General features: G+C 41.9%; 1 protein-coding gene across 1 annotated transcript; it reads left to right on the forward strand.

Moving 5' to 3' along the window:
* Positions 1-22900: 22900 nt before the first annotated feature.
* Positions 22901-52803, forward strand: EEF1E1 (eukaryotic translation elongation factor 1 epsilon 1). The gene is made up of 4 exons (XM_054020137.1): positions 22901-23038; positions 29061-29261; positions 42408-42503; positions 52121-52803. Exons 1-4 carry the CDS (start codon positions 22937-22939, stop codon positions 52259-52261), a joined length of 540 nt encoding a protein of 179 aa, XP_053876112.1. The 5' UTR covers positions 22901-22936; the 3' UTR covers positions 52262-52803.
* Positions 52804-72089: the final 19286 nt, after the last annotated feature.

Here is a 72089-nt window from a genome sequence, read left to right on the forward strand (position 1 = left end):
TGTCACAGGTGAGAGGGCCAATGATGGTGTTGGAGCTGGAATTCAGGAAACATAGCAGAGCCTGGAACTGAACCTATGTTTCCTGTGTGACTTTGGGCAAAGCATTTAGGACCAGATTTTTAAAAATATTTAGGCACTGGAAGATGCAGATAGATACCTAATGGGATTTTCAAAAGCACCTAACTCCCATTAATTTCAAAGGTAGTTAGGTGCCTAAGCACTTTTCAAAATCCCACTAGATGCTTGTCTGCCTCATTAGGTGCCTAAATCTTTAAAAACCTGTCCCATAGTCTCTCTCTGATTCAATTCCTATCTGTAAAATGGGAATGCTAATACTCTGCCTCTTTCATCTATTTAATTTGTAAACTCTTTGGGGCAGGCACTGTGTCTCACTATAGGCTTGTCTACATGGTGCAGCAATGAGCACCAGAGGGTTGTAATTTGTAGAGCGCTCTAAAATGTACTCTGCTGCCCCATGTAGACCCTGCTGATGTGCTCTAAAAGGTACCCAGTGCGTACTGATGTAGCCCCATTTGAAACAGTACTACGGTACTAAGTAACAAATAATAGGAACCTTTTTGAATGCATCAGCAGGTCTATACAGGGTAGTTAGAGAGCAGCATTTTAGAGTGCTCTACAATTTACCCACCTTTGGTATACACTGTCACACCATGTAGACAAGCCCTGTTTGGATCACGTCTAGCACAACGGGGCCCCAGTCTTGGACTGTGGGTGCTCTGGTAATACAAATAATAATGCTCTCCACTGATTTCATTGGCTAGAGTTCACTGATATTTTCCCTTTCTCCTTACATATCCTTGCGAAAATAACTGATGGAAATGAATTAAATTCACTCTGAAACTTGATGAGACAAATTCTTCCCTGACACTTCTAAAGTGAACGAATTTACTGCAGGGATGCATTTGCCCCATAATTCATATGTCAACCAATACAGACATAGGGTGTTGAGATAAGACTCTGACAACTAGAACATCATCTGATGTAAATTGGCACGAGTCCATTGTAGTCATCTGCTGAGAATCTGACTGGTGTTTCATCAAACAGCTTAAAAGTTCTCACACTATTCTGTTTTAGTATTGTATAATTATTTTTAAGTAGAAAAAAACATCATTGATTTCGGTAGGCTTTCCTCCTTCCATTGACTAGAATGGAAGAAGAATGGTCCCTTAATGATTCATTTTCTTAAGCTATCTGGTTCTCAGTGATTTTGCAGATTCATTTAATATCTCAGTTACTACAGTAACTTTGATAGGAAAATTCCTAACCCACATATTAAAATAGGAAAAGAACGATTACTTACATTATAGTAAATGTGGTTCTTTGAGATGTATTTTTCATGTATATGCCATTCTAGGTGGACCCCATGATCTCTAGAGATCAGAATATTTTGGTCAGCAGTGTTTGTTGGGGCCAGACTTGGACCCTGAATGTCTTCATTCCCCAACAAACTGAGGGCATAAAGAGCAGAATGTGGCCAACCAACCTTCAGTTCCTTTACCAGTACAGAATCCAGGTGTTAAAAGACTCCATAGTGGCATGGAATGTGGGTTATAAAATATATATGGACCAAACATCTTTCACCATTCTTTCTTCTTCTAATGCTTCTCCATACAAATTCCACTCTTGGTGACATTCAAGCAGGAACCAAATGGCTAATGAAATTCAGTGCTGATAAATGCAAAATAATTGGAAAACATAATCCCAACTATACATACAAAATGATGGGGTCTAAATTTGCTGTTACCACTCAAGAAAGAGATTTTGGAGTCAATGTGGATAGTCCTCTGAAAACATCCACTCAGTGTGCAGTGGCAGTCAAAAAAGCTAACAGAAAATTAGGACCTATTAGGAAAGGGATAGATAAGACAATAAATATCATCATGCCACTATATAAATGATATGCCCACACCTTGAACACTGTATGCAGTCTGGTCGCCCCATCTCAAAAAAGATATATTAGACATGGAAAAGGTACAGAGAAGGGCAACAGAAATTAAGGGTATTCCATATGAAGACAGATTAAAAAGACTGGGACTGTTCACCTTGGAAAAGAGAGAACTAAAGGGGGATATGAACGGTGTGGAGAAAGTGAATAAGGAAATGTCATTTACCCCTTCACATAAAACAAGAACCAGCGGTCACCCAATGAACTTAATAGGCAGCAGGTTTAAAACAAACAAAAGGAAGTACTTTTTCACCCAATGCACAGTAAACCTGTGGAACTCGTGTTCAGGGAATATTGTGAAGGCCAAAATTAGAACAGGGTTCAAAAAAGAACTAAGTAAGTTCATGGATGTTAGATCCATCAATGGCTATAAGCCAAGATGGTCAAGGATCCAACCCCTGCTCTGCATGTCCCTAAGCCTCTGACTGCCAGATGCTGGGACTGGATGATAGAATCACTTGATGATTGCCCTGTTCCGTTCATTTCCTTTGAAGCATCTGGTATTGGCCACTGTCAGAAGACAGGATACTGGGCTAGATGGACCATTGGTTTGACACAGTATGGCTGTTCTTATGCTCTCATATACTGAAGGTAGCGCTGGTTGGGAATTTTTTGATTAAATGATTTTTCATTGGAAAATGCTGATCCACCAAACCAGAAACTTTTTGTGGAAATGTATCCATTTTGAATAAAACTTTGTCAGGAAGGTTTTTCAAGTCCAGGATGGAATTTCTAGTCAGAGAGACCTCTCCCAAACTAGCCAATAGCCTAGTGGTTAGGTCATTCAGCCCTGAAGTGTGGGACAGCCAGGCTCAAGTCCCTACTCTCTTGGATTCAAATGGAGAATTGAACCTAGCTCTTCCATGACAGGTGAGTTCCCTGGTTATTCTGGGGTTAGTCTCTGTCACTCTCTCCTGTTGAAGCTGTTCCACCTAGTATACATAATTAAATATTTATTGGGCCAGAGAGTGACTCTAAATCCCAGCAGTGATGGCATTCACATGGGCTGTGGGAGCCACACGCTGATTCAAGCCAGTACTGTATGCAGCAATTTTGAGGCTTTCAGTAGTGGAATAGACTCTGCCGACAATGTTGGTACCAAGGCTGTCAGTACCAGAGCAAGAGCTGTCAACACTGGTACCAAGTGCCCACAGGCAGGGCCACAGTAGTACAGACCACCTGAGGGTGCTCCTTAGCCAGTATCGGTGTACTGAGACCAGAATTGAGGGTAAGGGCCCAGGTAGGGATTTGTGCATCCTGAAGTTGAATGCATGCCAGCGTAGATGGTGTTGAGAGAAGGACTTCAACTTGCTTGACCATGGGATGCTGTTCTGGGAAGAAGGACTGCTGGGAAAGTAAGGGATCCATGTGACCCAGAATGGGAAGTATATCTTCACATAGTGAGTTGCCAACCTAATGAGGAGGACTTTAAACTAGGTTCAAAGCAGACAGATGACAAAAGCCCATAAGGTACACACAAAAAGGCACCTTAACAGAGGCTAGATGTTAGAATTACAATATGGTCATGGGAGCAACAAGAGGGAAATAAATGGGGGAATCTGCTCAACATCTTAGATGTCTGTACACAAATGCAAGGAGTATGGGGAATAAACTGGAAGAACTGGAAGTATTAGTCCATAAAATAAATTATTACTTAATTGGTATCAAAGAGGCTTAGTTGGAAAAATCTCTTGACTGGAATCTTGGTATAGAGGTGTATAACTTGTTCAGGAAGGACAGGCAGGATAAAGAGGGAGGAAGTGCTGCATTATACATCAAGAATTCACTTATTCTGAGGTCCAGAAGGAGGTGAGTGGCAGACCAGTTGAAAATCGCTGAGTAAAGATAAAAGGGGTAAAAAAATAGGAGTGAAGCTGTGGTAGCAGTCTACTATAGGCCAAATCAGGATGAGGAGGTGCATGAGTAATTTGTAGAACAAATAACAAAAGTATCCAAAACATACGACCTGGTAGTAATGAGGGCTTTTAACTATCCAGACATCTCTTGGAAAAGTAATAAGACAAAATACAAAACTTCCATTAAGTTCTTGTAATGTATCAGAGACAACTTTTTGTTTCAGAAAATTGAGAAAGTAACCGGGGGACTGCCATTTTAGACTTGAGTCTGACCAATTGAGAGAAATTGGAGGTGAATCAGAAGGTGGAACGCATTTTGAGTAAAAGTGATCATGAAATGATTGATTTTATTATTCTAAGGAGAGGAAGGAGTAAGAGCAGCAGAATAAGGACAATGGATTTTTAAAAAAGCAAATTTTAAACAAACTCAGGGAACTGATAGGTAAGGTCCTATGGGAAGAAAATCTAAGGGAAAAAGGAGTTCACAGAACCTGGTAGTTTCTCGAGGAGACAATAGTAAAGGCACAACTGCAAACTATCCTGATGTGAAGAAAACTTGTGACGAATATTAAGAGGCCAAGTATGCTTCTAAAAATTGCAGATGACACCAAGGAAGGAGGGGTTGCCAGCACTTCGGAGGACAGGATTAAATTCAAAACAACCTTGACAAATTAGAGAACTGCTATGAATACAATAAGATGAAATTCAATAAAAATAAGTGCAAAGTATGTCACATAGAAGGAAAAATCAAATGTACAACTACTAAATGGAGAATAACTAACTAGGCAATAGGACTGCTGAAAAGTTATAAAAGATCTGGAAGTTATAGTGGATCACAAATTGAATATAAGTCAACAATGTAATACAGTTGCAAAAGAGGCTAATATCATTCTGGGGTGTATTGTATGTACAGGAGTATTGTATGTAAGACACAGAAGGTAACTGTCCCATTCTACTTGGCTCTGCTAAGGCCTCAACTGGAGTACTGTGTCCAATTACAGGTGCCACATTTTAGGAAAGATGTGGACAAATTGAAGAGAATTCAGAGGAGACCAACAAACATGATAAAAGGTTTAGAAAACCTGATGCATGATAAAGGTTAAAAAAAATGGGCATGGGTCATCTTGAGAAAAGACGACTGAGGAGGAACCTGAAAACGGTTTTCAGGTATGTTAAGGACTATTATAAAAAAGCATGGTGATCAATTGTTCTCCATGTCTACTGATGGTATGACAAGAAGCACTGGGCTTAATCTGCAACAAGGGAGATTTAGGTTAGATATTAAGAAAAAGCCTTCTAACTAGAAGAGTATTTAAGCTCTAGGAGACTAGAGGAGCTCGGGTTGTTTAGTCTGACAAAACGAAGGCTGAGGGGGGATATGATTGCTATCTTTAAATATATCAGAGGGATAAATACAAGGGAGGGAGAGGAATTATTCCAGCTTAGTACTAATGTGGACACGAGAACAAATGGATATAAACTGGCCGTGGGGAAGTTCAGGCTTGAAATTAGACGAAGGTTTCTGACCGTCAGAGGGGTGAAATATTGGAACGGCCTTCCGAGGGAAATGGTGGGGGCGACGGACCTGTCTGGTTTTAAGATTAAGTTAGATAGGTTTATGGAGGGAATGGTTTAATTGTAAAACATATTAGCCAAGGAATACCAAGCAATGGTAGGTAAATAGTATAATGGCTAACAGGGGTCAGGCTGGAGACTCTTGCCTACATGCTCGGGGTCTTACTGATCGCCATATTTGGGGTCGGGAAGGAATTTTCCTCCAGGGTAGATTGGCTGAGCCTCTGGAGGTTTTTCGCCTTCCTCCGCAGCATGGGGCAGGGATCACTAGCAGGAGGGTCTCTGCCAATTGAAGTCACTAAAACACAGGATTGGGGACTTCAACAGCAGAGTCAAGGGAAGGGGTAGGGACGGTTTTGTGGCCTGCAGCATGCAGGGGGTCAGACCAGATGATCATAATGGTCCCTTCTGACCTTAAAATCTATGAGTCTATGAGTCTCTGGAGTAGGCTTCCATGGGAGGTTCCCATCATTGGAGATTTTTAAGAAAAAGGTTGTACAAACACCTGTCAGGAATGGTCTAGGTTTACTTGGTTCTGCCTTAGCACAGGGGGCTGGTCTTGATGACTTCTCAAGGTCTCTTCCAGCCCCACATTTCTGTGATTCTATGGATATTTTCACGTGCCACAGGGACCTAGGTCAGGCCTTTGGCTACCCTAGTGAGAAGAGACATGTGGCAATCTATGTCTCTTTTTCTTAACAGGTTTCTTAGATGGAGACCTGTCCTTCTGTTTTTTAGAAGAGCTGTGTTGTGTTCAACCCTATTTTGCTTATGAAGAGGCTTTAGAAATGGACGCAGCAGAGGAAAATTTCTGAGGTGCTGGGGCTCCAGAGGCAGTTATAGCACTCACATGACCAGAAAACTTCTGGTGAAAGACTGTTCAAATCTGAGTGGATCTGGTTTACCCAGATCCAAGGCTGGCCTCATCAACTTGTCCTGCAATAAAAGCTTTAAGATACCTAGATTCCAAGACCAGAAGGAACAATTGTGATCATCCAGTCTGATCTCCTATGTAACATAGGCTGTAGAACTTCCCCAAAGTAATTCTTAGATCAGGTCTTTTAGAAAAAACATCCAATCTTCATTTAAAAATTGTCAGTGATGGAGCATTCACCATGACCCTTGGTAAATTGTTCTAGTCGTTAATTATTCTCACTGTTAAAAACTTGCATCTTATTTCCAGCCTCATTCTTTTAGAAAAGAACAACAAGTAGAGCGTTGTCAGTGAAACAAACCAGACATCTAGTATACTCAGCATTAAGGGGTATAGCTGCCTTGCTTGAGAGGCAGTATTTGAACCCATGTGATTTTTGTTCAGCCATTAGTGCTGAAGCCCAGTACCTGGTAACTAAAAGATAGTGAAAAAACTACCTGGAACGGAAACCTAATAAAAAACTGTCCTAAGCTAACCAGATAACTACTAATCTTCAAAAATTTCAGTTGTAATAATAAGTGCAAAAATCAGGGACACTGTTTCCTCAGTTCTGACTTGCCACCACAGGTGGTAAGGGTCAGTTGGCCCCACTTTGTGCCCTCGAAGGGTGGGGGCACCTGAGGGCACTCATAGCATAAGCATAGCCCCAATGGACACTACTGGCAAAAAGAATCCTGTCTTGAGTGCATTCGCACATAGAGTGGTATATATCGATGAACAAGCACTTGAAGAAGAATCTGAAATTTATTCCACTTTCCCCAAACTGAAATGAGGATAAGTTGTCTTTATGGTATATCCAGAAAATACATGTTATTTGATTTCACCCTGTAAATGTACAGTTGACATTTTTACTCACTATTCTTCTATATAAAAAGATCTCCAAGAAAAAACTTGCATTATAAATAGTATAGTAATACTGTATGATGATTGCAACATTGTCTATGGTTCTCAAATGATGATAAGCAAGGGAGATGCATAACTTCTTCTGAAGCATTCATTTTTCAAAATAAAGGAAACCAACTGCATAAGGGAAAGGGACATAGATCCTGACAAATCTCTAGGCACTAGCAAACGTAAACAAAAAGTTGCAGTGACTGATGTATTAACGTAATGCTGCCACTGTACTATATTCAGAAATTTACAACTGTTGATGCTTTTGTGTCCAGTCAAAAGAGCAGGTATCATGATTTCTGCTATGTTTGACATTCTCTATATTTTCTACTTAATGTTAATCTCTGTATAGTACTCAATACTTGCTTTCTATGAGAGAGACAGAATAAGTAGGACTCCCACAAATGGGATAATACATTTGAAGACAGCTGACCAAATAAAAGAGATAGCTGAGATGAAAATTTCTTGACATTTTTATGAACTCATCATTTTTGCCATTTAATGTATAAAAAGAAAAACCTATTTCTACTGATTGATTACTTTAATGAATAAATGTACTTGGTGGTTTGAGTGGATTAAATTTCCCTTGCTGGCAAGAACTGGCCTTAAATGAAAGTGTTTTGAAGGTCTGTTCATTTCTCCCCCACCCTAAAAAAAGATAGAAAATCAGTCTGAATTTCAAACCACTTTGATCTCTGTGTATATTTTATAAACTATTACCTGGTCCCCTGTGAGCCCCTGTGGAGTAAAAACCAATTACAGTGCCTCAGATTGTGTGCTCAAGTAATTTTAAAAGCAAATTTTTCAAAATGTCACTGATATGTTGAACAACACACTGTTCCTTATAACTATAACCTCCTTCTTATGCATAATACTTTCTTCCTTTACTCAACACAAACACCCTCCATCATCTTACCCCATCCATGCACAGAAAATAAAGAGCTGGTAATGATAGCATCATGGACTGTCTGGAGACAGGGAAATCATTCAAAAGAGTTAGTGATCAAAAACAAAGCAAAACAAAACAAAACAAAAAACCCAGAGAAGCTGCATGTTTTGGAAGATGAGCTGCAGGAAAGGATAATTTCCTGTTTGTGGCTCTGTTTTGATACTACTAAACCAGTGCCCAAAAGTCTGAAGCTTTTGTGCAATGTTGCTCAACCTGAGGTTCTCAAGTTCGTGGCTCCCCTTAGATTTGAAAGTGGTTCTCTTTCAGTTCTGAGTAATGTATCATGTGATGTCCTGTAACATGCATCATGTGATATGCTGATGTCAGTACAGCCATTTTCTTGTGTGGAGGGACTGGCAATTTCAAACACACAGACTTGTGCTCACATATACATATTCTCACAGAGACAGACACACAAGCAGATGAGTGAATGTGTATTTACATAGGAAGCTAACTAAAGTACATGATGATGCCCATTGTGAGCATATTTTAGCTTTAAGAAGTTGCTCTAATGGGAAAATATGTAATCATTACCACGTCATCCAAATCTTTATTGATAGTTTTGTATTCTAAATATGTTTGATTACTTTGTGACTTAATGATCGAGTGCTTCTTTTGCTCGAGTGCTTTTTAAAGGTAGAATGCTACTGCTCTAGTGACTAAATTAAAATATAAAGAGCAAAATGCAGGGACATTACACTTTTATTTTTCCTATAAGCATTTGTTTCAAGGGGCTTCACTATGGATTAACCTTGTAAAATTACCATATACATAAATGCAGATTGTATTTTTTTTCCTTTAGTCATATGCGCCATGTTTCATTCAGCCTTGTTATGTCTCCTGCTATCCGCTGCAATTATCCTTATGCAACACATGAAACATCTCAAAACAGCAGAAGTTTTGAAATCTATCATATAAGGATGGTAGCTCGATAGAGAGGAGGCATCCTGAATTTCTCTCTTTATATATATATTTTTATATACACACACACATACACACATTTAGTTATAGTGCCATAGCTTTATTGGTTATTTTTCTCTTCACTTTCCTATTTTTGGGGGGTAGGGTAAAGGATGCCTTCTGGTTTTATTAATGTCTAGGTGCAATAACTAAATTTGTTCCAGTGTTGTCTTGTGGCCACTTTCTGTCATATCAGAAAGTAGTTATATAAACTTCAAAAATGGCTGTGTGATGGCTGAAAGATGTGGGCCCAATCAGCCAATTAAGCTGCAAACGGGAGATGTAAGGCTGAGTGGAGGTCGCTAGTTAGAAGGAAGCTCACCCTGTGAGGGAATAGGCAGTGGCTTCTATAAAGCCAGGGCACTGGCAACAGCATGTGATTCTTTCTCCCTGAGGTGAAGTTAGATAGGAACTCATGAGAAAGGGTTTACCTAGGAGGCCTAAGAGAGAGAGGTCTGACCAGGAAGGCTGATAAAGGAAAAGCTTAAAGAAGTCTAGGGAAGAGAGCAGTAGGGCAGATGAAGTCCCAGACCTTAACTGCTTGCTATAGGGCTGTGGACTGGAACCCAGAGTGTGGGCCTGGGTTCCCCTACCATCCACTGCAGTGTGGTGTTGCTTGGAGCAATGAATGGGAAGATGGTGGAGTCACTGCAGAAGTGACATAGTCAAGGTAGTGGATGTGAGGACTGTCTGATGCTGCTTGTACAGAGGGACTTTGAAAGACTCGCCCCAAAGGGGAAATCAATGTGACCTGGCAGGCTGAGTCATGGAGCAGCCGTACTGCAACTCCATGAGCTGGAGGAGAGCTGCACTGGTGGAAGAGAAGACAAGGGATGCTTAACTGGGCAGAACTAATCTCCAGATTTGCCAAAGTGGGTGAGTAGACAGCAGCCTGTGACAGGCTTGACCTAGTAAACTGGGATTGTGTCAGTGATGTCAGGAGAAAAAGATTTCTCATAAAGATTGATGAGGCTATCTTTCCTTTCCTACTGGTTTAGTCCCTGGTTCACCAAAAGCTAGGCAGCTGCAATAGTCATGAGGCCTTTGACATCTGAAAATAAGTAGCCAAGAGACTGTAAAGAGAGCAGCAGAGCCAATTTACAGCAACAGGTAGTGATGATACAGAATCTCATCCAAAGTGGTATAAGCAATGCCTGCCTGGATGAATTTCAACTAATGCCATTTTATGAAATGGGCCTCTGAACAGAGGAACTCCTGAGAGCAACTTCACATAATTGGCCAACTAGCACAGGCTGACATTGTAAGGCTCTCTCCAGGTTATCACCAGAAGTACTACCTTTGTGTATCAGGGCTGGCAATTAATTGTGCACAAAGGTGTGCAGCATCATAGTGGTACAGCACAGAGACATGGTGCTCAGCAGTGTCAGTGTAAGTCAGTCAGTTACTCACAGCTGCTGTATTCAGAGGTACCTATGATTTGTACATCAAGATTAATCTCTCTAATTTCTAGTCATTTCATTCAAAGTGGGATTTTCCCATGGTAACCCTTAGAAGTCCCAAACATCACATCAGATGAATAAGACAGTCAAAGTTGACATGCAGATATAATTCTCCACTGGTGCAGCTCCACAGCTGGTAGCAGGGGTGGAAGCTGCGGCATAGACAGTTCTTGGGTAATCTCATCACCATGTTGCATAGACCTGTTCTGGGCAGAGTTAGATGACCCAGTGGTATAAAACAAACAAACAAACAAACAAACAAGGGAATTCATCTTGAGTCAGAAACCAAGAAGGGATAAAGGTGAATGTTTGCTGTAGTGATAACAATTACAAACTGTAACTCTGGGAGATTCCCTAAAATCCTTAGGATAGACGCTTCCTAACCAGGAACCATACTAAGATGTGGTTCTTGCTGTAGTATAGAAATAGACTAAAAGGCTACAACAGTTATAAACAGAAGCTGGAAGAGATGTAACAATTCACTACATATGCTCTGGCAGGAAGCCCAAATGTGACAGGCTAAAACTTTACACTGAGTAGGCTTCTTGAGTACATAAAAGCAATAAATGGATACTTCAAACAATGTCAAATAGGACAAATAATGGAAGGAAACTAGTTTTTTTTTTTTTTATTGGTCATGTGTTAGAGCTCTCTGAGACTCAACTGTGTCTTATGTGTAGACTAAGACTGATGTCAAATCTTACCTCAAATACACGTTTTCCTTGAGGACACCAAAAAAGAATTTGATGCAAACCCTGAAGCCACTTCTGTTATATTGACAGTGTTCGGGACCAAATGGGAGTTGCACCATCTTCTGCAAGCACCAAATTTGGCTTTGTCGCTACAGTTCCCAAGTGATCCAAGGATAAACATCTATGTTTCAGAATGAGCACCACTGTGTATGCTGGCAACATAACCAGATCCTCACTTTAAGGGGAACATTGAGGGCATCTTTCATCCTGGGGCAAACACAGAGCATTGGAAAGATGTAATATTACAAAAATTTTGCGACAAGCTGCCATCATCTCCTGCAGGGCAAATACAGGAGTCTAGTGTTGAAGACGAGCCATCAGAGTCTGCCTTAGGTGCTGACAGCACTTCTTTAACACATTCGCTTCTCTAACACAAGCCTCATTCCCAACAACAGCTGCTACTGATCGAGATGCTACCGAGCGGGCATCTTCTCTTTTTTGGCTACAAGGCAAAAGCAATCCTGTTGAAAACAACATGGCCTGGTGTCCTCTGGGGAGAGGGCTAGATTATCTGCTTGCCTAGTGACTACATACACATCTAATAGTGATCAAAGAGTGCTTCTGTGTAAATCTTGAGAAAGACCAGTTGATCCTTTCTAGCACCAAAAGAGAAAGCTATAGTATGATCCAGCCAGGTTTGTTTTATACATCTGAGCTTCCTGCCATCTAGTGTATATTCAGAATGCATCTCCAGCACAACATGGGCTATACAGTCATAGAACAAAGAATAGTGTTAATCCCAGGTAATGTAGCGCGTTACTGAGCATGTATGCTGAAAATGACCTCATGGTTTCATCACAGGAGTCTGTATTATGCAAATACTGCATACCCCAAAGAACAGCCCGCAGGCAGTGATTCAGTTATAATTGTGTTTGTTTTCAAAAACTTAGATGGAAAAACCTAGCACTTATTTCCCTCTAACTCAGGGGTCAGCAACGTTTGGCACGCGGCTCGTCAGGGTAAGCACTCTGGCGGGCCGGGCCAATTTATTTACCTGCTGACGTGGCAGGTTCGGCCGATCGCGGCCCCCACTCGCCGCGGTTCACCGTCCCGAGCCAATGGGGGCAGTGAGAAGCGGCGCGGGCGAGGGATGTGCTGGCTGCGGCTTCCCGCCGCCCCCATTGGCCCGGGACGGCGAACCGCGGCCAGCGGGGCTGCGATTGGCCGAACCTGCCGCGTCAGCAGGTAAATAAACTGGCCCGGCCTGCCAGGGTGTTTACCCTGCCGAGCTGCGTGCCAAACATTGACGACCCCTGCTCTAACTAAAGGGACAAACAACTTATATTTTCTATAATTAAGTATATCACATTCACAACCAATAAACTATGCCAAGACCATATTCAGTCTTGGTGTACTTTTACTAAAATTAGTGGAATTATTCTAGGAAATTAGCAATTATTTGTATTATGGCAGTGCTTAGGAACCCCAAATCTGGACCAGAATCCCTCATTGTGCTAGGCACTGTTCAACCAGAACAAAAAGACTGTTCTTGCCTCAGAGAGCTTGTTGGGTCAATCAGCACTGGAGTTACACTGACTATGATTTGGTCCATTCTGTGGCTAACAGTAAGCTCTTCTCCTCATTTCCTTACTGCTGAACCCCATGGAAGAAATCAACTTTAGGGTTTTTTTTCCTTTAATGAAATCTTTGATTCAGGAAGACAAAAAAAGTGATAAGGGATGGTGAATTTGATCTAGGGGGATGGGCTGAAAAGGTGATAGAATACAGCTCTTCTAAATCCAGATAATGTCCATTAAACACAAGTCCATCTTTTCCCTTGTGAGGGAGGCAATCATTGCCTGACACTTGAAATTTTCCTTTCTGTAACAACCAAATTATCTTTGTTAGGACGTCAGATTTTTTTGAATATAAAACAAAATATTTTTTTAAAAGTTGTAAACTGGCCATCCAAAACCAGACCCTCCCATCCAAAACCAACTCTGCTTTGGCCCTAAATCTCCTGAAAATAGCTGACAAGTTTTTGGAGTTATCAAACCCTTTTCTAGGTTTGGCTCTGCAGCTGAACTTCAAACCAGAGCCACAACCTACTTGGGGGCCCAAATGTAACACCATGCATTCCAATGGAAACAGTATCAGAAGAAGGGAGAGAGAAAATAAGAAGTGAGGTTTTGTTAGTGGATTTGGTGATGGGACAAAAGCATCCTACTGCCACCCTAGCACCAACAGAATTAAGCACATGCTTCAGTGCTTTATTGAATTGGAGCCTATATGTGTACATGAGATCAGCCTCCTCTGGAATGTGACAAATCTCACTTGTTTTACTTCTGGGGCTGCACTTTGGGAGTAAGGATGTTGTCAGTAGAGAGGGAGAATTGCCACTTTAAATGTTCTTAGGCTAAAATCAACTCCTGGCTATTCAAACAGCTTGAAAAACCCACCCAACCTTCAGACTAAGACTTGTTAATGCAGTGCAAAAAGACAAAGGCTGTTGATCTTAACTTTAGAGTTATTTTTTGAATTCACCTGATTATTGCCTGGAAATATATAGCTTTGACAGTACTTAGCATTAAATCTTAACATAGATTTGGGGCTAGAAGCATATTCTTTGCTATGCAGTACAGAGAGGGGCAAATGAGAGGAAAAGTTGGTGGCATGGGTGAGAGATGGAATTCACAGGGACGGAGAAAAGAGATGGCTGATAGATGATACGTACACACTAGGGTTACCATATTTTGTGCCTCCAAATGGAGGACACTCCCCGGGGCCCCGGCCCCGCCCCCAGCCCCACTCACGCCCCAACTCGGCCCCCTCCTAAAGTCTCCGCCCCCTCCCCTGCTTCCCGCGAACATTTGAGTCGCGGGAAGCCTGTAGCAGGTAAGGGGGAGTGTGGGGGGAGGAGGCGCGGCCCAGGCTGGCCCCCGGTGGCTCCATGCCCCCGGCCCCGGCCCCGCACCGCCGACCCCAGACAAAGAGGCCCTGGCCGAGCCCTCCCGATTTTCCCGGACATGCCCGGCTTTTGGGGATTTCCCCCCGGACGGGGATTTGAGCCCCCAAAAGCCGGACATGTCTGGGAAAATCCGGACGTATGGTAACCCTAGTACACACCAGCCCACATAAGACCCTCTATATTAGAGTGCCGCAGAAAAGCAAGGGGCACATCTGACAGGAAGGGGATGGTGCTGGTCTTTAGGCAGCATGCTCTTCTGGAGAACCCACATTTTCCAACAGAAGAGTCCATGAAAGTAAGTGCTGCTCAGAGCAACACTAACTTCTGCACCTTGCTTTCTATTCTCAATTCCACCATCCCATGGAAGGAATAGGGATGTACAACCAGAGTAGGATGACTACTGGCTAGCTAGGAAGCCAATTGTACTGCCAGTGTTGAAAGGGACAGGCCTGGAAACCACCTGCAAATACATACATTTATTTTGCACCCAAAACTCTCAATTACTTTAATCAAAGTTTTGGTTGCTCATGTAGAATGGGTCCCATAGTTGCTACTGAATGGTTGCCATGCAGTTAGTATGCAAAGCTCTTATGTTTCTTTCAATTTTAAAGGTTTATAGTGTGTAAATCTTTATTTTTAATTACAAAAGGAACCTTCTATGTACTTTAGCAATGGGCACCAATAAAATTTTTATTTAGCTTACAAGATTTTCACTGAAGAGAACATTTGGGGCTTTTATCTCCTGGCTGTCAACTAAACCTTTTCAAATGTGGGGAATTCCTAATCCAAAACCCACTGCATGGAAGAGAAGAAATCAAAACCTGTTGCAGCTAGCAAAAGAAATAGAAACCAACTATATATAGAGTGTATGCAAATTTATATATATACACACACACACACACACATTGTGCACGCATTAAACACAAAAAAGTTAAAAGAACATTTACAAGCACTAAAAACAGTAGGAAAGGCCAGAAGTAAGCAACCTTAATTCAGCCCCCCGTGCAATCTTAATTCAGCCTCCTTTTTTATGATATAGTCTTTAATGTGTGATATACTCTTTAATTACACGATCAAATTTTTTCCACAGGATTCCTTGATAAATATTTGCTCAGAAGTGGAAAGAAACTGCCGTTCTCTATGTTAATTATAAAGATTAGACTGGGAAAGTTCCATTGCATAAGTTGGAAATAAAATCATCAATAAGCCATATTTCAACAACTATACATTACTAATAACATAAATGTCTACAGGGCAAATCCTACCCCCTCCATTTCCCTATGGATATATATGAATAAATAAGCAGTGTAACCAGTGCAATTCCATTGTGCAAGGTGGAAGCATGGGATGCACAAAGGGTCTGTTGCGACCATTCTGTTTATGAGGGAAACAGAGGGAAGGTGAGCTGGAGAAGGAGTAGAGTCAATCAATCTTAGATTGCATATATCTACCATAAAAACCTCCCTGCAGAGAGAGAGTGCAGGGGATGTGGATGTTACTGCAGAGTTCAGAAGATAGTAGGATTGTATCCCAACTGTAACTACAAAAGGTCTGGGCCCAGGTTCAGCACAGGGCATATGATTTGTCCCATCTGATGTATCCCATATATAAAATACAGACACATACCAGAGAAGGTATTTGCAGGATAAAATTTAATACAATAAGTAGTACATTGCACATTCTATTTATAATAAAATCAGCATTTAGCATAGATCAATAGATTAGATACATAATACCTATTTATATTATTTTTCAGAAGCCTCGGACAATTAATGCGAGAACTATTTTGAGACTTAAAGTTACATTGACAAAATTATGGTACAGCTAACAGCAATATGACACACTAGGATTTTCTGGCATGTAAAGCTCATTTTAACAGATACCAATGTGACATACATAAAGCTGTCAGGCTTTCTCCAAAGGACAGTCATCCACTTCATGTTTCAAGTGCCAAATTAATTATATTTGACATTTAATTTATAACCTCAGGTATTTTGGATTTAAAACTTGACTATGATAACAGCAGATTAGAGCAGTGTTCCAATTTGACAGAATCTATTTTTTTCAAGTTATTTTCATTGAGAGTGAGAGTCTTGATACAGATTTTTGTGTATCAAGCATGCATACAGGACATTGATACCTCTAAGCAAAGTGCACTTCATCATATCCCTCCTCCCCCACCGACTCTGTGGTGAATTATTTTACTTTGGGTCAAGTTTCTTTTGCAGATTTAATCACAACGCTCCACCTACTGGAATGATGCAGAACTGTTCATGAGAAAAGGCACGATTACAAATATTGCCAAGCAGCCTTTTGGTCAAGAGAAAATCATTATAAAAACTGTAAACAATTATGTATATGTAAGTAATCTGTAAAGTCTGGTCTTCCAAACACTTGAAAGGATTTAAATGGGAGGAGAGAAGAAATGAAAATCAAAACAAAGACTAGAAACAACTATTACAAATCTTTTTATCTAGGTGAAATAGGAAGCCCATTTTTATAACTGTCACAGACAGATGTAGTGCGCAATATTTACTAATATTGCATGTTTATATGGCTTTCATCATAAAAGATCCAAAACATTTCAACTATAAACTTACAATACAACTGTATGTAACATATAGGTACATCTGTTACTATATTGTTTATTTTTCAGCTCATGGAGAGTCACAAATATCACTTTTTTCCTATGTATTTCAAGCATCTGGAAAAAATTACTTTTAAAATATACAGGAATAGAATATTTAACTGCTGTGCTGCAACTTAACAAACTCTACACAAATTCCTCATGTAATTTATTGACACTGCATTGAAATGCCAGTAGAACACTGGCACACCAAAACCACAGCAGAAACCAACATTGAAGAGTTTAAAGGTTTACAGTTAAAAACACTGCCAAGTTAGAACAATTTTTCAAACTAAAGTGCAATTTTATAAAAACAATCTGAACATTGCCTTTTGTCAAAATATGCCTTTGAATTATAAGGATGCTTGCCAGGCACACCTTTCTCAGGAGAAATGAATGGAAGTTATGTATCAGAACGGCAGGACTTCTTAATTCCTATAAACAGGGTCCTATTGGATTGCTACATTTTTTTGACTAAAAGTATAATATCAGGTTGATACATGATTCATCCTGTGTCTAGGCCTATACACTGGCCTGGCAGATAGCTAGATAGAAAACACCCTTTAGATTACCAATCTCTAACATTTATGATTTTATACACTGAGCTCTCGTCCACTCCAGATTTCAATGTAGATAGCTGATAGTGGATTAAATAAAACATTATTTTTAACAAATTTAAAAAGCAATTCAGTGACAGTGAAAAAGTTTGATAATTCTTTTCATGTAGCCTGAGGACTATACTTTACAAGTGTAACATCAAAACCAAGAAATATTATATTTATGATGCATGAGAAAAATTCAAGACAACATTATAGCATTTTAACTTAGAAGGGCAGCACGTAATTAAAATACACAATACAGTATGCATTCTTGGACTGAGTTACTTTTAAGTTATCAGGTTTCTAGCGCTCATAATAATATTGAAGACAAACTGTAGATGTTAAACTATTTACAAAGTTTCTCTCCTTTTTATTCCTCTGATTTTTTTAAAAAGTATGAGAGCAGAGGAATACTATATATTAATTTAGTAATATGTTTTCCTGTTAAAACTTGTGGTATTTCTCAATGATAAAAAATACAATCAAGAAAGCAAGATGGTGCATACGTAGGCCAATGGACCTCTTATGAGCAAGATAAATGCTTAATTGACACAGTTAGAGAACAATGTGGTTTAGTGGAAAAAACACAGCACTGAGAATAAGGACTCCTGAGTTCTTATCTCAGCTGCATTCCTTTTATATTATTCCACCTGCTTTAAAAATAAAAGCATCCTTACTCACAATGGATGAAATCCTAGCCCTACTGAAATCAATAGGAGTGTTTTCATTGACTTCAGGAAGGCCAGGCGTTCACTCAAACAGTGTTATCTTATTCTGAGAGCAGACCAAATAAGACTACATATACAGTAAATTACTATTCAATGAAAGGAGGCAGAATCTGGCCCAAATAAATTATGGAACTATGACCCCTATGTAGAACAGTATAGTTCAGTTATCTACTTTTTTCTCTTTGCCTTTTTACCTAAATCATTACAAATCAATAATTCAAACCAATAAATCTTATCTCTTGCTTTGCACACATAGGGTCAAACTGTCACAGCCTTTACTGGGCTATGCTCCTCAGCCCTACTTAGAACATGACTCAAGCAGTGAATGGAAGAGCAAATGGAAGACTCGTTTGTCCAATATTCTCCTTGTGAACAAATGGACAGATTGGGCAGGGAGTAGGAGAATCCCTAGCTCCGCCCCTTGGCCTCCATACTCACCAGGCACAATAACAGGCCAGGTGCATAGGCAAAGTAAGGTGCTCTGTGAAAAGGGGTGAGGCGATTTACTCCTCCCTGCAGAACAAGGGAAGACTGTTCATTTCCGTAGCTGTGCAGCTATGTGCTACCCCAGGGGTCAGCAACCTATGGCACGCGTGCCAAAAGCAGCACACAAGCAGATTTTCAGTGGCACTCACACTGCCCGGGCCTGGCCTCCAGCCTCGGCGCTCTGTTGCCGGCCTGGGGTTTTGTTCACTGGCCCCCTGCCAGCCAGGGTCCCGGCCACGAGTCCTGGGGGCTCCACTGCTGGCCTGGGGTACCAGCCGCCGGTCCCCTGCCAGCCGGGGTCCTGGTCGGCGGCCCCGCTCAGCCCGCCGCTGGCCTGGGGTTCCGACTGCTGGCCCCCTCCCAGCCAGGGTTCCATCTGCTGGCTCCACTCAGCCCACTGCTGGTGCCGGCCTCAGGTCCCGGCCACCAGTCTGTGTGGCTCCGCTGCTGGCCTGGGGTCCGGCCGCCAGCCCGGGGCTCTGCTTCTGGCCTCTGTCCAGTGCTCTGCAGCTGCCCCCAGCTGTGGCCCACTGGCCCCAGCCTGGGGAAGTGAGAGGTGCAGACAGGGGCAAGAGGGGGCACAGCTCAACACCCCCACCTTAAAAATTGTTCCAGCACCACTGGGATATTTTTAAGTCCTGATTTGCTGCTTTCATCACTATCACGCCACGTGGAACAGCACATTGTGTTTGACGTTGTGCGTGCCATCTGTCACGATTTTTTTTTCCCACTGTGAGTTGAGAAGTACATTTGACAAAATGTCATCTCCTAAGAAAGCAAAGTTAGATATCCGTTCATTTCAGCCTTCTTTTGAATAAATCCAAATGTGGATTTGGATTTATTCAAAAGAAGGACTGTGCTGTTTGTGCTTTCTGTTGTGAAAGTGTTGTTGTGAAAGTTTGTCGCACATCAAGTTTTCAAACAAAGCATGAGAAAACCTTTCTTGACAAAGCAGACAAGACAGAATTGATCAAAAAGGCAGTAGCAGGATATGAGAAGCAAAGCAGTGCTTTTAACTGCTTAAGGGTAAGTAAAATTCAAGCTACAGAAGGAAGTTACAATATTGCACAGTGCGTTGCAAAAAACAGAAAGCCGTTTACAGGTGGGGAATATATAAAAGAAGTTTTTCTCAGCAGTTTGGAGCAGTTTGTTCAATGATTTGCCAAAGAAAGATACGATCGTATCTAGAATAAAAGAACTGCCTGTCTCTGCCAGAACAGTTGAGAGACACGTAAGCGAAATGGCAGAAAACATTAACGAAAAGCAGACAACTGCATTAAAGGACACAGCAGTGTTTAGCATTGCAGTTGATGAGAGCGTGGAGATAAACCATGTTCCATGTTTGGTAATTGTTGCAAGATATTGTGCTTCCGATGAAATCCAAGAGGAACTTTGTTGCCTAAAACCCCTGCATGGCACAACAAAGGGGGAAAATATAGTGGAAAGTTTTGTAAACCATTTTGAAGAACGAGGAGTTGACATCAGAAAAATATTTTGTATGACAACAGATGGTGCTCCTGCCATGGTCGGAAAACAGAAGGGATTTGTAAAGTTACTTGAAGATCAAATTGGCCGCCCAACAGTCAAATTTCACTGTATCATCCATCAAGACAATCTGTGTGCTAAAATTTCTAATTCAGAGCTTAATCAGGTGATGAATACAGTGGTGCAAATTGTGAATTTCCTTGTTGCTTGATCTGCTTTGACTCAAGTTTCAAGCACTGCTAGAAGAGATGGACAGTGCTTATAACAACATTCCACTTCACAGCAACATTCAGTGGCTATGTCGTGGCAAGGTTTTGGAGCACTTTATAAACTGTTTTGATGCAATCAAAGCCTTTTTGTCAGAAAAAGGACAAAACTACCCCGAACTGGATGATGACAAATGGCTGTGTATGATCGTGTTTCTAACTGACATCACCGCTCACCTAAACGAACTCAACCTCTGTCTCCAGGGTGCAGGGCAAATGGTTCTGAATCTTTATGAAGTCTGGAAGGTATTTGTTGTAAAACTAGCAGTTTTTCTCGGGGTATTTGAACTTCGACTTTCCGCTACTTCCAACACATAAAAGAGCTATCAACACGTTGCACTGTCAGTGTTGATGAGATTGGAATATACATGCAAGAACTGGAATCAGAATTTTCTGACAGATTTCAAGATTTCCAGGGATTTGGCCCAATGCTTTATTTTCTAATTAAACCTGAAAAGTTAAATGAAAGCAACTTGGATTTATCTGTATTTCAGTGGATGGGTGTTGAAGATTTTGAAATGCAGCTCATTCAGTTAAAAAGCTCAGAATTGTGGGCATCAAAGTTTGGAGATCTGCTGAGTGCACTTGAAGCTACTGAGAGAGATCATGGGGCCTCTATTCTGACCTGCTGGATGTCCCTGCCAGTGAAATTTAACTGTTTGAAGAAAACTGTGTTTGCAATGCTTTCAGCATTTGGATCCACATACCTGTGTGAACAGGTATTTTCAGACATGAAATCTGTCCTCTGTCCCTCTTGGAGCTGGTTAACAACTGATCACTCAGAAGTCTGTGTGTACCTTAAAGTATCCAAATACGTGCCAGACATTGGAAAACTCAGCAAGGAAAAGCAAGGGCAAGAATCACATTAAACTGAAAAGATCTACATTTTTAATTTAATTTTAAATGAAGCTTCTTAAACATTTTAAAAACCTTATTTACTTTACATACAATAGTTTAATTATATAATAATGACTTACAGAGAGAGACCTTCTAAAAAGGTTAAAATGTATTACTTACACGCGAAACCTTAAATTAGAGTGAATATATGAAGACTTGGCACACCACTTCTGAAAGGTTGCCGACCCCTGTGCTACCCCCTTAATCAGGGTAGATTGTAAAATTACAATCTAATCAAGAGGAGTGTACTTGATTCTCCATAGGCATATATAGGTACTATAATTCCATAGGCATGTGTAACTCCTGTTACTCCCCTAATCTTGTTATGACTAATAACATAATGATAACTCAATAGTCGCTGAGTCTAAATTTTGAAATTCAAGGAGTGGCTGGTTCTACAATTTATCTATCAAGGCCTCAGAAAGCCTAGCATTTGCACTGACTCCTCTTCTGTCGCCAGCTCTATAGGAGGTCCCCTTAAAAATGCCTATAAACTATGTATCACCCCTAATTTTAAAACCCATGAAATAGGCAATAAATTAGACCAGGGGTCGGCAACCTTTCAGAAGTGGTGTGCCGAGTCTTCATTTTTTCACTCTAATTTAAGGTTTCGTGTGCCAGTAATACATTTTAATGTTTTTAGAAGGTCTCTTTCTATAAGTCTATAATATATAACTAAACTATTTTGTATGTAAAGTCAATAAGGTTTTTAAAATGTTTAAGAAGCTTCATTTAAAATTAAATTTAAAATGCAGAGCCCCCCGGACCGGTGGCCAGGACCCAGGCAGTGTGAGTGCCACTGAAAATCAGCTCGCGTGCCGCCTTTGGCACGTGTGCCATAGGTTGCCTACCCCTGAATTAGACTAACACTTTAAGCAAAATTGATAATGTGCAAAACCATAATAGAAATTTCAGCCCCAATGAACCCCTCTTTTACACAAATGCTCTAATTGGGTATGAACTCGTGAGATAAAAATAGGCTGGAGCCTGCAGTCACGGCTCCCTAGTTATGGTGTAGGTGAGCTTTGCACTCAAGCAGCGCTAGGACATTGCATGCCAACACCTCACCGCGCTTCCTCCCCAGCTGGGAGCGCCGGGGCTGCCACAGGGTCACCTGGCAGGGAGCGGCTCAGCCTAGGGGCGGTCTGCGTCTGTCGCGCTGCCAGTCCCTGGAGGGAGGACAGCAGCATTAGCCCCCCTGATTGGCTACAACACAGACCTGATTAGCATACGAGACTCTTCCTCACCCCCAGCCCCTTCACTTTGCGCACGCGTAAATCAAGCTTCATAGAATGTACTCCGCGTGTCTCCCCTTTGCGCATGCGCTTCACGCGCCCCCTTCAGCCTGAGACGTGACCCCTCCCCTTTCTACTGCGCCTATCATTATTAAGCCACATTCATCTCGGCGCAGGCGCAGATTATTATGTTCCTGTGCTCGGCCAGTCTTGCCTTTCCCCCTTCCTCCGCCAATGGATGGAGACGTTACTTGGAGGGGGGAGGAGGAGGTGAGGCCCCTCTGTCCAATCGTGCTGGAGATTGTTAGTTTTGAGGGACTCGTCATTCTTCCTCTTCCTTTCCCGGGCGGGTTGTCTCCAAAGATGGCAGCTGCGGCGGGGCCCGGGCCGGAGGAGCTGATTTTGTTAGAGAAGCTCCTGGGCCTGAAGAAAGGGAACAAGTACAGTGCCCGGGAGGAGCGGAAGGTGAAGGCTGCGAGGGGAGAACTGGGGACCGACTCGGGCATGTGCGCGCGCAACAAACGGGCTGCCCTCGCGCTCGTCCCTCTCTCCCTTCGGCGAGCGCGAGGCGGTGCGGCCCCGTTACCCCGCCCCCACACCTGTCTCTGGCCGTTTGAGTCCCCAGTTAGAGGCGGTGAGTTTCTGTGGCCGCCTCCCCGCTAAAGGGGCGCCGGGGGGAAGGGGGCAGGAGGCTTCCCCTTCCCCTGGCAGCACGTCCAGGGCGAAGACAGGAACCTCCCGCAGCTGCGATTAGATTCTGGCCGGGTCCGAACTGACGGAGCCAGCTGGGCTCGCTCGTGCCGGCTCTCACTAAAAGCCCCCTCCCCCCCCCCCAGCTAGGCTTTGCGTTAGGGCCACGGTGCCTGTGGGTGACGTGCCCAGAGACACCCCCAGCTGTGGGTGCCAAAGGGAACAGGCCCTGCTGCAGTGCAGGATGCATTTATTTATTGGTTGGACTTACACAGCTGAAGCATCAGAGGGGTAGCCGGGTTAGTCTGAATCTGTAAAAAGCAACATAAGCTTTCGTGGGTAAGAACCTCAAATCTTCAGATGCATCTGAAGAAGTGAGGTTCTTACCCAGGAAAGCTTATGCTCCCAGTACTTCTGTTAGTCTCAAAGGTGCCACAGGACCCTCTGTTGCTTTTTACAGCTGAAGCAGAGCTCTGTGGAGCTGGAAAGCTTGTCTCTTTCACTAGCGGAAGTTGGTCCAATAACAGTACCTCACCCACCTTTTCTCTTTCATATCCTGAGACCAACCCAGCTACAACAACATTGCATAGGCTTAGTCAGTGAAAAGCAGTATCAAATCTAAATGTGGGCTGTCTGGTAGCGCAATCTCTTTTATCCGTAATGACCCCAAAAGTTACATGGCTCAGAAACCACTCCCTCTCCAGAGACCCCTCTGGCCCTCATAGCTGGGGCAACAAGTAGCCTTGCGGCAGCTCCACAGGTTAATAAAAGTTTGTCCAGGGGCTGTCTTTGCAACATTTTAACTACATTGAAACTGATGTAGGTAGTTCAAGCAGTATGACCCCCTACTGTGGGTGAAGTATGCTGGTGTCGGTATAGCTTATTCGTATAAATAAGGCATTTTTACTGGTATAACTTTGTCCACTTTAGTGATTGTACAGATTTAAGTATCTTCGTAAATTATAATACTGTGAAATAATTAAATCTATCCTAAGACCCATTTGCAGACGAGGCCTAAAATGCAACAGACACTTCCCCCTTAATGTTGATGTATAAAAATAGTGCATAACTGTGGGAAGCACATTTGCAAGGAGAACATTGCATGGGGCCACCTGAAAGGGACAATAATTAAGGCTATGGTTTAGTCCTAGGTATTTTTAGTATAAGTCACGGACAGGTCACAGGCAATAAACAAAAATTCAGAGCCCTGTGACCTGTCCATGACTTATACTATAAATACCCTTGACTAAATCAGCGGGGGGTTGAGCTACCAGGGAGGGTAAACCCCCGGGGGATCGCTGCTGGGGTGGGAGCTGGGGGGCTGCTGCTGGAGGGGTGCACTGCGGCCAGTACCACCAGCTGCCCGGGGACTGCCCCAGCAGCGGCTGCTCTGGTTGCGAGAGGACCGGCAGCTGCAGCAGCCAGTGTGGCTGGTTGCAGAGCTGCTCCAGCAGCGACAGGTGTGGCTGTCCCAACGGCCACCTGAGGAGGCCGCAGCAGAAGTCACGAACGTTGTGAAAAGTCACAGAATCCATGACTTCCGTGACCTCTGTGACAGACACAGAGCCCTCACAATAACAAATGGGCTTGCCAATATAAAATCAAAGTACCCTGAAATCTGGCCCAAAACACTTACATATTTATTTATTCTTCCCAACTTTGCCTGCCCTTTATGCTCAGGCCTTTGAGTTATTGTAAAGTGATATTCATTTCCTGTTCTTGCAAACATACCATGCTCTCTAGAATTGTTGATCAATCAATGTAGAAGGTAGCATTTTATTTATAATATCAATATGGGGAATGGGTAACTTGGTTTTTCAGCATTATGGTATGTTCAGGTTTGCTTCTGGCAGCTTTGAAATCATTCAGTTCAAACTAGATCAGCCAGATGCACAAGATGTATTCTTTATCATATTTTCTTATTAATGTGTATCTATTTTTCTGTTTTACTTCTGAAATTTTTGGTATACTATTTTATCAGGTATGCAATACAAAATATTTTGTATTTAGGGTTGGCATAATTGATTCATTCTATCTTCTCTACATGGCAACCTTTATCAGTTTTTACTGCCTGGAAAGAGCAGACTTCTGGCTCAGTACTGCTGTAAGCAAGTAGTTGTTGCCACACTCCTGTTGCTGAGTACAATGGTACTGCCACTGAGTTACTCTGAATGCACATTTGTGTAATCCTTTGCTCCTCAGTGTTGACCTCAATATGCATTTGTGTACCGTGCATTTGTTTGCTGAAGAGGTTTTTAATTGTTCAGTAATAATACTGAGCACTGAATTTTGATTCCTATAATTAGAAATCTATTCTATTTTGGCATTAGGAGGCAATCAACTCATGGTCTTCCAGTTGAAACCAAATCTAGTGAAGCATAATTATGTGTAACAATGAGGAAAGTAGTCTCTCCTTAATTCAGATTCTGGAGATCTGATCGTATCCAACAGCTAAAAGTAGTAACATACTGCAGAAAATTCCTTCTTGAATATCTGTTGTACATTGAATATTGACTGTGTGACAGTGAACATGAGATCATTAACTTCATAAAATTGGAAGGAAATAAGTACATCAGGGAGCTGTTATCACTGGAAAAACTAGATGTGTGATGCCCTTTTAAAATTAGATCAGGAATTAGTTTAGACCCTCTGGAAATATGCTAAATGCTTAATGCCAACAGTATTTGACATACAATCTTTATGAACCATTTTTTAAATATAACTTGATTCTTCTGCTTCAGAATATTAATTGAAATATCACAAACTTCCAACTATTCAGAAGTCTTGTTTAATTAGATCAATGTTACTTCATTTTCTACATGATTTTTTTAAAAGTCTCAAAAGTTTAGCTGTAGTACATTTCTTCTACTTTTTGCAAGAGAAGAACTAACTGCTGGTTATTGCTGAGCGGGATATCTACAGGGGACACAGATTCTGTTGGTTTGATTGGACCTTACCCTTTTTAAAGTTTGGGTCTCTGTCATGAAAATAGCAACATAGTTCTTAGGTTTATGATCTGGTTTAATAATTAGAATAGGTGTTGTCTAATGCCTTTATTTTGTTTAAGTCCCCATTGAGAGGCAAGGTCTTGTGGAGAGAAATGGGTGCTCCACTGCATGCTTTCTGTAGTGCCATCATACTCCAATCAGTTTCTTACTGAATGACTTCAAAGAATATTGTACACTATACTTACCCACTGTTGAAAGTCATGGACAGAATGGTTGTCTGTCTTGTCAAATAAAACCATAGGGTTAATTCACAGTACATTACTGATTTCCTTTAAAAGAATTGCCCACACGTACAGCCTGAAGTGATATAGTTTGTGGCACTGGCAGTATGGAAGACTGGTATTAAGAACTGAAGCCAGTTTTCCATTAATGCTTCTTTAATAATTTAGAAGAAAATTGTTGTATGTTTAGATATTTTCTTGGTTTTAAAAGTTGTACACGTAACAAGATGAAATTTGGTTTGGTATCTTAAACTAAATTAATATAGTCACGTATGACTTCTCTAGGAATATCAATCATTGTTAGGATCAGAAATGTTAACTGTAATCGTTAGTTTTAAATGTATTTCAGATAATATATGCCTATTACATTTTGTACTTTCAGGGTGCTCAGATGAGCAAAATAGGTAATTTTTCTTTTTACAATTTGAAGTACAACTATACATAAAGGCCTACTAACTTTTTCATTACATACGTTTTCAGTGATTATGATAAAGTTTAATACAAAGCCAGGAAATTTTGGTGTGAAATTTGTTAGTTGACCAATTTCATGGTTTTCATCACTGAATTGGTGGTTGTATTACAGTGATGAGGACAGTACTTAGAATTAGACAACAGTAGGTATGACTTCTATATCTTGTGTTTTATTGAATTTGGTAAATATGGACTCAACTTTTGTAATTTGATCAGCATCTGTATAGAGAGCCCATGATTCTGCCGCTCCCCTTTTCTCCTCTATTCATTCTTGCCTTCTCACTCTGGTAACTGAGAAAGAGTTGTACAGGGCAGACCTTGTCCTTTTATAGTTTGCAGGTCAGCCTCAAATCCCCATCAAGTGACTTGTTTATTGGTTACCAACCCACCTGGGAAAACTGTTTTTCCATGGGCTGTAGCCAGCTCTTTGGTCTAGGGCAGTGGTTCCCAAACTTGTTCCGCCGCTTGTGCAGGGAAAGCCCCTGGCGGGCTGGGCTGGTTTGTTTACCTGCCGAGTCCGCAGGTTCGGCCGATCGCGGCTCCCAGTGGCCGCGGTTCGCTGCTCCAGGCTGATGGGAGCTGCTGGAAGCGACGGCTAGTACATCCCTCGGCCCGCGCCGCTTCCAGTAGCTTCCATTGACCTGGAGCAGCGAACCGTGGCCACTGGGAGCCACGATCGGCTGAACCTGCGGACGCGGCAGGTAAACAAACCAGCCCAGCCCGCCAGGGGCTTTCCCTGCACAAGCAGCAGAACAAGTTTGAGAACCACTGGTGTAGGGTGATTCTATTTGACTGAGAGGTTATCGGGTTTTATCGAACCGCCATTGTTATCCCTCTGCTAGGTGCAAGATTTTTTCAGTTCAATATGGAGGCTACAGTGTCCAGGTGAAGGCACAGAACAGTTTTACATCAAAATGAGCTTCACAAAACAAAAAGGAGGATGCAGATTAATTAAGGGTTTTTCTACACTGGGAGTTATTTTGGATTTAGCTATTCCTGATTAACTGCATGTGTGAATGCTATAACTCTAGAATAAGTGTGCCGTATTCCAAATTAGCTTAATTCATTGGCACACTATTGGAAACACAGGGTGCTCTTGAAGTGTGAGTCTCTTAGTTTCCACTGTTATTAGTTGAACTGTGCTCAGACTTCCTTAGCATGGGGTAAAGATTGATACAGCATTTGTATCTCCTTTTCTCCTCTTGGAGCAGCATTTGCTGTTACAGTTACCTGGCAAAGTCTCTTCAGGAGGTGGTTGAACAACTTGACAATTATTTGTATAGGAGTTCACAGGAACAGAGAACATGTGCTATATTTAAAGGGTATCACAAAAAACCCCAAGTAATTGCAGTACTATAAATTAAGATTTTTAAAAGTTGACACTAAACTATAGCTTAACCCTAAGCATGGAGAAGTGCAATGCAGAATTTTTTTTAATTTTTTTTTTAAAGGTGAAACAACACATTTGCTGTTGCTCCTGAAACGGCTTCCTCCCAGTAACTTAGTCAGTCACTAGACTTGTATAACTCTAGTCATCTGTCTTGCTGAGTTATGTCCCTACACCTAACTGTGCAAAGTCACAACTTTCACAATCATTAAACAGTTATTTAGAATAAGCATTGAAAAAGTCTGACAGGTATGATTTATTTGTGGCTGTCCAGAAAAGCTGGATATTTGCTGATTCTATAGTCTGAAGTTTTATTTTTACACTTGAAAATGTGTATCAAAGGCTACCTATGAAGATTTCTGGTAGACGATAGTTCTTATTCTGATGCTCTCACTGATTTTTGGCATGGGTTGGTTATATTGAACTAGAAATACCCTATGTATATGTTCTGTCTTGAATGTATATATATATATTTTTTTCTTCCTGCAGTGGAAACTGAAAAAAAATCAACCCAAGGATTAAGAATAATTTAAATATTTTCCATGTGAAGTATTATTCTTAGCATTAATATTTTTAATTGCCTAACTAAAACCTAATATTTTTAATTGCCTAATAAAAAGTGAACATACTGGGATACCATATAATCAGTTTGTTTAACAAAGGCTAACCTTTTAACATGACAAACTTACATGGTATTTGTTTTCTTCTAGATTCCAGTTCTTCAAACAAACAATGGTCCCAGTCTCACAGGATTGACTACTATAGCCACCCATCTAGTCAAACAAGCTAAGAAAGAACAGCTACTTGGAAGTACTGCAGAAGAGAAAGCAATAGTTCAGCAGTGGTTAGAATACAGAGTAACTCAAATAGCTGGACATTCTAATAAAGAAGATATAAGAATAATTCTGAAGGTAAGGATAACTTAATTGCTTTACCACCAGAATATTGAATTTTGGAGTGACAAAGCTGTTGTGTTGGGGACAGTATATTCATATACATATATGTATTTACTTTAGTAATAAAATGGGTAGATATTGATGATCTCAAATCATTTGCCATTAAATTTGTTGCTTTCTTTTCAGTTTATTGAAAAAACAACCTGAAACTTAAGGAAATGGTTTTAACTATAGAATACATAAAGCAAGCCTCCTGCTCTACTGTAAAAACTTAATATGTAAGAATGTAACGGAGAGGGACTGTAATTGTGCCTATAAAGTTCAGAGAGTGTTTAACTATTTAGTCTCTTCTAAATCTTGAAAGGCTACAGTTTCCTCACATCTGTAAGCTACTACTGAAGTCCCAATATATATAAATTGGCCTGCACTCTGATTCAAGATAACATTTGTTTTATTTTTATTGAGAACGACTCTTTGCTTCAGTAACAAGGTGGGATCTACTCCAAGTCTAGATATTATGGTGATTGGATAAATGGATGGATGGATGCCAAGATGAGTTAATATGCAATATGATATGTGAGATGGCGATGAGTGAAAGCATAGAGGGAAATTTCCATAAACTCATGTTTTCATATTTATAAACTACTAATGTATGGAATTTTTATTGAGTGTTCCTCACTGCCTTAGACTTCAAAAATTGCTCTCCCTTATTTTCAGAAGCTGTGGTTGGGAGGGGGAAAGGTACCATTAAGTTTTACTCAGTTAAAATTAAACTAAAATCCTTCTTTCCATTTTGCTTCTTCAGACTTCTTGAGTCCTTTCATCAAAAATGCCAAAAGTAGTTTAATTTTAACTATCATATCAGGGTAGGAGGTTGAAGAGGCCTAATTTTATTATTAAAAGTGTACAACATGGCACTGAAATCCTACATAATTTTTAAGAAGTTCTCTTTCTTCAAATTTAAAAAGTTTCCATAATTTTATATGGAAAGTACAAAATGTCTGGTGTTTCTACAAATATGTCTACACTGCAATTAAAAACTCATGACTGGCCCATGCCAGCTGACTCGGACTTGTGGGGATCAGGTTGCAGGGCTATTTCACTGCAGTTTAGACTTCTGGGCTCAGGCTGGAGCCAGGGCTCAGGGACTCTGAGATCTAGTTAAAACTTTTCATCAAACTTTCTGAATAAAAAATGGCTTTTTGAAGGAAACATATTTTCATGGAAAATTTGTATTTTCTTGGAAATTCTGGGGGGTTTCTTTAATTCAATGAATCAAAAAACTTGTGGGTAGAACTGGGTAGGGTTACCATATTTCAACAAGCAAAAAAGAGGACGGGAGGAGCCCCGCCCTAGCCCCGCCCCTGCCCCTCCCACTTCCCGCCCCCCCAGAACCCCCAACCCTCCCCCCGTTCCTTGTCCCCTGACTGCCCCCTCCTGGGACCCCTGCCCCTAACTGCCCCCCGGGACTCCACTCCCTATCTAAGCCTCCTTGCCTCTTGTCCCCTGACTGCCCCAACCCTTATCCACACCCCCACCCCCAGACAGACCCCTGGGACTCCCACGCCCCATCCAACCACTCCCCACCCCCTGACAGCCCCCCCCAGAACTCCCAACCCATCTAAACCCCTCTGCTCCCTGTCCCCTGACTGCTCCGATCCCTCTCCGCACTCCTGCCCCCTGACAGCCCCCCCAGAACTCCCAACCCATCTAAACCCCTCTGCTCCCTGTCCCCTGACTGCTCCGATCCCTCTCCGCACTCCTGCCCCCTGACAGCCCCCCCAGAACTCCCAACCCATCTAAACCTCTCTGCTCCCTGTCCCGACTGCTCCGATCCCTCTCCCCACTCCTGCCCCCTGACAGCCCCCCCCAGAACTCCCAGCTCCCCACCCCCCTGCTCCTTGTCCCCTGACTGCCCCTTCCTGGGACCCCTGCTCCTAACTGCCCTCCAGAACCCCACCCCTACCTAAGCCTCCCTGTTCCTTGTCCCCTAACTGCCCCCTCCTAAGACCCCCCCCAACTGCCCCCCAGGACCCTACCCCCTACCTGTACCCTGACTGCCCAAAACTTTCTCCACCCCCTCCCAAAAGCCCCGCCCCCCCCCGTTTCTTGACTGCCCCCTCCAGAACCTTCCTGCCCCCGGTCCCCCTTACCCTGCTGCTCAGAACAGGGTGTTGGGCTCTGTGCGAGCCGAGCCGGACACGTGGCTGCGCTTCCCAGCACAACAAAACCCGGTCCCTGGCCCTGCACAACAAAACCCGGTCCCTGGCCCTGCACAGTGCTGCCGGACCGGGTTGCAGGAGAGGCCAACTCAGAATGCAGGGCGGCTCCGGCTCCTCTACAGCTGCTCCGGAGTCCAGCCCGGGATTTTTCTGCAGCCCTCCCAGCCGCTCGCTCTGCCGGGGGAGGGGGAAATCCCGGACATTGTGAGTGCTTTACAAATTCCCCCCGGACGCTATTTTTAGCGCGAAAAGGAGGACATGTCCGGGTAAATCCGGACGAATGGTAACCCTAGAACTGGGTGAATAACTCTCTCTCCCCCTGCCCCGCCCTCTCCCCCCACCCCACCCCCCCCACCCCCGTTTGTTGGCAGTTCCACAAGCACACAAAAATAAATAAAATAACAAAACATTTTGTTTGGGGTATTTTTAGTAAAAGCAAAGGAAATTATTCAAAAAAAAGCTGTTGTCGGTGGTGCCCTCCTTCTCCATCCCACTTCCCTTTAACCTTTTGCCCAGTGGTTAGGACACCTACCTGGGATGTGCAGGGAAACCCAGATTTGAATCCCTGCTTTGGAGCAGGGACTTGTTCCTAGGTCAGGAACAAAAAAAGGAAACACATTTTTCATTCGTTTAAAAAAAAAGGGGGGGAGGGGGGATTTTCAATGAAAATTTTTGAACATTACAATTCTGTTTTGTTCAGAAGTTTTCATGGAAAACACTTAATGTTTTTTGACCACCTCTAGTCCTGATTATGCAAACTTCTTCATATGGGCAGAGCCCTGCTGAGTTCAGTGTGTGTCTGTGTTAGTATATGGGCTTGTCTGCACAAAGCAACTTGTAGGATTCCTGCCTTAGATTGTAAACTCATTGGGGTGAGGATCTTGTTGTTTTGTGTGATTGCTCAGTGCACAGAACAGAGGGGTCCATGATCATGACTGGGACATCTTGGCCTTACTGAAATATAAATATTTAATAGTAACATCTGTGACGGGTCGATCACAGAAACCCTCTTGGGTGCTGCCACCTAATGTGCCAAGACTACTTCTGCCCCTGCTTTCCCTGCCAGCTTGGGACTCGAGCACCCTGTCTTGTTGAGCCAGACACCCCAGTCTGCTCCAACATAGACCCAGGGTCTGAACCACGTGCCCCAAAGCTGCAGACTTAACTGAAAGCAACTTACAGAAGTATTCCTTTCTTTAACACTCAGGTGCCCAATTCCCAGTGGGGTCCAAACCCCAAATAAATCCGTTTTACCCTGTATAAAGCTTATACAGGGTAAACTCATAAATTGTTCACCCTCTATAACACTGATAGAGAGATATGCACAGCTGTTTGCCCCCCAGGTATTAATACATACTCTGGGTTAATTAATAAGTAAAAAGTGATTTTATTAAATTCAGAAAGTAGGATTTAAGTGATTCTAAGTAGTAACAGACAGAACAAAGTGAATTACCAAGTAAAATAAAATAGAACACGCAAGTCTAAGAAACTTAATACAAATAACACCTTACCACTTCCAGTAAGCTTCCTTTTACAGACTAGTCTCCTGCTAGTCTGGGTCCAGCAATCACTCACACCCCCTGTAGGGATTGTCCTTTGTTCCAGTTTCTTTCAGGTATCTTTGGGGGTGGAGGGCGCTCTCTTTAGCCAGCTGAAGACTAATAAACTTTCTCTTGTGGGTGGAGATCCCCTCCTCTCGCCTTTGCAAAGTCCAGCTCCAAGATGGAGTTCTGGGGACTCACCTGGGAAAGTCACATATCCATCCATGACTCACAGTTTTTAAAGGCAGAAGCCATTGCCCACATGGTATCTTGTATGTCTCCAGGAAGACTTCTTATGTGGATTGGAGTATTCCAAGATTCATTGTTCCTTGAGTGCTTCTTTATTGGGCACTTAATTTTGTGAATTTCTTTCTAAAGAAGCTGATCAAATGCCTTACAAAGCTTACTTAGAAATCAAGCAAGTATACAGCCAGTATTCATAACAAAAAATGATATGTGTACAAATAGGATGAATAGATTCAGTAAACCATAACCTTTACAGAGATATGTTACATGGCACATGTAGCATAAAATATACTCCAGTTATGTCATATTCCCATAAAGCATTATGGGATACATCGTCACAACATCAATAAAATGGCCAAGGTTGTGGAGAGCAAAATGGTTTCACTATAAGGCATGCTTATATTATCGTTGCTTTGGAAAGTGAATCTGTTTTAAATCTGTTTTAAAAAAATAAAATTAATATTTCAGGTTATAGGCTCTTCTCTTAGCTGTAAATATAAGAAGTAGATATTTACAGATTCTATCACTATTACTACATTTATTCAGTCTTGGTTATGGTTTGCAGAAAGTATTCTGATTGCTGGGTTTTGCTGTATATTTACATTATGAATACTAGAATCATGGCTTTACAACTCCTTTCAACTGCTATACTATGTTATGTCTGCTAACCATACACACTTTCCCTTCGCTGGAAACTTGGAAACTTTCCTTTTCAATTTAGTCTGAGACAATATGAATGTAAATCTGTACTTTTAATTTTCTTGCTCTTTTGGAATACAGATTAAAAGGCAGATTTTTCAACTTTGCTATAACCAGGTTTCCACAGTGCAGCAGGCATAATTGCTTGACAATTAGATATCAAAGTACCATTTTATGTCTGTAAATCAGGTACTTAAGTATTAAATGACCTAAATTCTGGACACACAAGCAGTCTTAGTGCCAGATTTTTATAACTCTGGTCTATCTGACAACTTTCACATCACAGTTTTGATCTTAGCAGCAGTGCTAGTGTGGGAAAGAGAGATTGTCTTACACATTTTGTATTTCAATATTGTATGTAAATTGTTTCCAAACAAAATAAAAACTTCACTCCTAGTACTATAAAGTAGATTTTGGGAGAGGAAGAAGAGTCTCAGCACTTAATTTTAACCAGTGATAGCAGTTTTCCTGAAGATACTCATTTATATCAGGTGATGAGTGGCCAGAGTTCTTGCTGACACAATACTGCATGAAATACTGCCTGTGTAGAAATGTTCCTACAGAACAGTAGTTATTTCTTTGCTTCTATTTGTTCCTCTTGCCACCGTGAGTTAATAGTTGGAACAAGAGACAGCCTAGTATTGAGGTAGATAAGTATCCTGTGCCAAAAGGGCGTATGGGAAAAGAACTAAAGTAGGCAGGCAAGTCTGAGATTGTGGTTTTACAATGTATCTGGAATGCGTAGTGGCAGTCTTGGGACATTTGCAGCCTAAAGCCGCAATTTGTAATGAGTTGTGTGTTGCGTGTGCCAAAAGCAGTTCAGTCACCTCTGCTGTAAACTAGGCTGCCTCTAGTTGGATCTCAAATGAGATACTACGATTCTGTAAAACCTCAGTAACAAAACTGTTTAGTGCTTGTTAAGAGATTCTGAAACAAAGGTCTTGTTGAGAAGAAAATATATAGAATACTCAAACTGATCTTTCTACCTTTTTTTAATAGAACTCCTGCATAGCATCAAAACAGTTTTGTTAATTATTTGCATTGCCTTACTAGGGTTTTAAATTTTTTTCATAACATGGACTGTGTTATTGAGAGTCTCATGGACCACCTTCCTAGCCATTCACAAGCAAATAACATCCTTGTGGCACCTACAGCACTTGTGTATATGGAGAGGTTAGAAAAAATACACAAATTCTTTTATCTTTAATATAAATGTTTGTCTTTTAGTGCAATTTACTTCTTTCAAAATCTCCTTTTGCTCCTCAGTTCATCTCCTCTTCACATATGTTCTGTTCCTTTCTCTCCTCCCTTGCATGTGCTTGTCTGCTGCCTGGTCATTTCTAATGACACAAAGGAGGAAGGACCTTAAAAAATGTAATTTGGCAAAAAAAAAATCTATGCATCTGCATTCTTCAGATGCATATTTCAAATTATCAGGCCCTTTTTTCAAAATATGACTATCACCTAGGGTGCAGGGCTTCATGGCTCCAATCTTACTGAATGTGCAAGAAGGTCTAAACAACAATTGAGGACCTTCTGTTTGAAGACTGTGAACTGCGTTTGTTGAAGGATTTGAGTACCACTATCCATCCTCATCATATACATAACAGCTCCAATGAGGAAGCAGACAAGAGCCCAAAGTTTCACCAGACCAGAGGTCTCAACTTATTACTACAATCCACAGAGAATGTTGGAACCCCGCCAAAGAAGAAACTGAAGTTCCAATGCAAGAGACAGTGAGCTGCCTTTTCCTTCTCCTGCTGTATGCCTTATGTTTTCCTCATGTCAGCAAGTTTGAGAACCCTTTAAGAGCAGAACAGAACAGTTTCAGGATTTCTCTCCTCCTCCTCTCTTGGCAACTACCTTTTAATTTTTGGAAGACTTGAATTAAGATCACTCAGACAAATTGGTCCTTGAAACTAAGGGTATTCTATCCAATTTCAGTCACTCCCTTCTCCACCCTCCTTCCCCATCCCTTTTTCAGGAATCCCTCTCATAAGATACTGTTAAAACAAGAAGTGGACTCTTTCTGAAGCTCGGAGTACTGGAAGAGGTACCCATATAATTCAGATGTAAGGGATACTATCCCATTACTTCATAATCCCAAAGAAGAAAGATAGCTGGTGTCCTATTCTAGACTAGAGATGTCTCAGGAGATAGGTCTATTGTTTCAGGTTTAGGATGGTAACTCCTTCATTAGAGCTTCAGGATTGGTTCAAAACTCTCAACTTTCAGGACACATCAATTCATTGGCTCATACAGCTCTTCACCATGCTGGGGATCAAGATCAACAGGAAAAGAATCCACAATTTTACTGATCCAGATTATAAAATTCATAGGAACTATGTTAAGATCTTGCTGACCTCAAATCTATCGATCACAGGAGAGGTACGAGACCATAATGAGTGTCCTTGATCATCAGCATGCTAACTTCAAGATGTCCGTAAGAGCATATTTTAGGTTCCTGTGTCACATGGTCTGTTGCACCTGTGTCACTTAGTATGCCAGACTTCACATGTGACCATGTAAGGGTGGTTCAAATCAGTATATCTATCAAGCAATCACCATGTGGGCATGAAAGTGAAGCTCCCAGGAGAAGTCCTCTCCTCCTTAGATTAATGGAAGGATCTGCTTCATGTGTGCAATAGAATACCTTTTGCTGCACCATTGCCTACCAAGACTCTCAACATAAATGTCCTGGAACTCAGAGCCATGTCAAGCGTGGCATTTCTACCCATGTTACAAGGATCCATGATCCAAATGATGACTGAAACAACACCCGAGCCATGTATGGTGTTACTGGGAGAGAGGTATATGGACATCTCCGCTTTGCCAAGAAGCTGTAGTCTCTGGGATTGCTGTATTTGTCATATCGCACCAGTGGCTCTGCATCTTCTGAGCTTGCAAAATGCCTTCATTGATCAGTTCAGCAGACAGTTCTCAGACAACCATGAGTGGACTATAAAAGACTCAATCCTGTGGAACATATTTTGGAAGGGTGTCTGTGTCCATAAATAGACTTACGTGCCACAGTACAGAACAAGGAATGCCCTATATTCTGTTCTAGGGCATTCTGATGCCTTCCTCATCTCGTGGGTATGGGACTGATGTATGCCTACTGCCAATCCCCTTAATGCCATGGATCCAAAGGAAACTCAGACAAGCATCATCCTCAGTGATTGACCTAGATTGGCCCAGCTGTTCAGGTACACAGACTTGGTGAACCTGTCAGCTCAATGTCCTATCACACTACTTGTTCTCTCTGACATAGTTTCACAAAACTGAGGTCAGATCTCATGTCCAAATCCAGCATCTTTACATCTGACAGCCTGAATTCTGGCTTATTAACTACAACCAAAAGAACCTGTTTAGCTAAAGTCCAGAACATCTTGGTACATAGTATAAGTTCTTCTAACTTTATGCAGCAAAATAGAAAAGGCTTTCTATTTGGATAGCATGGCATCAGCTGTCTTCCTTGGAAGCTTCTGTTTCCTCTATTCTGGACTATTTACAAGCTCTGAAACATCAGAACTTTCTGTTCTATACGGGTCCAACCCAGGGGTGAAAGTAAGGTGGTACGGCCTGGTACCAGCCACTACCGCCTTACTTTAAGTACCCTGCTTAAAGCGCTGCCCCTTTTGCGCCCCCCCCCAGGCTGCCAACGAGTGTGGGGGGCAAAAGGAGCAGCTGCTCCAGGACCGGCGATTTTAAAAGGGCCTGGGGCTCCAGCTGTTGCTGCGGTAGCGGCAGCAGCGGCCGGAACCCCAGGCCCTTTAAATCGCCGCTGGAGCCCTGGGCTGCACGGTCCAGGCAGCCTGGAAGGGCTGGGTGGGAGACTCTGACACCCAGCCCCACCCCTTCTGCCAGAAGCGCCGGCCCCCATACCTGTAAGTTTTCAATTTTACTTTCACCCCTGGTCCAATCATAATTGCACATCATCTTCTTATCCAGAGCCATACTGTGGCAAAATTCTTTACCAAAATCTCAGTAACATTTTAGAGACTCTGCGGCAATGAGTCCAGCTGCTTAAAGTTGAAAAACAAATCCTGTGACAATTGATATGTAGACTAAATACTTGGATGGATGTGTAATCAGTGTGCAGAATTAACACATTCATAGGGAGAAAAGGAACCATATGGCAACTACATTTCTGTCAAGGATAACCCTAAAAGAAGAGTTACGGGGAAGTACACAGGTTGGATAAAAATCAATTATTATTTTTTAATGGATTTTTAAAATTTTATTTAAACCTGTATTTAAAATTAAATTTGAAATTATGACAACCTATGTCAAGGCCTAACCTTTCTATCTGTTCAGATCATTTCAATTAAATAAAAAATAATAATAATACTAAACGATACATACTTGTTGCCAAGTTTTAAGGAAAATCAGATCGCTGAACTGGTGAAAATCACTGGCTAAGCACTGGGAACAGGGATTTACTGAAGTTCCACACTAGCTTTTGACATCAGTAGCCCTCTCTTGCAAATATAGAGAATAAACTGAAATGAAGAAAATATTCAGCTAGTTCAGCTGAATGACTAGTTCATTTAGAAACCAACTGGATGTTGAAAAAGCAGGAAAGCTTGTTTTTCTTTTCCAATTTATGAATAGAAACTAGGTGTGAAAGGATGAGATCTGTTAGTTCTAAAATCGTGAAGGACATGGTGACCAGCGACAGTCATTTCAAATCAACAACTACAGATAAAGTATTACTAATTCAATTTTGATCAGTTACTTTTCTTATGCATCCAGCACATTTAAGGCTGCTTAATTTAACTAATAAAATGCTGTTTATGTGCATTTTAATTGAATTTTAATTTCTATCAAAAGAGCTTGATACCCAACACAAGTAAAAAGTTAACCGTCTAGTACAGGGGTGGGCAAACTATGGCCCGCAGGCCACATCCTGCCCAGCCCCTGAGCTCCTGGCCCAGGAGGCTCACCCTTGGCTGCTCCCCTGCTGTCCCCTCTCCCCCGCAGCCTCAGCTCACTTGCTCCGCTGCCGGCACAATGCTCTGGGCGGCGGGGCTGTGAGCTCCTGGGGCAGCGCAGCTGCAGAGCCCGGCCTGACCCGGTGCTCTGTGCTGTGCTCCGGTGGCAGTGGCAGCGCAGCCCAGTTTGAGCTAGGCAGCGCAGCTGTAGCACCGCCAGCCACCGGTGCCCCAGGCAGCACGGTAAGGGCAGGGAGCAGAGGGGGTTGGATAGAGGGCAGGGGAGTTCAAGGTGGTGGTCGGGGGTGGGGGGAGAACAGAGGGTTGAATAGGGACAGGGGTCCCCGGGGGAAGTCGGGAAGGAGGGGGGGTTGGATGGGGCAGCAGGGGGCAGTCAGGGGACAGGGAGAAGGGGTGGTTGGATGAGGCAGGGGTCCCGGGGAATGGGGCGTCAGGAATGAGAAAAGGGAGCAGAAGACTGGTGAGATATGGGAAGAATGCAGAGAACAGTATGGGATACAAGAGAGGCATGAAAGGAGTGAGGTGCAGGGGGCTGGGAGATATGGAAAAGGACAAAGAAAAGCAAGATTTTTTTATGTGTATTAAGCTTCGGATACTTAGAATTCTCTAGATATAAAACTTTTTCACTGTGAATAAATTTCCCCATCCTCTCTTCACTATCCCCAAATCCCAACCAGGTATAACTCCCCCCCTCAGTATCCATTCTCACACCCCCTCATATGGACGTGCTAAAATCTGTGGGAGAGGAGAAACACTTTTGTGAGCTTCAGAAAATATTGAGGCAGAGCTCTCTTTTTATGGATTCTGTGTATCAACTCCATTTAAAATGTTAACAATCATTAATAATCTGGGAGATTCCCAAACAAAAAAAACTGAGTTACATTTGAAAGTGTGTTTCAGTGGAGTCTAACATCCAAAAAACCTATGCTGTCTTTACAAAATTTTTTCACCTTTTAAAATAAAAGTTCCAAACTATAATCTTAAAAATATTCTTCTACTCCACCAATACATGACTTTGAGAATTTACATGTTTCTTAGATGATTGATTGTACTTTGGAGTTATATTTCTTTCACAGTCTTTGCGCATCTTACAAACAATAGACATAAAATATACAAACAGCGGCATATTTCCATTACAGAACAAAGGAAGTTAAAATTGGATGGATGATGCAAGTGGAGTGAGTGATAAGGATTATATTCTGTGGGGGAACCAGCTGGATCCTTTAACTGTACATTTACAGACTGTCATTTGGAGTTTTTTAGGGTTTTATTATTTATTTTGGGGGTTAGCTGGGCTTACCCAGCTGAATCACTTTTCAACTTCAAGCCCTGATCTACACTACGAGTTTAGGTTGAATTTAGCAGCGTTAGATCGATTTAACCCTGCACCTGTCCACACGACGAAGCCATTTTTGTCGACTTAAAGGGCTCTTAACATCGATTTCTGTGCTCCTCCCCAATGAGGGATTAGTGCTGAAATTGACCCTGCTGGGTTGAATTTGGGGTAGTGTGGATGCAATTTGACAGTATTGGCCTCCGGGAGCTATCCCAAAGTGCTCCATTGTGACCGCTCTGGACAGCACTCTCAACTCCAATGCACTGGCCAGATAGACAGGAAAATCCCCATGAACTTTTGAATGAGCTCCAGCATGGATCGAACGGGAGATTCTGCATCTGATCGCTGTATGGAGAGACGAATCCGTGCTATCCGAACTCCGTTCCAAAAGATGAAATGCCGGAATATTTGAAAAAATCTCCAAGGGCATGAAGGACAGAGGTTATAACAGGGACCCACAGCAGTGCCACGTGAAACTTAAGGAGCTCAGGCAAGCTTACCAAACAACCAGAGAGGCAAACGGCCGCTCCAGGTCAGAGCCCAAGACATGCGGCTTCTATGATGAGCTGCATGCCATTCTAGGGGGTGCCCCTACAACTACTCCACCCCTGTGCTTCCCTCTTCCCCAACCCCTGCTGGGCTACTTTGGCAGTTATCCCCCCATTTGTGTGATGAATTAATAAAGAATGCATGAATTTGAAACAACAATGACTTTATTGCCTCTGCAAGCAGAGATCAAAGTGGGGTGGTGGGGGCAGTTGGCTTACAAGGAAGTAGAGTGAACCAAGGGGGCTGGTTTTCATCAAGGAGAAACAAACAGAACTTTCACACCGTAGCCTGGCCAGTCATGAAACTGGTTTTCAAAGCTTCTCTGATGCACAGCATGCCCTGCTGTGCTCGTCTAACCGCCCTGGTGTCTGGCTGCACATAATCAGCAGCCAGGCAATTTGCCTCAACCTCCCACCCTGCCATAAACGTCTCCCCTTACTCTCACAGATATTGTGGAGCACACAGCAAGCAGTAATAACAATGGGAATATTGGTTTTGCTGAGGTCTAACTGAGTCAGTAAACTGCGCCAGCGAGCTTTTAAACATCCAAAGGCACATTTTACCACCATTATGCACTTGCTCAGCCTATAGTTGAACTGCTCCTTACTACTGTCCAGGCTTCATGAGCCATGGGAGCAAGGGGTAGGCTGGGGTAGGTGCGACCGCGCGGTGCTGCTGACTGGGAGAGCAGCCTGAGGCAGAAGCCTCCAGCTGGCATGATATTCCAGGCAGGACTGAATCTCCATTAGACGAAACTTAAAGAAGAGAATGACCTGGAGTCGTTCCCATTTTTGTCCAGGCGCCTCCGACCGACTTCACCAAGGACGGCCAGGAGCACCCATGTCTGCCTGGGCGCCCCGGACCAACCTAACCGAAGTTGGCCAGGAGCACTCGCAGGATGACGACAACAGCTAGCAGTCATATTGCACCGCCTGCTGTCCGCAAGGCAAGGGGATGCTGCTGTGTAGCGCTGCAGTACCGCGTTTGCCAGCAGCACCCAGGAGACATATGGTGACACTGAGCCGAGTGGGCTCCATGCTTGCCGTGGTATGTCGTCTGCATGGGTAACCCAGGAAAAAAGGCGAGAAACGATTGTTTGCCATTGCTTTCACAGAGGGAGGGAGGCCTGACGACATGTACCCAGAGCCACCCGCGACAATGTTTTTGCCCCATCAGGCATTGGGAGCTCAACCCAAAATTCCAGTGGGCGGCTGAGACTGCGGGAACTGTGGGATAGCTACCACAGTGCAACGCTCCGAAAGTCGATGCTAGCCTCAGTACTGTGGACGCACACCGCCGACTTAATGCGCTTAGTGGGGACGCACACAATCGACTGTATCAAATCAATTTCTAAAAAATTGACTTCTATTAAATCAACCTAATTTCATAGTGTAGACATACCCCAACTCTTCCTAACAAAGTCTTTTCTGTTTGAGAATAATTAAGACTGTTTCAGCTATTGTGACTAGCTGACAATTTATTAACTGATCTAAATTGACCTAAGAGGTAATTTTTCAAGCATTCTAATTCTTAGGAGGATATATCATCAGTTGCATTAATATTCTGTCCAGCTGCTATTGTATTGACTTTGTAATTCTTTTATTTTCTTTTAGGATCTTAACTTATACCTTGAAGACAAAGTCTACCTTGCCAGAAACAACTTTACTTTAGCAGATATTTTAATGTACTATGGGCTACATCACATCATAGTAAGTAATATTTAATTACTTTTGTTATAACAATCATAATCATTAATGCATGTGAGTAATAAACATTTCTTGCTTTAGAAGAGGGCTAGCTAAGTAGAAATACTACTTTTTCCATTTTGTAATTAACATTGATAAAAGGGCAGAGTTTTGTGCAAGTGTTTGAGATTAATTTGCCTTTAAATGTGGCTCCCTATTTAAAGTACTATTTAGCTGTGGAACAGGCAAAGGGAATGTCATATCTGTAGGATATGTCATATCTGTTTGGATAAATAGATTTAAAACTGTCCTTTATATAATGCGATACAAGAACACTACATGTGCCTTTTATTTCCTGACTATCCTAACTTGGTGGCAAAAGTTTGTATCATTACCATTCACAGAATTGGAGGAGGAAACAAATGGATAAAACTGGAAGAACTAAGTGACAAAAAATTAAGGCAAAACCTTGATCTTGATAACATGGGTGAAATGATACCTGGTCCGAGAAGATGCAGGTGAAGATAAGCTAAATGCTAGAAGGATGTACAAACGTGGTGACAAGATTTTGAAAAAAGAGTGCTCAGGCTTCAGGATTTGATGTTAAGACTTGATCATACATGATAAAAAGAACAGTGAATTTAGGATGGTAGTGACAGGAAGGAAGGAGTAATATCATGGAGGTAAATCAGTGTCTGAGGTGGTGGTTTTTGATGCTTCCTATGCTATAAAGAATTAATGTGTTCTTACTTCCTGGGGAAAAATCTGGATGGGATTAGTCAAAGGTCTAAAGTAGAAAGTACAGATAATTATTTTTCAGAAAAAACACTATGAGGAAAAGGGATAGTGCAACAAGATAGATTAGCCAGTAACATTATAAAATGTGCTGCTTTTAGAAAAATAATCTTGTCCCTGATTCAGAGTAAATTTAATTGCAATCTGTAGAAATGTCCAGGAATGAAAATAAAAGAGAGGATTAAGGAAGCAAATGAAAGGGGTTCTATCTTGGATGATTTTATTAAAATGTAAGAGTAGATAATCAGTTGACTTGGAATTAATTGTGTGAAAAAAAGTGATCTCCTAGAATATTAGTATTCTAGTGTATGATTATGTTGTTAAGATTGGTTACCTTTTATGTATCATATGAAGGATTTATATACTGCCTATAAAAGTAATAGAGGATGTAAGAATACAAGTGAGATAGTACAGTTAAAAATTATTTGAAGAAAATCAAGCATGTTTAAATTCAGAGTTTGCTCCAGAGTTGACCATCTAATCAAGAGAAAAAGATACACGTTATTGCTTAGGAAAATAGAACAGGTGGTAAAAACAAATGAGTTGGTTCTCCTGGACTGTGACTTCAACCATCCATATATTGGTTGGGAAAAGTATGTAGAATAATATTGATGTCTAAAAATGTTTTTAAATTTCTTGGAAGATATTTCCTGTCTCAAAAGTAGAAAGTGCAAATAGTGGGGTAGTTATCCCAGACATGATACAAATAGGGAGGAAATCTAGGTGCAACAAAGAACAAATTGTTTTGAATATTGTAGCCTTATGGATATAGCCAGACATCAGTACTTAAATTTAAAATGACAGATGACTTTAAAACTTTGTGGGAGAAGGTGTTTGTTTTTTGAGGTGGGGGAGTACCTGTGATGACATTGCCCTACTCAAACTTCAGGGAGGGAGGTGCTGGGCTTCTTAATGCAGTACCGCTCCTGGGACCCTATCTTGTGGGCCACCTTTTGGGATCTGTATTGGCTAGTAGGCCATGAGAAATTTTGAAGATTTTCTTTCTTCCCATTTCCAGCCCCTTCTGCCTGTTGGAAAAGGAGCTGATCTGCATGCCCTTCCTCCTCTCTCCCCAAAGAGAGAACAGTTCCCAGCTCTTTCCCTTTAATCGTGGCTGCAGAAATAAGGATGGAAGGAGGACAAAGGAGTTGCCCTTCTCCTTCCCTCCACCCAGAAATTTGTTAAAAGAATCTGATTACACTGTACTGCCTCAGATTACATACTACCAGTAAACACTTGATCTCCCACTGTCAGTGGTAGGTTAGTACAAAGATCAAGGGCAGAGTATGACTATTGTGAAGAAATCAAACTTTTTAATAAATAAGGAAATCTAAAAACACTTTTTGTTGCATTCAGCCTCATTCATTGGGAAAATTTGCTTGTTTTTAGCACTGCTGATACTTTTACTCTCTTTTTGCTCTTGCTTCATATTCTCCCTTCCTCTTCCCTTTCCCTGTGCCTTTGTTCATTTTCCTTTTTTTTTCTTCACTTTGCAATTCCCTGTGGGCAATAACTTCCAGTTCCTTCCATCTCCCTATTTGCTAACACAGTCAGTAATTAAACAGTTTAATATTAGTGTTCCAACTATTGTAGAGTTAACACTTACAATGAGATGAATGAAGAAAGTGGTGTTTGCATCTGCCATTTTCAGGCTGTTAGTAGACTAGTGAAACCTATACATCATCTTTTCACTTTCATTTAACATGTTAAAAATTATGTTTGCAACCAGGAAGTTTAGAAACTTAGATATAAATAAAATCTTGGGTTCTGCAGAATCTGAGTTTATAAAATAGGCCACATGGTGTATTTATGTGAAGAGTTTGATATCCCCACACTATATGAGCCAAGAAGTCTCTTCCAATCCTATGTACGACTACGTTTTTGACATGGGAGTCATGAGTTCATGTTTTTAGACATTTTTTGAGTACATTTTGTGGGGTTAGATAAATTCGGTGAAAAATAGAGTAGAGCTGACAAGTTAAATCATGAGTTCCAGAGAAAACAGAAGGTTAGCAGTACTGCTAGGGGACAAAAAGGACAGTCTTTCAGTAATCACAGAGCTTTCAGTAAGAACTTTAATTCCTCCATGGGTTATTAGTTTAGTTTTTACTAAAATTGTCTCTGATATGGAAACAACCTTTATATCTGTACACTATAAGTTGGAACTGGGGTGCTTATGCTGTATGAGGACATTTGGGGACTAATCAGTAAAATGTCTGATTAGTTCTATTTAACATCCCAGTGTTGCCTGAGATAAAGATATAGACTTAAGATTACTCTCCAGTTCGTAAACTGCATTAATCAGCCATAACGAAAAAATAAAAATAAGAAAATATATCACACAATAAACTACCTCTGAACTTAGAATAGAATTTTCTGTCTAACCAAAAATAAAACTATAAAAGTTTCAATCAGAGTATCAGGTTCATATCAAATAAACAAGTTCAGATCAAATAAATTACTCTAATACGAATTCTATCTAATAAACTGCGAAGATGGCCTTCTGCTCACATGCAGGTCCCCAACTTAAGACTGGCTGAAAAACTTAGTATGAGAACGAAAAATCAGTTCCCAATTCAAGTTCATTAATATTTGAACTACTTATCCAGCATTTATTGTTCGTATTCCAGTAAATGTTTTGGTTAATGCCCATTAATAAACTTCCATCTTATCTTAATACTGAGCTGAAATTATATGCTAATACTCCTTAACGTCTATTTACACAAAACGGGGAAATAAATGTTATTTGGGGGTACAAAACAACATTAATGATTCTTAGGATGTTTTACTGATCACCATGACTTTTGCCCATGACGACTCTGTGACTTTTAATTAAAATTAAAAAAGAGATAAAACCGCCATAACAAATAGTTACCATTTTTCCTTTACTTCTGTATTCTGTTATAACAAATGCTATTTAAAGTTAGGGGCCGGAGCCTATAAATCCTTACTATTGCATGTAGTGGCTCTCTATGAAGCATAGTCTTGCTGACTTTGCTGCAGGATCCGACTTGAAGTTGATATCGCATTTTTTTAATCAAAGTATTGCTAAATTTGTCAGGTGTCTTATCAAGCCATCCCAGTGAGATACTGTCAAGTCATTATTACCATTTCCCTCCCTCCCCTCCATTCCCTCCATGTTTTTTCTAAGCACTTTTAAATTTGTACAAGTGTTGGAGCTCTCATGATATCCTTATTCTCATGCTAAAGTGTTTGGTACATAAACAACTCTGTGGGCAAGAGTCTCACCGAGTTTAGGGTGAGAATTTGTCTGTAACCACAGTGCCATTGAAGTGTTATACTCTTTGAAGAATGTAATTTATAGACCTTTTAGAAACTCAGAAAATCTAGGCTTATTGTATAATGACTACTTTGGTGAGCCTTCATCAGCTCTGCATAGAAATATCAAGGGTTTTCCTCCTTTAAAAAAATCCTTAAATTGAGTGGCTGTTTGTTTGCTATTAAAATTGCTTTAATAGCAGATAATTATTTTAATAGCAGAACAGCAGCTTTTCTTAACTTGGGGGAATTATCTAATTTAATGAGGAAGAACAGAAAATATCCATCTATAACAAAATGTTGTAAAAATGCCACGGAGATGATCTCTAAACAATTAACCTAAGAGTTATAATCTGAGTAAAAACTAGAGCATGCCACAAAGTGCTTTTTAATATACTGCACCAGCAGAGTACATTATGTAAATAAGGTAAAATACCTTGCCCATTTTTTTTCCAAGAGTACAAAAGGGGTTTCATTTTCAGAATAGATATTTTTGCCCTCTGTTTTTTCACTCTGCTAAACAGCCCCTAGTAGAACTAATCCTCCTGCTTTTTCACTTTTGTAAATCAAAAATAATTATTGAAGTCTTGGAGTTACTAGCGTGAGAGAATCTTGGGCCCATTGTCTGCTAAATTTCAGTGGAATTCCATATTTTAGGGCCCAGTGTCTTTCCCCATTAAAAGTAGGTTTTTACCAGAAAAGGACACATTTAACTGCAGTGCTGCTACTAAAATACCATAGTTTGCTCCAGAATGTTCCAGTACGTTTTATATTTTAAATACTGAATTTTGTAAGGCCTCAGGGTGTATACACATTGCTCTTGCCATACTCTTCATTGCTTTGTAAATTGTGCTGCTGCTTTATATTGGGTACCAGTGTCAAACTACACTGAATATTTAGGACAATTACATGTGATCAGAGGTGTCTTTTCTATGCATGTCAGAGTGCCCAATATATGGGGAACTTCAGGCAGTTTTACAGGGTATTTTAATTAAAAGACCATTCTATGCTGCTTTTAATAGCTTTCACTTTTTGGTTTGTCAGGTCTCTAAAAAGCTGAAATTTTTCTCTTACCAATTTTGTTCTTTTCTACATGGATAATGCTGATTTAATTGTGTTTCTAGTGCAGCAGAAAAAATGGGTTCTCATTTAAGTGTTTGTGTATTTCTATCAGTGATGTCAGTTGCAGTATGCAGAGCTGATTTCACCTTTCTGCACCAGTAGGAGGCAAGCTTGCTAATTAAGTTTCAACAAAATTGGAATGGACCAGAAAAGGGGATTAGAGTTTGAATTGTTGAATTTTTTGCAGAAATATAGTGGCAATAGTATGTTTGCATTCTGGCAAGTGAGTTCCCTTATCTAGGGATGTGTGGTGTCTGCTGTAAGTGATGCTGCAAAATCTACTTTTTTCCAAGCTGCTGAAAGGACTATTGGGCTCAGAGATGTGCTTGGCTTAGTTCAGAGTTACAATAATTCAGCAAAGGCAGTTCTGGAAAATCAATATTGTGAAGAGGAAATGTTCTCTTTTCTACTCTTCTTCCCTACTTCTGTCCCACCCCATTCAGTCTCTGGTATTTTTACTATCCCCATGCCCTCTTATCTTTACATCTCTCACTCTAGTTCTGTGCGGTACAGCTCTACGATAGAGTACTATGGGGGAAACATGCCTGTTACAGCCAACACTTGCAGTCCCAAAAGTTGACTGTTACAAGATGAAGCTCAGCTTGAGACTCTAGCTACTGAAACTATTCAGAATTATCCCTTCTTTTTCCCACTTTGCTCCTATTATCCAGCAAGTTGGAGCTGACATATCTTCTATGTGGCTTCCAGCTCCAAACTAAACTTGGAACAGTCAGTCTTCACATGCTGTGAAGGCATATCTTCAGATACAGTAATATCCCACTGGAACATTCCTCTAGCACAATACTCACATATGCTCTGGCCAGCATAGATTGATTTAAATAATCAACTTTAATCATGTTTTGCATTTGTATTTTTTAGTTATCTTCTTGAGAGAGGTTGATTTTTTTTTTTAATTGATTGGTAACCATTAAAACATGTTGATTTGCAATTAAAGTATAGCCTTTATACTAAAATTAGCTCTTTGTTTGCTAACCAGGAGGATATACTAACTCAATGAACATTTGTTAGCAGTTATATAACTTAATCTACATTTATTCAGATACTTAATTTTCAATTTTCTGTTATGTTAGAAAATGGTGAATGAATCATTCTTTATTTACTAGATGACTCATTTGTTACTTTTGATTTGTGTAAAGCTCTTTTTGGATGGAAATTCAATTGAAAGTGCACAAAAATTAAAAGGTTTTTGTGTTTAAATAAACTACCTTAAATTTTCTGGACACATTAGGTGAAAAAACTTTTATCACAATATGTTGTGGATTTAAAACTCATTAAACAAAGGAAGCATTATGTGTAGTTAGTGAATTGAACTGATTATTCTGGTCACTATATTTTTAAAGATTTTTAGAATGAATGTCACTCTTGCACACCTAATTTTTATTCATAGATTGGAAGAAAAAAACAGGCTTCTATCTGTACGTGTACATATAGTCTGATATGGCAGGTTCAACTGAAGATCTTCTTTGGTCCCTTCATAGTAGATTGCTGTCTACCTTTCTGGGCTTAATTAATTTTTGAGTGCCTCACTACTAGGTCAGTTAATACGGAAGGATGTGGAGAGGGAACAGAGCATTTGTAAAGCATGCTGGAAATTAAGCTGGCAATGGAGGATGTAGGAAGGGTAATAAAAAAAATTATATATATATAGTAATGGGACGATTGTAGAGAAATCCAAATCCTACTGAAAGGAGAATAGACAGTGAAGAACCAGCAGTACAGTCAGAATTTCAGTGCTTCTCCCGTGCCTTTGACTTCAAAGAAAATGTAACGGTAATTAGATTTCATTGAGAATCTTGGGCTAATTTCTTGACTGCAACCAAGAATTATGCAATGTAAACAAATGCAAAAGTGGAGTAAAGCTCACCTTTGTAGTCCTCATCCTGGATTGGCTGTGTGTCTACTCCAATCTTCAGACATACATTGAGGCAGCTTTTAAAGCTGTTCATTATTAAGATGGTTACTGATGGGCTGGTCGCAAATAAATCCTGTTCGCAACTACTACATGAGCACCAAGGAGGGAGGATATAAAGTCAGCATAATGGCCCTGGAAGCTCCTTCTAGCTTCATCTTCCCATGGCCAGTTAATTTACGTTCACAACTAGATTATTCCAATAACCCTAAGGTCTTTACTTGAAAACTCTTTTAAAATGTTGAACATATGTGGTGACCTGGCTAGGCAAGGCTATCCTAATTGTAAGGCGAGGCAGAAGCGCAAACCAGGACAAAAGGGAGAATTTTAATTCTTTAGAACTTTACAAGGGAAACACCAAAAATTATACCAGGAGCATAAATAATATATAACATTACCAATGACTTGCTACTTATAATAATAAACTATAGGTTACCAACTCATTAACCTTTGTGAGCTTGTACACACTGTGAAGTTAGTACCAAATGCATTGTTGTTAACAAGAACGAGAGAACCATATACTGTGTCACTTCAGAGGAGAATCAACTTTTCCTTTCCTTGGTGGGAAGTCCAGCTCCACTCTTACAGTCCTGTTCCTTGCTTCTCTTCGACTTGAAGTGTTCCTTAGATTTGATGGTCCTGTGGCTGTACACGTTTTCATTGAGTTTATCCACAAGCAGGTCCTAGTGGCCCTCACTTGTCCATTAGGCACCTTTGAACTGTATTCCTTCAATAGATGTTCAAACAGTCATTCTCTCTGTTCATACACTTTAGATCTTTTGTGGGTGGGCTTCTTGTTTACCATTTTCAGGATCTGTTTTCATCAAACACAGCTTTTTGACCACCTGCCCTCCCCCCTCCCTCCCCCAATTATATTTCCTTTCAGGTTTTTTTCCCCCTTGATAAAATCTACAGATGTACCAGAGAGAGAGAATTTCCTTCTACTTCCCCTCTCTACCAGTGTCTGCCTGCTCACATACCCAGGTCTTCTCCCCTCCCTCACCCCCTCTGGTTCTGACATGAAAACTTTCCTATTTTCCTTCTCACTTCCCAATCCCTTACTTTTATTCTCCTGTTCTTCTTTCCTTTTATCACCTCCCCTCCTACCCAGGCTTCAGTTCATCCGCTAGCTCATATCTCCGTTGTTCTCCTTCTCCAATAGCTTTTTCCCAGTTCCCTGTCAGTAGAGCCCTGCGCGGATGCAAATCGGTATTCACTGAACTGAAGGGCTCTCCTGGGAACCGCAGCGGCGAAAGGAGCAGAATGTGAGGCCGCCACTTCCAGGAGTCTACACTAGCAGTTCCTGCCGTGTGACTGTACCGCCCCATCCCTTCCACGCAGCCATCTGCATGACTGTGTCTCCTGTCTGGGGTCTGTACAGCCGCATCAGAGGATGGGGCTGGGGTGGTACAGCCTCATAGGAGGAGCTGCCGGCATGGGGTGCTGGTTCCTGGGAGTGGCAGCCCCATGTTCTGCTCCTTTCACCACTGCGGTTCCCGAGAGAGCCCTGTGGTTCAGCGGATACCAATTTCTAGCCAGAGATATAAATTTGTATCTGCGCAGGGCTCTATCTGTTACGTGGATTCTGAGCCCCCTCTTACTGGCCAGCTCTCTCCCCAGGACATCGTTCTGTGCTGCTTCATCACAACTGCACTAGGAGCTAGTGCCAGGATGCAGATTACTACACATATGCACCTCTAACTATGGCAGACAACCCTACTAATTCATGGTTATATTTCTAATGTGGACAGATCCTCAGTCTATAGCTTTTGGTTGTGACGATTTGAATGATGCCACTTGTGTCCTAGATACTAGTAATCTGAGTACATCTAAAGAAAATAAGTTACTGTTGCATGTGACAGTTGCATTTACGGACTTTTCTAGAGTTGTTGAACCACACCCAACAACTATTGCTGACACTCTTAGATCAAACGGTAAAAAAATTAGAAGCATATCTTTAATTCATTTGTCTTGAATATGCTTGAAAACAGTCCATCTGTCTGTTCAGTACTGCTTTTTAAAAATGTAAACTAAGCATTTGGCCTGAAATGCAAGACTGCAGTTCGACAGCTTCCTAGACTAGAGCTCAACAGTGAGGATTACTTGTATGTCTTTCAGAACTTTTCCTAAGGATACTATATAGTAATCCCTTGTTAAACATGCTAAATTCCAGCCTTTCTTCACTTTACTAGAAGTACTGGAACAAGAACCAGGCCTGTATGCTTTGTAATCTCTGCTTTAAACCCATACAATTGAGCCTCCAGTTCTGTTTTATGTTGAATTATGCAAATTATTGTTGAAAATCTTCAGACTTCCATAAAGCTAACATATGGTTTTAAAATTCCACAATCAAAAAATATATAATCAATGTACTGCACTGCTAGACTGTCATAATTTTTCATCCTATCTAAGAACTGACTTTATAAAACTACTTTTTATTCCTGTAACTTATCATATGTTTTTGCGTTAATAGGGATATGATTATTTAACATCTTGTATTTCTTCCCTTCTTTAGGCTGAGCTTACAGTGCAAGAGAAGGAGAAATACCTCAATGTGTCTCGCTGGTTTAATCACATTCAATATTATCCGGGTATCAGGCAACATCTGTCTAATATCATCTTCATGAAGAACAGACTCTACATTAATGTCCATTAAAGGTCTTCTGTGCCATATTGGAAGGATGATTGGGAACTGAAAAAATGAGAACTGTTGTTTGGATTTCAAAACCACTAACTTGTAAGCATAGATGTATAACCTTCCTTATGTGAACCAGAACAGCTGATGCCTAAAGTAATAAAATTGCGTTGAATAACTATCATTTAAGATTTGAACTTCATAAAACAATGATATAGTTTTTGTTAAAATGCAACAGTAGTGAAAAATGGGAATCAAGAATCAAGTTTTAACCTTTAATTTTTTTTAGTGAACTATTCTTTTACCCATGTAATAGCTGAATCTTTAATATAAGACAAATGAACAACTTGTCCTTCAATATTCACTCCATTTTGCTATTTATTGACCTACTACATACTTAGCACTTCTTTGTTTTCATTTTATTTTCCATGGATTTTACACCAGTTTTGTAAATATTATGGTAAGAGCTATATTGTGTGCCAAGGACATGAAAAAGGGAACAGATAAATGTATCAGTTGCAAACAATATTTATGTGATCTAATAAATTTATTTAAAAAGTCTACTCTTAATTTGGTTGTGATACTTTTATTTCTTAAAATAGTTTGGCAAAATTAAGTTAAAATATCTGAATTCAAATACAGACGCTCCCCACGCAAATTCGCACTTATGGAAAAAGTTCCATAAGCCAGAAATAGGATTTTCGAGTTGTGGAAATTTTTGCATAACATACAAGTTTACGTTTCCTACTTATGCAAAATCCGAGTTACGTAAGGCTTTCCAGAACAAAACAATTGCATAAATCGGGGGGTGTCTAAGCTTTTTAAAAAAAAATCACTTGCATTGGTTATTGTGACTTGGCCTACAAAAGAATTTAGATTCTGACCAGGTAGAAGCAATAGCTAATTTTTGGTTTGCATGTTAAGTTTGACATTATTTCCCAAAAATGAATCCTGAAATTTTTCATTTGAAAAAGTTACAGAAGTGTAAAATCTGCCTAAGCAACACTATGTATTTTTTCAGAATGTCTACACATTTCTATCCAAAAAGAAATACAAGTTTGAAAACTCTGAAAACATGATTTTTAAAAATGCATTCAACTTCCCTAAGGCAATAATGGGGTACTTTACTAAAGTCATTTTTTGACTCGCATTGATTTAATTTCTATGGGTTAAAAAAAGGAGAGAAAAAGGGTTCTACTTGAGGTGTGGAGGCTTTTTTTTTTTTATATATATATAGTAGGATTAAAATCTTTTTGATTCAAACTTCTGTTGAATAGTGTGGATTACTGAATATGTGGCTCTTCCAAGTCTTTGGAAATTAGTGATCTAAAATGGAAATGCTTAGCACTATTAATGCACTGAGATGCATAATTTAATTGCCTAACATTACCTTCTGCATACTTTCAGGCAATTTTTTTTTTATAAATAGTTACTGAAACAATTGTTTAGTTCATATAATTTAGTTTCTACAGTTCTGATTGAATCTGGACCAGAATGCATATCCTGCATTATGTGGAAACTTCAATTTTGGCATTTCTTAATTTCAGTGCACCTTCATTTTGTAGTATATGGTGTTAATATAGCTTTTTATATGGAATCTCTTAAAATTATGCTAGATAGTAGAAAAATACTTTCAACCCCCTCCCCCCACACAGAGGAAAGGGCTCACTCAAGGGTACTGCCTTATGGAGTGCAGTTTGAGTTTTGAAATAAGTATGCCTCTTGGGTAATAGGGGAGCAGTGCTGGGCTCAGGGTAGAGCTAGAGGGATACTCTGGTCCCATACTGTCAAGTTGTCCTGTAGTGGTTCAGGAGCATGAGTACCAACCTCAGGGCAGACTGTTAAGAAGCAGGGCACAAATCTGAAATTGGCTGAGAGTTCTATACTTAAATTTCACCAATCAATTATCAAGTGTGAACTCCTCAAGCACTATTAACAGCCTTAACATGGAGTAAGTCCGATCAGGACCGGATTTACATCTTATACGTCCCTAGGCACAGCATCTTTAGTGTCCCCCCTGCCTATAGCGGACCTTTTGTGTTTTCCATCAAAAAATACTTTTAACCCAGTTTTAACTTTTAGGTGCCCCTAGAACGCTAGCACCCCTAAGCACATGCCTATTTTGCCTAATTGGAAATCCGGCCCTGATTCTGATCTATCTTGTCACCCAACTAAACTTGCCTTTGTGTTAGATGGTCTCTTACACGAAGATCACAGCAATATTCAGGTTACTCCTGTAGTAGGAAGAGGGCCTGAAACGTAAGCCCATGAGGTCTGGGCTAGAGTAGTCAAAACCTTGCTGATATAAAGCAAAAAGTTCAGTTGTGAGCAAGAGGCAGGCCCTGCTCACAGAATTTGGCAAGCATAAGATTGATATTGCAAAAACACTCACGCAAGCACATTCCAGAAGGGTGGTACCAGAACACCCTGATAAACACATTCCCCAAAGATAACAGGAACATGCTGCCCCCATCTTAGGGATAAGGTCAGGATGACAGCATGATGGATAGAGATGTTTTGATCGAACCTACAGATATAAGGCAATGGGTGACACCCTGATATGTCAAGGGGATACATAACTTGTTTGTATTGGGGTATAAAGATGCATCTCAGAGGGAGTGTCTTTATCCAGCTGAAGGGGCAGTGGAAAGTCTCACCACTGACTGAGCTGCATCCATTGTCACAGGCATACAGGTGCTAGTGTAATTGTAGACATTGATCCAGGGAGCTAGAACCATGCTTTGCTGACAATAAACATGACCAAGCGCCTTTCTACTGTGGATATTAATTAGTATGGGTTTTGGCTTGCCAATTTGTTATTAAATTATTAACAATTAATTAAAAAAAATAAAGTTAAATTAAGTGGATGAATTAAATCAACATTACTAACACACCCCAAATCAGGCTACAGCACCTTAATGGATTTTATGGTCATTGGGCAGTTCGCTCGAGGTCTGCTTTGTCAGCTGTCTGAGCAGAGCTGGGACAGCACACAGAGAACACGCATGCAGCTGAACATCTGATAACTCCCAGTCCCAAAGGGCCAGTCACTTACATCAGGTCTGTTGCACCTTAGATCTCACACCAAATATAATGCTTGTAGCTAATACTATTGTGACGGGTTGGATCACAAAACCCCCCTTGTGGCACAGTGATGTGCCAAGACTACTACTACTCCTGCCTTCCCTGCCAGATTGGGACTCCAGCACCCTGTCTTGTTGAGCCAGACACCCCAGTCTGCTCCAACACAGACCCAGGGTCTGAACCACATGCCCCAAATACATCCGCTTTACCCTGTATAAAGCTTATACAGCGTAAACTCATAAATTGTTCGCCCTCTATAACACTGATAGAGAGGTATGCACAGCTGTTTGCCCACCCACTCCACTATTAATGCATACTCTGGGTTAATTAATAAGTAAAAAGTGATTTTATTAAATACACAAAGTAGGATTTAAGTGCTTCCAAGTAATAACAGAACAAAGTGAATTACCAAGCAAAATAAAATAAAACACAAGTCTAAGCCTAGTATAGTAATAAAACTGAATACAGATAAAATCTCACCCTCAGATGTTTCAATAATTTTCTTTCACAGACTGGATGCCTTCCTACTCTGGGCACAATCCTTTCCCCTGGTACAGCCGTTGTTCCAGCTCAGGTGGTAGCTAGGGGATTTCTCATGATGGCCACCCCCTTTGTTCTGTTCTACCCACTTAATATATCTTTTGTATAAGATGGGAATCCTTTGTCCCTGTGGGTTCCCACCCCTCCTCAATGGAAAAACACCAGGTTAAAGATGGATTCCAGTTCAGGTGACATGATCACATGTCACTAAGTCCCCAAGCCTTCATTCCTCCCAGCCTGACTCACAGGAAGGCCTACCTGCCAACAGAGCTATCCACAGTCAATTGTCCTGGCTGATGGGAGCCATCAAGATTCCAAACCACCATCAACAGCCTAGACTTTGCATAATTACAATAGGCCCTCGGAGTTATATTTCATATTTCTAGTTTCAGATACAAGAGTGATACATTTATACAAATAGGATGACCACACTCAGTAGATTATAAGCTTTGTAACGATACCTTACAAGAGACCTTTTGCATGAAGCATATTTTAGTTACATTATATTCACACTCATCAGCATACTTCCATAAAATCATATAGACTGCAATGTCACAACTATAATAAACTGTCTAAAGATTTATTAAGTTATTTACAAGGTTAAAGCAGGTAAACATATAAATACAAATGAGTTCCAGTCTGAAGTTTCAAAAGGTAATAGAAGCTTCTATAATAAACAAGCACTATATGTCCTTTAGGGTTTACCCAAGCCAAGTACTGGGGATCTCTTGCTTATGCTTAGTAACCCTTGCCCCCCAGAGTCCAAGCAGCACAAAGATAGTTTATCTTTGTTAGGGCCTTTTGTTCCTCCCTCCCTTCTGCTTCAAGATGCAAGTTCAGCTGTTGGGAGGAATTCAGTTGCACCTCTCCTCTTCATGGGGGGGGGAGGGAGAGACAATCAAAAGTCTTTTCTCCGCTGTTCCACAATGGTTTGTCTGGTGTTGATGGGCCTTCTTTTGTTGAGCAGGGGAGAAAAACCTATGGCAAACTAGTATTTCACACTTGGTAATGCTTCTCTCCTGACTGGTGATTTACAGTTACAGATCAAACACTTACATATTACCTTGTAACATGGGATACAAATATTATAAGTGAGATTTATGTATGTGTCAACTTACAAGCATTCCATAAAGTCTAAATGCATTTGTAGAACTCTAATACCTATTTTAACAATACTAACATATGTGAGCCAGACTGGTTCCAGCTATGTATGTCAGTGTTCACTTGAGACCTAGGGGCCTTGACATGAGCTGGCACCTGGTCTGTCAGCATCACACACACTTATTGCCTTTTGTATACATCTTCTAACCCTCACCTCCCTAAGGAATTTGAGACCAGTTACAGTCAAGAGTCTCCCTGGTGCAATCCCAGTGGAGCAAAACTACCAAGAATGCAGGATGAGGGGAGGCCTGAGGAACAGGGTCCCAAGTGAATGTCTGGCATCCTGTGGATCCTCTGGGATCAGCAGTGGGCCCCTGTGGCCTTTTCAAAGTGGGAGGAAGCGGACTCCTACAGACTGATGTTGGGTGAACTGAGAGATCCTCACAGGGATTTGGAAAATTCTCTTGCTTATTTTATCACAGAACAAGATGATGAAGCTCATTATTAATTATAGGTGGCATAGTTTGCAACATCTATAATAAAGATTACACAACACTTCCCAGTATAGGACCCTGTTTTCAATTGCTCAGAGCTTTGCCAAATTCAAACTGGGCTGAAATTATCCATGTTTGGATGTCTGCCTCTGGCTAAATATTTTAGGAAAGTTTCAGGTAAAATGGTTCACCCATTTCCAAGAATGGAGTTAGGGAAAAATACATGTTATTTGCTCTTTTAAAAAAAAATAAATTTTCCAACAGTTTCGTTGGGAAACTCTTAGCACCCCCATGCTTTCGATCAGGAACATGGAATTTGGCAGTGTTCTTCTGCTGTCAGGGATGTGCTTTTGCTATGTCTGAAAGAACTGGGGAAGGGGTGACAGGCAAAAGATGGGATGGGAGCTAAGTTCCCTCTAAGCTGCAGGGTGGCAAAGCAGTCTATTAAATGACGCACAGGTGCTCAGGCTGTAGCGGGGAGAGATGCCTCTCCCCCACAGCCCCGGACCTGCCGCAGCCGTGGAAGAGGGGCCCTAGCCCCGGACCTGCCATGGCCGGAGAAGAGGTGGCCCGGACCTGCCACGGCTGGGGGAGAGGCGCCTCTTCCCCCCCTCCCCAGCCCAGGTGCTGCTGTGGGGGCAGAGAGCTTGGGGGGGGAGGAGTCCTCTCTCCCTGCCGTAGCCCCAGGGCAGCCTGCACCCCAACCCCTTGTAATGATGCAGTTCTGGCGGGACCCAACTGAGAGTGCCAATTCAGGACAATCACTTAAAACAGGGCAGTTACAGCCCAAGGCTGGGGTTTTTCCACCTCTAAGGCAAATCAAACCAGCCAGACAAAGAGGACTTTGGTCTCACCCCACTGGCTACCCACAAGTCACACAAGCAATTCTCTTAGACATTCCAGTTTCCCAGTATCACCACCAGTGCCACTTGTTATGGGGACAAGTGGTTATGAAAACCAATACCCCAGTAAAAGAAAAAAGGTTCTCCTGATCCCAAAGGATCAAGCCCCAGACCCAGGTCAATATACAAATTAGATCTTACCCACAAATCACACTGTTGCCAATCCTTTAGAATCTAAAATCTAAAGGTTTATTCATAAAAGGAAAAAGATATAGATGAGAGCTAGAATTGGTTAAATGGAATCAATTACATACAGTAATGGCAAAGTTCTTGGTTTAGGCTTGTAGCAGTGATAGAATAAACTGCAGGTTCAAATCAAGTCTCTGGAGTACATCCTCAGCTGGGACGGGTCATCAGTCTTTTGTGCAGAGCTTCCATTTGTAGCAAAGTCCCTCCAGAGGTAAGAAGCAGGATTGAAGACAAGATGGAGGAGAGGCATCAGCCTTTTATAGTCCTTTCCAGGTGTAAGAACACCTCTTTGTCCTTACTGTAGAAAATTACAGCAAAATGGAGTCTGGAGTCACATGGGCCAGTCCCTGCATACTTCGCTGAGTTGCAAGGCGTATCTGCCTTCTCTCAATGGGTCAATTGTATAGCTGATGGTCCTTAATGGGCCATCAAGCAGGCTAGGCAGAGCTAACACCAACTTGTCTGGGATGTTTCCCAGAAGCCTAGCATAAGTTTGAAATACAGACAGTTTAGAGACAATATTTAGAACTTTAATTACAAAATCGATACACACATATAGACAGCATAATTATAACCAGTAAACCATAACCTTGTCTTAGACACCTCATTTGACCCCCTTTATACAGGACTTTGGTTGCAGCCATGTTCTATATGGTCCTAGATTATATCAATAACATCACACCCCTCATCCCCAGCCCCACCCCAGAGCCCACACCCCCAGCTGGAGCCCTCATCCCCCCTGCACTCCAACCCTCTGCCCCAGCCCTGAGCTCCTCATCCCTGGCACAACTCCAGAGCCTGTACGCCCAGCCAGAGCCCTCACCCCCCCGTACCGTAACTCTCTGCCCCAGCCCTGAGCCCCTCATCCCTGGCCCCACCCCAGAGCCTGCACCCCCTGCCAGAGCCCTTACACACACACACCCCACGCACCCCAACCCTCTGCCCCAGCCCTGAGCCCTCTCCCACACTCCAAACCCCTCAGCCCCAGCACCACCACATGAATTTTATGTGCACCAATATGGAGGTGATGTGGGGAAAATTAGAGGGTGGAAATAGGAACAAGATGGGATTGGAGAGGAAGGGGCAGGAACCATAGAACATAGGAACAGGTGGGGGGATGGGGTTAGAAGCTGGGATGGGGATAGGGAGAAACAGGGCAGAAGATGTGGGAGGGGTTTATGCTGCAAAAGAGATGTGGGTGTAGGCCTTAACCCGTGGATTCCAAGTTTCCACAAGAACCTGACCCTCCAAATTACAGAACCTCTAGCCGGCTCTCCACCACACCGCACTTTGTGCTGGAGCCCTACCAAATTCACGGTCCATTTTGGTCACTTTCACGGTCATAGGATTTTTTAAATTGTAGATTTCATGATTTCAGATATTTAAATCTGAAATTTCACAGTGTTGTAACTGTAAGGGACCTGACCCAAAAGGGGGTTCTGGGGGGGTTGCGGTACTGCCACCCTTGCTTCTGCACAGCTGCTGGTGGCAGCACTGCCTTCAGAATTAGGTGGCTGAAAAGTGGCAGTAGCTGTCTGGGAGCTCAGCTCTGAAGACAGAGCTGCCACCAGCAGCAGCGCAGAAGGATGGCGTGGTATGGTATTGCCACCCTTACTTCTGCGCTGCTGCCTTCAGAGCTGGGCCCTCAGTCAGCAGCTGCCACTCTCCAGTCACCCAGCTCAGAAGGCAGCAATGTAGAAGGAAACGTGGAGTGGTATGGTATTGCTACCCTTACTTCTGTGCTGCGGCTGGCAGGGTGCTGCCTTCAGAGCTGAGTGCCTGGCCAGTAGCTGCCGCTTTCTGGCCACCCAACTTTGAAGGCAGTGCAGAAGTAAGGATGGCAATACCGCAATTCCCTACAATAACTTTGTGACCCCGCCCCACAACTCCCTTTTGGGTCAGGAAGTGCTGATCTCCCCCATTAAACCTATATAGTATAGGGTAAAAGGACACAAAAGACCAGATTTCAGTCTGCGATGCGTTTTTCATGGCCATGAATTTGGTAAGGCCCTACCTATGACTGTCTAGTAGCAGCCGCAGAAACAAACCAGAGGAGTTAATACTGCTTGGAGCAATATTAATGCCCATTCAGATATTTGGAGGAGAACATGCTACAGAATTGTGGCTCTACTCCATCTCCATCCACTCTTATTCTCAAATTTCCCTGGATCCCCGAAGAGGCTTCCACATCATCTTGAACATCTTGACTGCATTGCATGGATCCAGCACTCTCCCACCATCCTACACCTTCCAGCATGTGTTGTCAGTTTTAGTTCCTCTCAGCTAATAGAAATGGAGGAGGTTCAACCATCATACTGAATAAAAGGTTAAAAATATCACAAATATTACCAGAAAACTAATACAGTAAAAAAGGTGATTATGTATCATTCTGTTGTCACTCTATCTTAAAAGTGTGCCTAGAAATGTGGGAATTAGTAAAATGAACATTATTCCCAATGGCTAGAAAGGCATTTGCTCAAGTAGCATATATTCTAACTTCAACATTACAAGCACAGTTAGAATACTTGATTTTTTTTATTCTCCACTTAGGATTTTTTTCAGAATGGAGTGAAAAAGGATGGGTTAGTAGTACTTTTGCCTTAAGAAAAAGTTGATAGAATTAGATCATATTGATTTATTTTCTATGTTTATTTATATTTTAGATTGTTAGAGACAATTAGGCTTATAAGAGAATGTTGAGAAAACATGACGAATAGTGCAGCTTGGCCTATTTAAAGTTGTATGGGGTACATTTTTAAAGATAAAATTAACCTTCACATGATGTACAGCTGATGCTTATTTATTAATGTAGATGATCTTTGTGAAATTGACATTCTGATAATTCTGTATGGAATGCAGATGGATAAATACTCCACTCTTTAAAGACAGTTACTCCTTGTCCTTCGGCTTCTGTTTTGTAATAGTTCATTATACACTCACTAAACCTCAATAAAAGTGCTGTAGTTTTTCCTTTTCCCCTCCCCTTTCCCTTTTTTAAACTTCTGTTTGCTTAAGGGTGCAATAAATAGTGTAATGGTATTTTACTTTGTTTTGTTGTTTCACAAACTGATGATTATGATGATGACCATAATGATGTGATGAATTTATTTTCACAGCATTTCATAAACAATGACACTCTTGTTTAATGCATCTCATCATTGCTTATTATTATTATTGCATAATTGTTTGATCCAATTTATTCAAGGCCTGACATGTTATGGTCTTTTAAGTATGTGCCTCTGGGATTTAAGGTTGCTGCCATATGGTGTGATAGCACTGCATGAAAACCTTTCAATAATTGAAGAATTCAGTAGAAGAATAAATGTGATCATTGTTAGTGTGCACTTAAACATCCATTTATCATGCTGGCTTGACTTACTGTACTTCCAGGGCTGGCCTTACCATGAGGCGAACTGAGGTGACCGCCTCAGGTGCCAGACTGTGCGGGGGCACCGCTAGGACCCAGAGTGTAGAAAATTGTGTCTGGTGCATATGTATTCTCTCTGCTCTATATGCACAGAGATGGTGGAGTTGTCACACCCCAATGGCCCCCTCCCTCAGGGAGTCCCCAGGGAAGGCAGATCAGCATTGTACATGGCTAATGTTGTTGCAAGCATCACAAAGCATTTTTGGGATGGTCAACAGTGTGTAGTGCGGAGTAGAAGTTTTCTCAGCAGGTACGAGAGGCCTGCAAAATCATTCATTGCAATGCAATGCATGTATGGAGGCAAATTTTACCAGTCACCAAATGGGAGGCAGTCACCCAACATTTGCCTTTGGAGCACTTCCAAGTCCCAACCTTCCTCCCCAATTGTACTTGGGGAGGGTCACCCTCCAACTTGCCCTCCTTACCCAAATGTGGCTTCCCCGCCCCCGGAAAAGGCAGATCCTAGTGGGCTCCTTGTGGGACAGGGCCAATGCGGCAGCTAGTATTTGGAATATTCAGCAAGGGGCCATGAGAGATAAACAGTTGGAACAATTTAAAAAAAAAAAAAAAAAAAGAGCCATGGGGCTGGTAACAAGTGCAGACCTTACTCATCTTACAGTGGCTACTGCCGCCCTAAAACATACTGCCGAATTGGCCCTCCACACGCGGGATACCTTACAGGGACTAATTAAGACCATAATTGAGGCTGGGGATCAATTAGCATGGAATTCGGTATGCTCCCAGCTCCAGCAATATTTAGCCCTATAAGTCCGTAGCATCCAGGAGAATGTGCTCCATGGAGTCTGGCCCGGGGAAATCCATGCCCACACAGGAATTCCCCGGGAACAATGGCCTTTTCACCACTTCTGGAGGCTCCTTAAGTGAAAGTGCACAGGCATAGCCTGTTCCTTCACAGCTTTCGGCCCCATGAAAGGAGTATGGGCCCCTGCCATGAAAATCCAACCAGGCATCTGGGAAGGCTGCCTCTTGGACTGGGTGATCCATCGTGACATGTGGGAGGTGGATGCTCCCCCAAATGACACGGCTAAGCGATAGTCCAGGAATGCAGTCAGCACCTATGGATTGCAGAGGGCAACACTTGGCAGCTGTGGCCTATGGAGCCCCCTCAAATAATGTGTAAAGAGAAGGCAATGCCAAGCCACTTTTATGAGATGGGTCAACACATCTGTTGGGAAGGGGAGGCATCGGGATATGCCCCCACTGCAGCACATGTGTTTACCAATACCTCTGTAGGTGTTTGGAGAACCATCAACCCCTTTTGATTTGCTGTTAAGATCATGAACACAAATTTTCAGTGCACTGGCCCGTTGTTATGCAACAGACTGTTAATGTTTCTAACTATGTTGTGTTTAATTGTTCATGGATAACACCCAATGTGTTTCTGCCGTTGGCACACATCCAAGAGCAGCTTTCAGTATTCCAGACAGATGCCTCCTCCTTCATGGTGTTACAACACACGTTTAACCAGAAGAAAGCTGCCTTTACCACCACCATTCAAGTGGGGCATCTATGCCAACGAGGAAGTGTTATGCTATGTTAATGTTACTAATGAAGCCAAAAGTCATTATTGGCTGGTGTATGCAATTGTTGCTGTCCTAACAATTTGGTGCATACTTTTAGGTAGAAGACCAACAGTAACCCTTGCCGCCGTAGCGGGGGGGGGAGGCGGCGCAAGAGGAAGAGGGTGGAAACCTAAATGGTGACCCCTCCCAACAAAATGTTGATTGAGGGTCAAGGGGGGGGAAATGTTACACCCCAATGGCCCCCTCCCTCAGGGAGTCCCCACGGAAGGCAGATCAGCACTGTATGTGGCTAACGCTGTTGCAAGCGTTGCAAAGCATTTTGGGAAGGGTCAAAGGTGTGAGAGTGTGGAGTGGAAGTTCTCAGCAGGTACGAGAGGCCAAGAGGGAAGGGAGAAAGAAAACAGCAGAGAACGAATCAATTCAACACTCCAGCTAGCTGAATCCGAAGATCAGAGCTGGCCCCCAGCCAGCCCAAGGACACAGCTCGCAGCCAAGCCTTGGCTGCGAGCCAAGAAAGATGGGGGTTTGAACATTCTCACAGCTGCTCAGAAAAAGAAGAATCCTACTGCCCAGACCTGCAAACCGGCAAGGCCAACTAAAGAAGATAACCAGCAAAGTGTGAAAACACAAACGAGATGACAAAAGGGGGGTGCCGAGCCAGGCATCCCTGGAGCCGGTGTGTTTTGGTCAGCCGAGAAGGCCACAGCAAGCCGATTGGAATTGGTACAAAGAGCACCAGGCACAGAGGGCCCTGGATGACGACACTCCCAAAGGAACCCAGGACTTAAAAACCCTCCCGAGAGCTGGAGCAATTCGGAGAACACAGAAGATTCTTGGATGACCCGGGCCCAGGACAGCACTACCCATCCACCCTCCCTCCCCGCTTCTTCTGCATTACACCTAGACTTGGCCAGTCTGGGTTGTGCGAGTATGAAAGTGGGTTAGGGCTTGGGGCATTAACGCTTTCTTACTTCCTTTGAGTGACATGGAAGCATTTCCCGCACTCTCCACTGTTATTATTATATCAATAAAGCTTTAAAATTCAGATGTGTGGTGTGCCTCGTCATCTCCTCCCCAAAAAGATCCTGTGGTCCCAGCCTGATCAACTATGGGCCCAGGCACATTGGTAATGAAAATCTGTCACACTGTGCTGGAGGAAGGAGGGCACAAGCGACATAACAGGCAGGCGAAAAGGTGAGAGGGAATAACAGAAAGCAGCAGGAGCTGCAGGGAGAGAGAGGAGGAGGAGCCTCTGATGTACCTCTCTAGTACCCCCAGGAGCCTGGACTGATTAACAGCAGCTTCTCAGGGAGCTTCCTGTTTCCTGTGGCTTCCCTGAACCCACTTGAGGAGAACAGGCAGTCAACTGAAGTAGTAGGAGCCAGTTAGGCCCTGAAGATGCTGATATCTTCCCTCACTCAGGCCCTGCTACCAGCCTGCTTATTTGTCCCCTTCAATTGGGTGTTGAGAGCCACTACAGCTGGCACAGAACAGCAGTCATGAGTGAAAGCAGAAAATGCCCCTCTGGGACAGCATTCAGAAAAAGCAAGCAAGCAAGCAAAAGCAAGCCCGGCAGGGCAGTCCTCATCCTTCCCTCCCCGCCTACCAGAGCGAAGCCCTCGCGGCAGGCGGCACGCGGCGGGAGGGGCCGCGTGGCAGGACCCTGCTGTAGCCCTGGCCGCCCCCCTTCTCTCTCTCTCCCACCCTCTCCCTTCCCCTCCCCCCCGCTAGCTGGTCCCCCTGCACCTGCGCTCCAGCGCACAGATCACTGTTTTTTTGTTTTTGTTTTTTTTGCTTTGCCGTTCTCGCTGCCCCGTTTTTTTGTTGTTTTTTTTTTGCTTGGGGTGGCCATAAAGCCAGAGCCGGCCCTGATGATACTACAGAGCTAGTATGACAAATGTGCTTCTTAAAAAGTTGGAAGATACGGGAATTGCAATAGCTGATATGAGAGGTCAGGGCTATGATAATGGTGCCAACATGCGAGGAAAGAACAGAGGAGTGCAGACACAGATACGAGAGTTAAACCCTTGAGCTTTTTTTGTCCCATGCAGTTCTCATTCATTGAACTTGGTGGTCAGTCATGCAGCATCAGCTTCTAGTGAGCCTGCTGAATTTTTTAATGTAATTCAAAGCATCTATGTATTTTTCTCTGCATCAACTCATCAATGGCAAATTTTGAAGCAACATCTGGGAACATCCCCTCTGACACTGAAACCACTGAGTACCACATGATGGGAAAGTCGAGTGGAGGCGATAAAACCTATCAAACACCAATTGGGAAGATAGATGATGCCATGGTTGCCATTATGGAGGATAATGCTATGACAGGAACTGTTTGTGGGAGAACAGTGGCAGAGGGAAATGGAATCACCAGAAACATATATAACTTCATATTTCTGTGTGGCTTAGTGTTGTGGCACGACATACAGTTTGAAATAAATGTTGTAAGCAAGAGACTCCAAGGTGTTGACCTTGTTATATCTGGAGCAATGGAACAACTGGACAAAGCAAAGTCAGACCTACAGTCTTACTGGTCAGATGAGGGATTCCAAAACGTTCTGAAGAGTGCACAGAAGTTGGCAGAGGAACTTCACACTGAAGCTATTTTCCCACTCATTCAAGAATACAAGAGTCACCAAAGAAGACGACATTTTGATTACAAGGCATGGGATAATCCCATAAGAGACCTCAAACAACAATTCAAAGTTGAATTCTTTAACTGGGTGCTAGATTGTGCAATACAGTCAGTTGAAGAACGTTTCATGCAGCTCAAGGAACACAGCAGTATATTTCGGATGTTGTATGATATTCCAAAACTCCTCACTATACCTGAAGAAGACCTACACCAGCAATGCAGGGCACTAGAGACAGTGTTGACACATGATAACATGTGCGATATTGATGCAAGTGATTTAGGTGATGAACTGAAAGCCCTTTCAAGATACATTTCAGTAGGATCAACTCCAAAGGCTGTTCTGGAATATATGTGCATAGATAAGATGACCACCCTCTTTCCAAATGCTTTTGTTGCTCTGCGCATACTTCTAACACTTCCTGTAACAGTTGCCAGTGGAGCTGAAGTTAATAAAAACACACCTACGTTCCACGTTGACACAGGAGAGGCTCGTCGGCCTTGCGACCATCTCAATAGAGCATGAGCTGGCCCAGACTGTGGACCTTCAGCAGGAAGCAGTTCAAATCTTTGCAACCAAGAAGGCATGGAAAGCACCACTTTGATTATTCAAACAGATAAAAATGCCAGTGTTTACTATGCAGACAAGAAAAGTTCATTTGCTGTTCAGGCATTTGAAAGTTAAGGGTTACTTAAAATTTTTGAACAAGGCATTTTAAGTTGTTAGTTCTCCTTTATTGGGGTAGGTAGCAGAGAAGTACCATGAGAGGAGGAGAACAGGAAGAAGGCAGAATTGAGACCTTTCAATGTTTTGGCCCAAGTGAGGAGGTATAGGGGCATCATTGGAGCTCCCCGCCTGAGGTGCCAAAATGTTGTGGGCAGCCCTGTGTACTTCTGATTCCCAGACTCCTAGTGGACCAAAATCAGGCTGATGATCACCACTTTCAGACAAAGTTGAAATTGGTGACCAGGTACCCCATTGGTATATTAGAAATACATAATTATATACGATTTACTTCCTTAGTCTTTACATGTAATTTAATTTTTGTATGGGTAGTCAGACCAGATCCTGCTTTTGGGAGTCTGAGTGAGGAGTTTCTTCATTCCAATCTACAGGACAAATCAAATTAAATATGTGACTATGTAATGTGTGTAGGGAAGGAAAGAAGAGACTTGAGGAGATGAGTGGGAAGGAGAGATGTAAGAGGATGGAGGACTCCACATAATTATGAAACCAGTCCAGGTTTATTGTTCAGGAAACAGCATCATATAACAATCATGACCACATTCATGGTCATGACCCCACACAACAGACACAATGGTCATCAACAGGGATCAAAATATGAGTCCTTTGGCACCAAAGCATGAGCTAAGAAGAACTCTGTTGCTGTGTGTAAATAATAAGCTGTCATATTTACTGAGGCAGCAACTAGAGGGGCACATAATCTCAACATTAAGTCACAGTAGTAGTATAACATGCTCACTTTTCATGATTTCCTTCCTTCTTCATCATTCTCCATTTTCTTTCTGTCGTGTTCCATCTGTCCCACCAACCACCACAGTATGTCCCAATTGTGTGCACAGAAACTAGTTTGCATAGAGATCTCTTCTGGTTAACTAAAAAGAAGTTCATCCCACAGTCCACTTAGGCAAGTTACCGGAAAAGCTGTAGTGAAGATGCTACCTGCGCCAATGGGAGGGCTTCTAACATCAGCGTAGGTACTCCACCTCCCCAAGAGCCAGTAGCTATGTCAATGGGGGTGTTCTCCCATCAATCTAGCGCTGTTTACATTGGGGATTAGATTGGTGTCACGCAGGAGTGTGGATTTTTCACATCTCTGAGTGATGAAGCTATACCAACCTAATTTCCTCGTATAGACCTAGCCTCTGAAAGGAACAACACGCACAAAAGGAGCATGTAGGGAAGAGGGTTCTGGAACTGGGTCACTCCCCCTTATCTTTGTCGAAAGGGTCTGCTCCCCACAGCTGCGAATTGCAAAAAAATAAGGCAAGTAACTCACAAGAGTGTTAGCAGAGAGAACTACCAGAGAAAGTTGGAGGTAGACCCATAGATAATAATGATTGATAGGAATATCTACAGATGCATCAAAAACTTCACCTAGGACACCCATCCCAGTTCGAAGAGGTCAAGTTATGTCTCTACCTATATAGGTCTCTGGAGCCACTAGCATCTTTTCTCTCCCCTGTGCTTTCCAGCTTCCTGCAGCTGAATAATGGTTATCTGCTGCATGGATGTGCTAGTGGGAGAAGGGGGCTTGCTATGCCCTTCCCACAACTACATTTGCACTAGTGTGGCCATAAATTGTTCTTATATGTGTGTGTACGTAAACTAATAAGTAAATAAAATTGTGCTATTTTATTGATACTGTTAAAATGAGACATAAAGTATATACCTGTTCATTTTCCCTTCTACTTTTCCATTTCATCATTTATTTATTTTAAACTCAGGTATATTTCATGGTCTTTATCGACAATATAAAAGTTGTGGAGATGTGCCTGTTTGATGGATTAGTACACTTATCTTTTGCCCCCAAATACCAATATTTCTTCTTAGCATCCATGTTTAGCTCATCTTACTGCTGTCTGTTACTGGAGATGTAAGTTTCATATTCTCCATACATCTGAGCACACGTCTATGTATTAAGCAATCTTCATTTTATTCTTAATTTATTGAAACTGAATTATACTCCTTGCCCTTCTTTGAGCTCAGGGTGAATTTTATTGCAAAAGCAATGGGTGTAAAGTTGCCATCATATATTTCTTGGCTGAACAAAGCTTTTGGATCCACACAGGGGCTTCATGTCTTGTGTACTGGATTTATAACACTGTGGGTCCCACCTCTAGAGTAATAAATAGGTATATCAGAGATAGCAAAGAGAATTTGATTGTGCAGTAATAATTACTTGTTGCTTCTGTGCTCACATTCCTGCAGACTTTGCCTTTATTTCATGTACTGGTAGTGACTATAATTCCTTTTATTGCAGAACACAGCCAAGCTCATCTTTTACTGGGCAGGGAGGAGGGAAGTTAGTATTTTTTTATTGTTGTTACATCTTAAGGATTCCCCTTTCCCCTCCCACATTACCTTGGCCCCTTTAGGACGATTTTGATCTATTAAACTTTCCCTTCTCTATTGGAAGAACTAATCTTTTTTAGCGTTTCCAGCCTGGTGATCTAATTTGACAGCTCTTCGGTGATGTCTATTCCACTTCAAAGAGGCAGGTAGCCTAAGGCTAGCCAGCTGTATTGTGGATTCTGCAGATTTGGCTTGCTGTTCCTGCTGGGTGTCATCTGTCTTCTTAGTCTTGCAGTGGATAATTTTTGTCCTCCCTAACATCATCTGCCTGAGCAGTTTCTGCCTGGCAGGCCTGTCTGTCCAGGTTGAGCATCAAATACAGTAGCCATACAGCTAATCTGACAAGGCACTACTCCAAACAGTACAGCCCCAGGCCTGCTTTGACCAGGATCAGCATCACGGCCCACAAACTTCCAACTATCATGACTGCAGTCTCAGTCTTCCATCACAGATGCAGCCCATGGACTTATTCTGCTCACATAAAGTATGTCCCCCACTCCCTTCTCTTAAGGGATGTCATTTCAATTCCTTGTATCTCAGGAGAAGTCTGCCTCAACAGGTTTGGGTTTCCCTGCCTGTTGCCAGCATTTGACTTGGACACCGCCACTTGGATGAAACAATCCTTTAGTGCATTATTATTGCTAGACAGCCTGTGGGAAAAATGACAGGATTCAGCATGTTAATCTGAAGATTTTGCAATCCAGAATGCTGCTAACACTAATAGCAAATGGCACAATGATGCCTAAAAGAGAAAGCGGGTTCTATTGCAAGGCAAAAATGACACAGTTTGTTTAGTAAATCTTCCAAAAAATACATGATGACTACATATGTTGATTTTCATGCTCCAAGCCATAGATATTTCCATATTTTTAAGACTTGATGACTATTTCTTATAAACTGACAGGTAAGGGCTCCACAAATATTGTCTTTTTATAGTAATCACCTCCTTCAGCCTCCCTTAATTTTTTTAAATATGCTTTGTTAATAAGTTAGACAAGGCTGTGTGAGCAAGGTGGGAGGGGGAACATGGAGCAGCAAATAAAGCATTTTTTTAAAGGTAAGAAAAAAGCAAAACAAAGAACAAGGATAATTTCAGGATACTAGCTCTGAAGACTTAGGCACTTATCTATCACAATATTTGCCCTTGGTTCAGTCCTATAATTCAGAACCTGACATTGTTCATGATACAAAAATTCTGTCCTAGAAATGAAGTGGTTCTAAACTCTTGGTCTTTCAACTACAGGATTTTCCCATTAGCAAATAAGGGGAAAGCTGGATTCTAATGCTTGGAGGCAAGGAGGGGTAGAATTTGCCTGGGACACACGGGGTACATTTACACTGAAAACAAAAAAAACCAAAAAAAACCCTGGGGAAGCGAATCTCAGAGCCTGGGTCAACTGACTTGGGCTCATGGGGCTTGGGCTATGCGGCTAAAAGTAGCAGTGTAAATATTCCTGTTCGGGCTGACCGCTGGCCCCAGGCTTTGAAACTGGGGGAGGGGAGAGGGTCTCAGAGCCTGGCTCCAGACTGAGAAGGAATGTCAACACTGCTATTTTTAGCCAAGTAGTGTGAGCCCGAGTCACTTGTCCTGGACTCGGAGACTTGCTGCCCTGGGGCTTTTTTGCAGTAGAGATGTAAAGAATGTGGAACCTTGAGAGGACTGCTGCTAGGGTTCAGCAGGGAGAAAATCAGTTGAGCAGCTTTGTCCATTATCAGTAGAACAAATAGAATATCCTGTAGATGTTAATAATGCAGTCACAATAATAATTTAATCAATTAATGATTGTAATGTGCTTTGGGATCTTTGGATGAAAGTGCAAAGTAGCAGTAGTTATTATTACTTGTGAAACCCCTGTAACTTCCTAGGACTTTAAGTGATGAGAGATTTTTTGCTTATAATATTTTATCTCTGGCAAGAATAATCTGGCAATAGCCTTTGGCATATAATATTTATGGAACATGCAATACTTAGAGAATAAAGAACAACATTTTTAAATTACACATTATAGGAGAGCTTTTAAATTGCACATATTATAGGTGAGCACCACCTATCCTTAAGGTTGCCTGACCTTTCCAGTTATAAGACCTTGTTTTTAGATGCTTATCTCCTTGCCAAACTTTAACCATTCAGAATGAAACTTCCCATGCTGTCAATTGTCAACTGTATATATCATTATGCATACACGCAAGGTGGCTGAATTAAAGTTGTACAGGCAACCTTAATTCTGGCATCTAGCTTTTGAAAGCTTGATTTTGCAACGATAACAATCTCTGAATGATTGTCCATATGCACATTCCATATGTAGTGCAGCCCACACTCATAAATTCAGAGTCTTTTAGCCAGCAATGTCTGTGGCAGCCACACATGCACCTTGAGTTTACTTGTTTCCCGTACAAGGGCATACAAGGGCAGAGTGGACTAACTACCATTCAGTTCCTCTCACTGCCTCCTGGCTTCAAGATGGAGCTGCTTGCTATCCATTGTTCAACAAACTGCTGGCTCTTTCTTCAATTTGTAAATAGTACAGTTAGTTGTTGCCCACTGACATTTTGTTAATTTGTATTAGAAATGGGTTTAATTTTACCAGAAATAGCTATTTGTTTCTGGTATTAGGATGACTTCTTCAAAATCCCCTGATGAGCACTTAAAATGTTTGTTTTGGTTGGAACAGTAGCACCTCCCTGGAAAACATGCCATTTGAAAGTCCTCACTCCTCTGATCCACAAAATAGGGAAGCTCAGCTCCAAATCTACTTAATGCACAAATCAATGAGACCAGCTTTGGATCCTAAAAATGCTAATACCAGGTCTGTAACTTCCCAGGCCTCCTCAGTATCAT

The sequence above is a fragment of the Malaclemys terrapin genome, chromosome 2 (assembly GCF_027887155.1).
Source record: "Malaclemys terrapin pileata isolate rMalTer1 chromosome 2, rMalTer1.hap1, whole genome shotgun sequence".
NCBI classification, from domain to species: Eukaryota; Metazoa; Chordata; order Testudines; family Emydidae; genus Malaclemys; species Malaclemys terrapin.

Excerpts from the sequence above, each read along its gene's own strand:
- EEF1E1 (XM_054020137.1), top strand. The coding sequence starts at position 22,937 with ATGGCAGCTGCGGCGGGGCCCGGGCCGGAGGAGCTGATTTTGTTAGAG. Across the intron at positions 23,039-29,060 it reads GTGCCCGGGAGGAGCGGAAG|ATTCCAGTTCTTCAAACAAA; the intron begins GTGAAGGCTGCG and ends GTTTTCTTCTAG. Across the intron at positions 42,504-52,120 it reads ATGGGCTACATCACATCATA|GCTGAGCTTACAGTGCAAGA; the intron begins GTAAGTAATATT and ends TCCCTTCTTTAG.